General features: G+C 50.1%; 1 protein-coding gene across 1 annotated transcript; it reads right to left on the minus strand.

The window, feature by feature from the left end:
• Positions 1-4019: 4019 nt before the first annotated feature.
• AR (androgen receptor) lies at positions 4020-41019 on the minus strand. The gene is made up of 8 exons (XM_032124446.1): positions 39888-41019; positions 22751-22902; positions 14269-14385; positions 8310-8597; positions 6071-6215; positions 5170-5300; positions 4811-4968; positions 4020-4542 (listed from the first exon to the last, which is right to left on the minus strand). The coding sequence occupies exons 1-8, from the start codon at positions 40796-40798 to the stop codon at positions 4387-4389; spliced, it is 2058 nt and encodes a 685-aa protein (XP_031980337.1). The 5' UTR covers positions 40799-41019; the 3' UTR covers positions 4020-4386.
• Between the last annotated feature and the right edge of the window lie 30551 nt (positions 41020-71570).

Raw genomic sequence — 71570 nt, forward strand, 5'->3', positions numbered from 1 at the left:
GGACACCCTGCCCAAGGCCATCCGCAGTGTCCCCAGGCAGCCCTGGGCCTGGAAACAGGTAGAACACAGACACCTCCCTGTAATCCCAGGATTCTGCCCAAATGTGTGAGGACACTTTGTGCAAGTGAAGGAGGGCAGAAACAAGGGACACTCTTGTTCCCCAAATGCATTGTCCCTATTGAACCTCAAGCAGCCACAGGAAAGCTGGAGAAGCTGATACCAACCCCAGCCTATGCCAGTGTATGCCCCGTGCATGCCATGAAACAGGGGACCTTTCCAAACTGGGCAGCACCCAGCCAAAAAAATAATTAAAAGTCTCCATTAAATTGGCATATTCTGACTCAGTACCTCAGTATGCAACCAGAGAGGACTCTTAGAGCATTCACTAAATAGATATCTTTAGCAATAGAATATGGGCCATGCCGTTATTTTATATAGAGACAGATATTTTGAGCATACATTATGTTATTGAAACATCCTGGACAAGAGCTCAGCAAGGGGAGGGACACCACGGGGACTGTGGGGCTGGCTTGTGATGGGAGGTGACTGTGGGGGCAGCAGCTCTCCGGCTGGCTGGGAGGAATATAACCCTTCAGGTACGCCTCCACATTCCCTACAGACCATGGGGACAACCCCACGGCCCAGAGCAAGGAGTGGTACCATGGGGAGGGTCCTGCCCCACGTCCACCTCCCTCACCGAGCACCCAGTTCCCTGAGCCAAGCACAAAGGGCCTCTTGGACATTATGGCAATGGCATGCGGATGCTGCCGGTTCTCCAGACTCATCCACAGCCTCTCCAAGCAGACAGCTGCTGCCCTGGCTCTTGCTCCTGCTGAGCTGAGCTCCCTGCTAAGGCAGGGGGTGATGGCAGGAGCCGGTCAGGCTCAGGTGGGCACAGGTGGACAAGAGTGGGCACAGGTCCGTGATCCCTGCCCTGGGAATGCTGCATTCCATTGCACCATTTGATCTGGCTCACTGCTTCTGGCATGACACAGGGCTGAGGAAAAGTCCCTCCTGCCCTCACTAAAGGCAGCGTCCTTTATCCCACACCCTCTGTTATGGAACAGTGGTCATCCATGCACAAACACTGCTCCCAGGGAGATACCAACATGTGTGTCCCATGTCCTCCATCTGCTGCCTTGGGCAGGAGCTGATGGGCTGAGCCATGAGCCAGACTGAGCCATGAGCCAGACTGAGCCAGCTCAAAACCCCCCACACCTCTGAGATGAGCCAGAGCAGAGCCAGTGAATCCACAGGGGAACATGGACATGATTGGCTCCCACCTGCGACACCCGGGGGTCCCCACTCCAGGGCTCAGCCAGCCCGAGGGGAGCCTCAGGGACAGCTTTTTTGGGACTGTGAACACGGTGAAATTCTCCTTGCTTTATAAAAGCAAAAGTAGGCAAGAAAACACAGAAGAAAACAAAAAGCACAAAGATAAATGGCAGGAGTTGGACTTTGGTATTTTCTTAATTTGGTATTTCTCTTCTTCCCGGTTCCTGCAGCAGCTCATGAAAATCCACGTGGAAACAGCATTAATTCCCCCAGCAAATACACACACAGGTGCTGCGAGTCCTGGCTCCCACATCTCCAGGTAATTACATTGTAGGAACCCAACTTTGATGAACACATTGCAGAAGTTCACTGTGCTACTGAAGAGACAGAGAACATGACCTCAATGGCCCCAGCTGCCTCTCTGTCCTGGTCTGGGGGTGCTCCCCATGAGCTCCTGCCCCGCTCAGCGCTCACTGTCCAGAGCAGCTTCACACCGGGTGACACACATGGGGCAGGCAATACATGGGCAGTATCCTTTCCCCACTCCCCCACTTCTCATTTGCATGGTGCTCCCACCAGCAAAGCAGGGTGGGTAAATCCCTGTTAGGTTTGGCCTCTTCCCGGTCTCCCAGCAGATGAACACCCAGCAGGACACTGCCACACTCATTAACCAACAAAACCTTCACTGACGGGAGCCTGTGTGAAGCACAAAGCTCTCTCAAATTGCTGCTCCAACTGCTTGGAGCCATCCTGAGCTGATAACAGGGATCGGGCATCACTACCCATCTGCTCACTGAGCTCTGCTGTGAAGAGCCAGGGAAAATTCCAGAAGACAGGGATGCACCAGCTGGAGTTTTTTACTGGTTCATTTGCAAATATCTGTAGCTCAGGCCAGCTCTGAAAATGCCAGCAGTTCCCATGCCACACCCTCTGGCATGGGGGAACCTCTGAGAGCAGCATCCCACTGGCTGCCAGCCAGGAAGTTCACCTATGGATTCTGTTGCTGCCTACATGAGAGGATTTAAGGAGGAGGAGTGGGATCAGAGCCATATCTAGCAGAGGAAGGAAAACCATTGCAAAGAAAGATCCTCCCCTTCAATTTGGGCTTTTTCCCTACTCCTTCATATAATGAAAAGCACATAAAAAGGTTGGAAAGTATCCAGAAATTGTTCATTTTACTGCAAGTATGCAAAGAAGCAGCTGCACCACGACGGCATTGCCTGGAGAGCTGGGCACAGCGTGGGCACAGGGCTCCAGGAGGGCACAGGGCTCCGGGTGGGCTCACTGCCCTGACTGGGTGCACAGGTTGCTGTTTGCCTGTGCTGGCACAAGGATCCCTTGTAGATGTCTGGGTTGGTAATGCCAGACCATGTCACAGCCCATGATGGGATGTGTGACCCTGGCATGAGCCTGTGCATGTGGGGTCACTGACAGCCCTGACTGGGTCTGAGCAGGTGGTTTTGATGTACTCAGGATGTGCAGGAAGAGGGGAGCTAAAATACCACAGGGCACATAGGCTTGGCCGCTGTGTGTGTGCTGGGGGCAGACCGAGTGTGTGGGGCAATGCACATGGGATGGTGTGTGTGGGGTGGTGGGTGGGTGGGGTGTGTGGGGTGGTGTGTAAGGGATGGTGTGTGGGTGGGGTGTGAGTGTGTGGGGTGTGTGGATGGTGTGTAAGGGATGGTGTGTGGGTGGGGTGTGTGGGGATGGGGTGTGTGGAGATGGGGTGTGTGGGTAGGGTGTGTGTGGGTAGGGTGTGTGTGGGTAGGGTGTGTGTGGATGGGGTGTGTGGAATGGTGTGTGTGGGGTGGTGTGTAAGGGATGGTGTGTGGGTGGGGTGTGTGGTGTGGTGTGTACAGGACCATGTATGTGGGACAGTGAGTGAATGATGGTGTGCCCCCAGGCTGCAATCAGCCACTGCCATCAGCAGGAGCTGTGTGTGCTGCTCCTGAGAGCAGGAGGTCTCTTGGAGCTTCCCTTCCAGCCCCCCAAAGTGCCGTGGTGGCACCAGCCAGTTCCCACAGCCACCTCCCCATGGACAGGATTCAGAGAGGAGTCCCATAGTCCCACAGGTCCCGTTGATCCTGGCCTTGGTCTTGACTCCACAACACTCATCTGCTGGCATTGCAAAAATAGTTGGGGACAAAATATTTGGGACAAATGAAGGGAAGGAGCATAGCTGGAATCCCGGGTCTGCAGAGCCACGGCGGGAGCAGAGCAGGTGCAGGACTGGGCAGGGGATGCAGGTGCCCCAGGGGAGCCAGGCAGGTGTGAGGTCCGAGGGCATCAGGCACTTTCAGAGGTGGGTTTGGCTTTGTCAGGGAGCATCAGCTGGTGAGGACAAGACTGTGACTGCTGAGAGCCTGGGGTCTGCAGGGCAGACCAAGACCCAGCTGGACAGGGCATAGGAAAAACATCCCAGGTGGAAAACAGGAGCCAGCTGCCGTTGGGGGATTTCCACGGTCATCTTCCTTAGCAGGCCTTCCACTGCAGCCCGTCTGCTCCATCACTCGTGCCTCGGCAGCACAGGCAGGTCCCAGGGCCAAGGTGACCAGAGCAGATCCCACAGTGGCTGCAGGGCCTGTGAACTCCTCAGCCACAAATTCTCCTCGTCCTCCAGCTCTGCTCTGCTTCTCTTCTGCAGTGTTAGAACTCATCTGCTTCCCAGCGCCATAATGCAAACAAAACGTCCGGAAGGAGGCTGGCAACATAACTCACACCCAAATGTGGAGCTGCAACCTGCTTTGTGTTCTTTTAATAAAAATCACCCCAAACCCACCAACCGCTGGCACTTCTCCTGTTGGCCTGTGGCCCTGGGCCACCAGAGTCACAGTGACAGAGGAGAACACTCAGACATGGTGCCGCTGCCCCCGCCAGCCCCTGTCCAGCACCGTGAGCAGCCAGAGCCAAGCAGAGGCCAGCACCGGGGGTTTGGTTCAGAGGTACCTCAGAAAAATAGAAATCTCAGGAATCCCAGCAGGTCTGTCACTGCCTGTCCCCTTGGCCACGGCGGCAGAGGGATTCCCCAAGGCACTGCAGGACAGTAGTGCAGAAGTAACAGGCAGGAGATGGCTGGAATAGAGGTGGCAGCACGGGGATCCCTCCGAAAGATCACTGTGCGTGGAAGTAGATAGGCTTGACTTTTCCAGACAGGATCTTGGGAACCTGCACAGAGATGATCTCGGCCATCATTTCCGGGTAGTCCACGCTCACCATGTGTGCCTTGATTAGAAGATCAAATGTAAACTGATGCAGGTCCTTGGCAATCTGGGGAAGGAAGGGAGCTGGTTAAAAAGTCCCTGGGCAGCGCTTTCTCTGGGAAGACACACAACAGAGATCCCACCTTCCCTGGGAAAGGGAACCTGGATGAGACCATCCAGCACTCTCTCCAACTGCATCTGAACTCCTCCCATGATGGGGAGGTTGTTCCAGGGAATGATCATTCTCACTGTGAAAAGTTTCTTTCTTACATTGTTTCTTATGCATTTAGATGGACATGATGTGTATAGATGGACATTTCCCTGTCCTCTCTTACCGGATGCACGGAGTCCAGGACCTTGGTGAGCTGATAAAACCTCCGGGAGCAGGAGGTGGGGTTCTTCCTTTTGCAGGCAATGATACGGTCAAGTTCCTTAATGTAATTCATGCGGAGCTCATCGAAGAGCTTCTGATTCTTCAGGCCATCCACTGGAACTGGGTGGGATGGGAAGGAAACGGTGAGAGGAACCCAGAGAGTGACAACAACAGGAGAGGAGGAGGAAGGCTGAAGCAAGGGACATCCCCAGGCTCCTCCTGCTGATTCAAAGTCCAGGCACAAGAAAAGCACCAGATGCCTCAAGGGCAATGCAGCAGCAGGTGCTGGAGCTCTGTGGAGGAAAGGGTGTGGGTACTTACTGATACTGAAGAAGAGGAGAGCCTTCATACAGAGGAACTCCTGGGGTGTGATCTGAAGCCACCCAAATTCCTGGGAGAGGTGCCGCATCCTGATGCACTGGCTGTACATCCTGGATTTGTGCATGCGGTACCTGGCAGGGTGAGATGGGTATGGATGGCACGGAGACCAAAGTGCACATGTGTGATGGGGAGGGCACTCCCTGACCCAGTAAACTCCCCCTGCCTGGCACACCCTGCTGCCAAGGGCCCGAGCTCTGTCCTGGGGATGCCACATGCCAGAGTGGAGCATGATCCAAAATGCCTGTGTGTGATCCTCTCTGGACACAGATGGCTACCAGGGACTTGCAGCGTTTGTCTGAAGAGCAACTGCAATGATTTCCCAAACATTTCTATCCGTGAGGGATATGAGGCCGAGCTGGAGCTCCCAGGAAGGTGGGGGTTTGCCTGCTGCTGTGCTTGGTTATTGGGTTCAGGCTCTTCCATCTGAGTGCCAGCAAACCCTCCCCAGCTCTAAGCTGATGGTACATCGAGGAGAGCCCACCAGGAACTTACAGTAGATTTTGTCTCTGTCTTTGCTCACTCCAGCAGCCCAACAGAGCTGGAAGCTGGAATTCAAATTCCATAGCAGAAAGGCAGGTCTGTATGGAGCAGCCCCTCAGCCCACACCAGCTTCTGCTGCTGCCCCAGTGGGCATCAGCCCATGGCAAGGCTGAGGGAGCAGGCAGGACCCAGAGAGGCATCCCAGTGTCCTCACTGCTCCTGGAGGTCCCCATGGTCAGTGGCAGTGGGGAGCAGGCTGGGCTGGGCAGGGCTGGGTGGCTCAGAGTGACTGCTCTAAGTGTAGTTTGTCACCTGGGCTGACCCAAAGCCCAGTGTTAGACTCTGGTTGTTTTGCACTTACTCATTGAAGACCAGGTCTGGAGCAAAATAAAGCATCCTGGAATTGACATTGGTGAAGGATCTCCACCCCATAGCAAACACCATCAGGCCCATCCAAGAGTACTGGATTATTGACATCTGGTCATCCACATGCAGGTTGCGAAATCCTAATAAACAATCAGGGAGGGATGTTACGAATTACTGTTGGGTTCCTGCAGTTCCCAGGGCTGCTTCCATGCAGACTCCAGCTCTCCTGCAGCGCTCCTCTTAGGACAAGGTGGTCAGTCCACAGTCCAAGCTCAGCATGTCCCAGGACATGAGCACACCGGCCATGACATGGAGCTCCTACCCTGACCGGGAATCAAGGATAGACAAGCACAAACCTGCTTGTGGGAAGAAAGGGGAAGAAAGGGGAAGAAAGGGGAAGAAAGGGGAAGAAAAGGGACTTTGGACACAAGGAGGGGAGAAAGTCCCATTGGGACTTCACCAAATTTAATGAAGTTAATTTAACTGCACCAAATTCCAGTTTCTGTCCCATACACACTGCATGGATCTAATGACTGTGGAAATGAGCATGGAAACCTCAGCTACATTGCAAGAGAAACAAAAATAGCACCTAAATTCAAATTAGCATCCCAGATGGTGGCTCAGAGTTAAACCCCAGGCATGCTTAGACCACCTCCAACACTGCTTTTTTCTATATACTTGTGCATAGGCAAATATAAGTGAGTTTCAAGACAATCATGCATTATTTCAATCAAATATTAAAGCAATTTAACAGCTCCAGTGTATAATTACAACCCACTGAGGCAAGGATCTCTGTGGCTTGGAGAGCTCTTCAAGGCAAACAAGCTGGAGAATGAATCTTGCCCAGATGCTATCCTGGCACAGTCTGCGCCAGCCCCAGGGGGCAGCAGGGCAGCAACTGGCACCACTGCACACTGAGAGGTCAGGCATCAGGTGCAGTTCAGGAGAGTAAAACCCTCTGATAAGGGGGTGATTATGACAGAAAACATTTTCCAAAGCACTTTTCATCGGCACTGCTGCAGTGCTACAGCCTCAGCCCCAGATGCCAAGTGGTTTTGGTGGTGTCTCTGTGTCTGAACTTGATGTCTGGTGTAGATAAGCCAAAGAGGAAGCAGGATTTGTCCCTGGTTTTACAAGCCAAGAGACTCAAGAACAGCAGAAACAGAATGTGCTACTCAGTACTTAAGGGTATTCAGACCAATGTCCTGCTGGGAGCACCAGTCCAGGGGGCTGCTAAACTCCTGGGAACATCAGACACCCGACCACAGTTCATCACCAGGGTTTGACAGAGAATGGCAAAACTACTGTGCCTCAGTCTCCTTCTCTGCTGTATCACCCCACACATACAAGGAGTGGGATCCCTCTTTTCTTTGCGTTCCCTGAGGAGTGGGCCCAGAATGGAGAAGGCAGCAGGAACTGGCCCCATGTCCCACTCTCCAGGATGCTGGGAGGTGAGCTGGGTCCAGCTGTGCCCAGACAGAGCTCAGCCCTCTGCCATCGCACTCGCTCAGTTGCAGGATTACAATGTGGAACAGGCAGCATGTCACCAACCAGTGACCCCTTGCAGACCCAGCTCAATAAACACATCAGTCACTGGGATGCTCCATTTACTGCACCTGCTGACCAGCATCTGGAAAATTCCTGGCCTGTATTACCTCTCTGAAGGCATCATAAATATATCCCACCAGGTTGTCACATGGGCAACCTGAGTGACTGCCAGGAAAGAGCCTTTTGGGATTCTGTATTGCTCTTCTGCCATGTTGCGATTTACCCTTTTCATCACTTCAGGTGGGTCCTGGGACAGGGCTAATCTTTGTCTAGAGGGCCGTTCTGCAGGGCTGGCAGACATGGCCTGGAAGTGGAGCAAAACCTCCATGGAGAGAGGGGGAGAAGAGCAGGACCCCGAGGCCTGACCAGCAGCAGCCTTGTCATGGGGAGAAGTGCCCCGTGCCCACACTGTATCACCAGCCAGGGGCTATCTGAACCCAAGGTGTAAGTTCCAAAACACTCCATCACCCCTCAGTTCCCTCTCCCATCACCAGCCCCTCTAGACACAAGGCCCACACTGCTACAGGCTGCTTCCCAGGCAGGGGACACACATAGTGCCCATGGAGATGGTCCCCCAGGAGCTGTGTGATGGGACATGGGCTACAGACCACCCCCTTCACACCTGCCCCCAGCAGTGCAGATGGGGCTTTGGAACCGGGAGGGGATTTGTTTGTTTTCCTTCTCACCTGGCAGCGCCTTTGCCCATTTGACCACGTAGACCAGCTGCCGCTCTCCAAGCTCATTCAGGCTGGTCAGCAGGTTGGAGAAGGAGTCAGGCTGGCTGTTGTCATGGCCAGCACACACCACACCAGGCTCGATGGCCTCCAGAACGTTGAGGAAGATGGGCTGGCACTCGTAGCCATCGATGCGTGTCATCACCAGCTTGGGAGCTTGCTCCTCTGTGGGGCTGGATGAGCTGGCTCCCTCCATATCCTCCTGTGCCTTCAGGTTACCCAGCTTCTTCAGCTTGCGGGCTGAGGGAAGGACACAGTTTAAGGTGATGCTTTAAAATATACTAAAACAGAAAGTCAGGGCTTCTTGGCTCCACCATTTATAGTTATGAGGCAAGGAAAAGTGATGACCAAGCAGCAGCTCCTCCCTCAGTGGACACTGCCCAAGGAGCGCCCTGGCATTGCAGTTCTCACCTAAGGATGAGAGGAGAACACACTGCGTGACAAAATCCATTTGCTTGTTAATCTCACATGGAAAAGAACCAACGTCATTTACATCCTCAGCCACAACCGGTCTCTAACTCCCACTTAGAAACAGAGAGGAAGATCCAGGGAAGAGAGAGAAGAAGTTTTGACTCGACTCAAACAACTGCTTTTCATGCAATCAAAAAGAGGAACAACACAAGATGATAAACTCAGTACACGGTCATGTTCCAGGGAAAAAAACCCTTGCACTTGGATGCCCAAGTGGGATTGTTCCATCCTAGACCAGGATAGAAGCGGGATGCATCCGAGACAAAAGCCTTTTCCCTGCAATGCCTGCTGCCCCACAGCCAGGCTCTCGCAAACACTCTGCACATACTGCATTACAGAAAACACATTTGGGAAGCCAGCAGGTGGTTCCAGGGCTATTTTCCTGGAGCCTCCCAGCCACCCCACCGAGGGGGAGCAGACCTGAGCAGGGTGGCCTCACTCTGCTGTGCAGCCTCACGAGCCCTGTCAGCAGTGCGGGCAGGCTGTGGGGGGACTGCAGCAGCCGGCGACTGCATCTGTGCCAACACAAAAAGGTGTTTTCCCCACACACCTGGCTCCTAACCACAGCTGCTGGTCTGCCTGCAAGGCCCACCAGCACTCCAGAGGCACGATGCCAGAGGTCTCGGGGAGTCCATGTTCCTCTCATTGATACCAGCCTGACAGTGCTCAGCACAGGTGGGCTGCTACTGCCACCCCTCACCGACTCCAAACTGCCACTGATTAGAGAACAAAAGCCCATGGCTTCCTTCAAGCAGGGAATACAACATCAAACCAGTTGTCCTTGGGGTTTTGGCTCCTTCATTATATGATACTTATCTCGAATTTCCTTTCAGCTGTAATTAAAAAAATAAGCAGCAAAACATAAAAATGTCAAGCCAAAGTGCAGCTCTGTAAATTAACTCCAAACGTTGATCTTTAAGCATTGTACTCTGGATGATCTGCTGTACAGGCAACAAAGACAGGCTTCTCCATAAAAAGGGAGGAGAAAGGATTAATAAAAATAAAGGAGAGCTAGAGGAAAACAGTGCTGCAGCACAATGTGATGGCCTTTGGCCATCAGCTACTTGTTTGATACAGCCTCCTCTCCCTCGCCTCCAAAGTCACAGCCCTGCCAAGGCCATCACTAACCCATATCCCCAAGTGCCAAATCCACACATTTGTTAAATCCCCCCAAGGATGGTGACTCCACCACCGCCTTGGGCAGCCTCTGACAGAGTTTTGATTTAGAAATAACCAGTGATCCAGGTCATGTGTGCGAATGAAGCCAAATCCACATGTACGAAACACACACACGGTTTGGTTTAAATGTTTGGGGTTTTTTCCTTAATATTTAATTATCTAGTATTAAAAGGTCCTGAGTGAAGTGAGAAGACAGCAAGTACCTACCGAGCTTGCTCTGAGACTGCAACCACAAACAAGACTCCTCTGTGACAGTGGGTGATAACTGCGCTATGAGAGGGGGCTTTGGTTTGTGCATTTCAGGAGCAGCTGTCCCACAGGCCACTGCAATACTGACACATGTCCATACCAGGACATTTCTCAGGCTCAAGGTTGGCAGGATCCTTGCAGCACCTTCCCTGGCAGCAGGCACAGGTGCAGTGGGATGGTGGGCACAGGTGGAGAAAGAGGTAAAGACTTCAAGAGGTAAAGACTCGCTTCTACTCAGTCACCTGTGCCAAACCCCTTTGTGATGGTGGCTCCTACTCAGCAGGTAATATAAACAAAAATTTAAAAATTGGAATTAAAGACATCTGTAATGTTTTTACTCTAGGATGAGCTAAGCTGGGCAGAAGTCTACATTGCACTTCTTCAAACCAAGGTGGGAGGAACCTTAGGACGTGTGACCAATACTGGGATTTTCCTGCTTGGCTGTCAGCAGGGACGAGGGGCCCAGGGAACCTCAAGGAGCAGCTGCAGCACAGCACTGCCCCAAGCCCTGCAAGCTGACCTGGGGGTCTCTGGGGAATTCCCAGATGGATTTGGAAAAAAGCTTAAAGGACACAATTATATGGTGTAACAATAAAATACTCACCAGTGCAAGAGCCCCCAGGAGCACACTCAAGAGCGATGGCCAAAGTGATGCACATTTGAAGCACCTCCCTTACAGGCACTTCTAAAGCCCTGAGGAAGGAGCACTCTGGGCTCCAGCACCAATTTTCATGAGTGCCAGGACTCAGGGAAGTTACAGGGACCTGGAGGAAGCTGCTCTCACACTGGCTGCAATGGAGAGATCCTGCAGCCCCTGGCAGCACACATCGAGCTCAGCTGCCAGCGGGACACTGAGGAGCTGAACAGGACTTGATTTATATCCTGTTGCCCTTTGAAGTTTTTATGAACTTCAGCATGTGGCTTGTCAAAACCTGAACCTGTCAAGCTATCAATCTTGTCTGGTGCAATACTTTCAGTTGATAATATTACTGGTTGTAGCAGACAGATTTAAGAGATCTGAGTCAGTCAGGTCCACATGAAAGAAAAGAACTTGAAGGATACAAGAGCAGACAGTATTGCTGAATGATTGCAACCCCCTTAGTGATACATCTCGAAGGCAATTATAAGTGTTGAAACAACATCAGACAGGTTTGTTTCTTATGAGGGTGGCTCATGGCCCTTTGCTAGTGAATGTTTACATTCACCCCAAAACCAGATTTAACCATTTTTACTCAACCAGCCTGTATGGCAATGTATGGATGGGAAAATAGGGATGAACAGTAAGAATGATCACTGAACAGATAGACTGAGGTCTGCAGGCAAGGCCTGACAGGTGTTGGCAAACTGCACAAGCAATGAGGACACTAAAGACGACAACATGCCTTGGAGCAAGGAGGCAAGGAATGTCACCTGGGTGGCTGTGTAGGAGGCAAAAGGGCTATTGAGTCACAGGTGACAAACACCCAGTGTGGGAAAGAAAATCAATAAAAGTAGGGGTTTTAATCATGCAAACAAAGTTGTAATAAAGATCCAATTGCTGTAAGTCAGGGACAGACAAGATGAAAAATAAGGTACACCCAACACAACACTGGTCATAACTACTGCAATGGCTCTGCAAAAAATGTGTCAGATTGCCCCTGGCTGGAATTGCTCACATCAACACCCACTGTGTCTGTGAGACATGAGCTCTGCTCTGCCCCCAGCAGCTAAACCTGATTGAGGACTAAACACAGCTATGCCTCAAGCCTGGGCTTTCACAAGCTTTTGGCTATTATTGCAGGAGATTTCTAGCCCTACCATCAACAAAATGAAAGGAATTACAAGTGTTTGGAGCTTTTGCTCCAGCCAGGACCCACAAGGTTGCAGCAGCCAGGCTGGAGGTGCCCTGATATCCTGCAGCTCAGGTGGCTGCCAGCTCTGGCTGTGGGCACAGGAGCTTGGAGTTCCCCACAGAAACAGCCCCTGGCACCTCGCATGCTCCCTGGGCTCAAGGCTGGCAGGATCCCTGCAGCCGTGTCCATACCAGGACATTTCCCAGGCTCAGGGCTGGCAGGATCCCTGCAGCCGTGTCCATACCAGGACATTTCCCAGGATCAGGGCTGGCAGGACCCCTGCAGCCGTGTCCATACCAGGACATTTCCCGGGCTCAGGGCTGGCAGGATCCCTGCAGCCGTGTCCATACCAGGACATTTCCCGGGCTCAGGGCTGGCAGGATCCTTGCAGCACCTTCCCTGGCAGCAGGCACAGGTGCAGTGGGATGGCGGGCACAGGCCAGCACAGCAGCAGGACCAACCAGACTAAAACAGCATTACCACCAGTTTTTTGGTCTTTTTCGGTTTTGTTTTCTTTGCCCTCTCTACAGTGTCTTTTCCCTCTCTACGAAGAGAAGATCCTGGTTAGTGGATACCAGCTTGCAGGTCACCGTGATCTCAGTCAATAATGAAGTGCTTCAACACATTGCCATCCTGTTCCAGAGCAGAGCCTGCAGAAGGCATTCAGTGTGTCACCACCACCACCACCACCACCACCATCACCACCACCTCCACCTCCTCCTTCTCCTCCCCCACAAGAGCCACAGGGCTGCCGGGATGTACCCCAGCAGTGACTGTAATTAACCACCAGTTAAAAACAACTGGCTGGAGTGATTTCAAATGCCCTGCCTCCACTGCGGGAGAAGTTACTGTGGGCAACCATGAGCTTGCCTGTTTGTAGCAATTGCCTTTATACCGACATCCAAACCAAATGTAAAACAGACCTGGCAGAACAGGTCAGGGTGACCCAAAGAGCTGAAGAAAAAAAAAGGGAGCGGGGTATCCGTATTAGCATTAATTTTGTCAGTGTGTGCTGCAGAAGAGGGTTACACTGATGTATGTCTTCTCCTACTTAAGGAAACTTCAGCAGAAAAAAGCACTTTAATATAAGCTAAAAAAGGAGGGTTAGGACTGCACTGCCTTTCAGGACCTTTAGGGAGAAATAAAACTAAACCCTCTACTCCTCGGTGAGCCACAATTCAGAACCACTTCAGTAACAAGTCCTTCAAGACACTGTTGTTGCAGCCCAGCAGCTCTGGAGGCTCAGCCCATCCCAGCAATGGGGTCAGGATTTAACCCAAAATGCTGGCACCCCCAACCAGTCTGGGCTGCCCCTGTCCCCATATGCTGCGCCTGCCACTGCCAGGGCTCCTCTCTGCAACCCCAGAAGCCTCCTGAATCCAGGGCTTCCCAGCAGGGGTAGGTTTGTCAGTCCCCTTTTCCAGGGTATTTTCCTCCTCACTGTAACATCACAGAATCCCAGGATAGTTTGGGTTGGAAGGGGCCTTAAAGATCATCCTGTTCCACCCCCTGCCATAGGCAGAGACACCTTCCACTAGCCCAGGCTGCTCCAAGCCCCGTCCAACCTGGCCTTGGAAACTTCCAGGGATGGGGCAGCCACAGCTTCTCTGGGCAACCTGTGGCAGGGCCTCCCCACCCTCACAGGGAAGGATTTCATCAAATGAACTCAACAAGCAGACACCCAGTGATCAGCACTGCAGCTCATAGACTTTGAGCAGAAAACCTCATATTTTGGATACGGGCACTCTGTCAGTTTTGGAAGGGCTACAAATTTGGGGACAGAGACAAACTGTGACAAGGACTCTCACCAGGGACACAGGAGCAGCTTCCAGCAAGCAAAGGAAAGCACTGAGGTTGTAATTTCACCAAGAAATTGTCCCTTTCTGCCTGGGAATAATTCCATCAAAAGAGGGGAGTGCTCTGCTCTGAGGCTCCAGGAGCCAGAACCAACTCACCCTGCTGATTATAGTTTTTTTAGATTAACAAGGTTTGAAATCAGGGAAAAGTATCTTTCCTGAAACACAAACAAAAGCTACTGAAATTCACAGTTCTGGTTTAAGAACCCTGCAAATGTTTCCTGAGCATTTTATCACCCTCCATCAGCCTCGTTTTCCAGCCACTTACTGACTGTTCATACACAAAGTGACATGCAGGGACCCGGGAGGGGACCCTGGCCGTACCTCCGAGAGTCATCCCAGCCTCGTAGCACTTCCGCAGGCGGCAGGACGGACAGTTTTTCCTTCGGAACTTGTCAATGGTGCAGTCATTCCGGCTGGCACAGAGGTACTTCTGTTTACCTAAAACACCAGAGAAATGGACCATGGGTGCTGGGTAACAATGAAGACACAGGCTGGGCTCTTTCGGTATCGCCAGGGACAGTGGCAAGAGAAGAAGAGAGGGGAGAGGAGGAGAGGGGAGGGGAGGATAATGGAGAAGGAGAAGGAGAAGGAGAAGGAGAAGGAGAAGGAGAAGGAGAAGGAGAAGGAGAAGGAGAAGGAGAGAAGGAGAAGGAGAGGAGAGAAGGAGAAGGAGAAGGAGGAGGAGAAAAGGAGAAGGAGAGAAGGAGAAGGAGAAGGAGAAAAGGAGAAGGAGAGAAGGAGAGAAGGAGAGGAGAAAGGGAATGGGAAGGGGAAGGGGAAGGAGACGGAGGAGAAGAGGATGACTGGAGGAGAAGACTGTACCAGTGCTGGTTTTCCAGTGCACTCCTCAGGAGAAAACTTATGTTGAAAATGGGCATTTCTCAGGAAAACAGCACAGTCCTGCCTCTGGTGCTGCAGGAGTGGTTCATGGCCAGATACACATGTGTTGCGTGAGCGCCGGCTCCCCCAAAACACAGCTGGGTCACTGCTGTTCCACCACACTCCAGCACTCCTGCTCTGTGCCCACACATGGCAGAGGCTTTTAGACCAAAATACCCAGGAAGAGAAGCCCTTGGAGACTGGAAACCCAGGCACTCTGCACTGTGCAGCACAGCAGAGGGAGACAATAAACAGCAATTAAAAAGTACTGAAATGTGGAGAGTTTGGTTCTCATTTTTTAAATGTCATCCATCTGTTGCATGGCTTTTGGTGGATTTCTCCCAGACCACCAAACCCCACAGTTTGATCTTTCTGCCACAATACTCACCTACCCTTTATAACCACGGCTCTGTACAGACCTTTTTGGGACTGAATTATTTTTTGTGCAACCCATTAATATCGGGCAGGTCTGTTGTCTCCAGGTTACAGATACTGGGGTTGGGGAGTGCTGCTCCACAGGTGGGTCTGATGCCACCCTGTCCCCTGGGCTGTACCTGCAGTCAGCCAGGAGGGAACTGGAACCAGCAACTCCCTGTACAGGGAATCTTGTGCAGTCATGGGTTTTGGAGATGTGCAGAAAATTCAGAAGTTATTTATGGTCAGAGTAACCCATACGCCCTCCACTTGCTCAGAGAGCAGCCCATGCAGCCCCAGGCCACAGCTCTTTTTTTCACTTCCCCATTTGCTAGACAAGCCAAGAACGAAATTTTCTTCCTGAAGGATCACTTTTCCTGTCAAGACTGAACACATTTACTGGATCAGGGTTTATCTGATGTTCTTCAGGCTGTTCCAAACCAAACTGGGCTCAGCACACAATAGAGAGGTGCTGCTTGTAGACCCATGGGCAGCCCACATGGGAAACCAGCCCATGGCCTTTATTTATCATCCTAGAAGGAGTTGCTTTCTGCATTCCTGTAGGAATAGGCCTTTGGAGTCATCAGAAATCTATTAACAGCATGAGGCTGAATCCAACCCTTTAATGTACCAGTTCTGACATGAGATGCACCAATTTTGGTGCACGGATTTAGCAACGCCCACACCTCCACCACTGCTGCCCTCGCTGCCACTGCCTGGTGCTTTCCTGGTGCCCTCCCGGGTGCCCCCCCCTTGTGCCCGACTGCAGCTTTGGCAGGACCAGCCACCACTGTCACCCCCACAGACCTCCCTGGCAGGGCTCACACCCAGCCCGCTCCTCTCACAGCGCCCAGGCACTGCACAAATACCCCGTATCTGACCTTCTCAGAACTGTCCCCTTCAAAGTGGATCATCACCCACCCCTGTGCCTCAGGCATCACCTGCATTACCCACCACACCTCACACCTGTTGAATCATTTTAACACTGTCCTCAGAACAGCTGTCACCCCCTCCCTGGCTCATTTTCCATGAGAAGGATACTCAGGCAAGCCTTGATGACACCTAAATCTCTAAAGACCCTAAAGAGAGCACAAGCACCATCCTCCCTTTCAGCAGTTCATTGAGAAGGAGGATGAGTAATAAACAACTTCCGATGAAACTGGGTTACTCGGAATTATTTTTGTGCCAGGGGCACTGAGCACTGAGGCCACACTCCCTCCACCTTTGAGAAGGGACTCAAAAATGGGCGCCCTACTTTCTGGTGAAAGGGGAGCTGGAAGGAGATTTGGCTGCCTGAGCCCCCCAAGGATGTTCCACGATCAGGCACAGCTCTTCCAAATTCCCCTGTGTCGAGAGCAGCACCCAGCAGCCCCAGTCCCCTCCTCATCCCTGGGATCTGGACAGATCCCAACATGTGGGCTCATTTCCCCCTCTGCTCTGTCTCTGCTAGGCACCCATGGGAGGGGAGCACTGGGACAGATGAGGTTTGGTAGGGGGTCCAAGCCTTGCTCCATGAGGCCACTGTGCTATTTCCCATCTGCTCCTCAGCAGCATCTCCCAGCTCCAGAACCGCTGAGAAGGGGCATGGAGAGGGAGCCTCTCCCACGAGCCGGGAGCAGGCGGAGTGCCCCAGAGGACAAACAGGGCATGTTGGAGGAGGCTGCAGCATGACCGTGCCACCCCAGAGCAGCATGGGCTGGGAGCTGCAGCCAGCAGCTGTCCCCACGGTCACGGTACAGTGACATTGATGAGGTGGCCAGGGCAGCTTCATGGTTCATGGACAGGCTCTTTGGAGCAGGAAGCTGTTCTCTGTTGCCTGGGCCTGCACAAGCGAGCCTTGTTCAGTAACAAAAAGAGAACCAAACAGCCACAGCTGGTCATGGTGCTGCTGCTGCTGCTCAGCGTGAGAATGAGCCGAGCTCACCTCGCCCTAATTCCTGGGGATGCAGAGATTTCCCTTTAACCACCAGAGAAGGAACCATCTGCTCTAAAAGGCGGGAGAACAGGGAAGGGTGGCTGGAACATGGATGAGTTCCTTCCATCTGAAGTAACTTCTCACACACAGAGACCTGTTTCTAATTTCAGGGTAATTCACTCTCTTCATTTCAGAGCCAGGTGAGATATTTGCAATCAGCTGCTCTTTACTGAAAGATAAATGCGCTGGTTTTCCTTCTCTGGAGTTTAACACTGAAATTACTATTTTGTTCTCCTTTCCTCCGCTGCAGAGACTCTTGCTTTGCACATCTGTACATACAGATCCAAACCTTACACCCACTCTCTGGTGTTCCCCAGCAGTCCCACTCTTTGCAAGGCCCATCACCCAGCCTGTCCTTCTCCCAGGGTGTTGGCAAGGTGCCAACCCATAGACCACTGCCCAGCTGAGGACACTGCAGATGTCACCCAGAGAAGCCCCTGCTCCTCCCCTGCTGCCCAGGTCCTGTTTGACATGTGCACAGGTGAGGAGGGAAGTCACACCCAGCACCCTCTGCTTTCCCAGACCAGCAGAGGCACCCCAAGAGAGCATCTGTGCACAGGCCTCACCATGAACACACTGCAGTGCCAGTGTCCCCTCTGCCAGGAATGCCTCTGTCACTTTGGGCCCCTCCTGGGCCACCTCACACCAGGCAGAAAGATGCTTCCACCACCTCCGAGCTCTCCCACTCATCTCCCGGGACCACAGCACACACTGGGAGCCAAGGGGAAGAACTGCTCACTAGTTCTTCTTGATTAAAAACAACGATTTATGGAGGTGAGTTGCTCAATCCAGAGGAATCATCTAACAGCCTGTTGCCACATGAGCTGTTGTGCCCAGCCTAACTTTCTCCTCCAGACAGCGAAGTAATCTGTGCAAACATCTGGAGCAAGATATATGACTGTAAATGTGAAAAACCAGTAAATGCCTTTTGGAAGAGAAGATCCTTGTACTTCAGGGCATAAACTGAATTTTAACAGCTGGGGGATAAGGCCAAGCTTTCGGTGAAAGCGACTCCCCCGGGTCTTGTGTAACCATGGAGACTCCAGCACTCTCCTGGGAAGCCTCTGGGCCTTGGGGCTGTCACCAGCAGGGCCATGCCCCGAGCTGACCCTGTGGGTTTGGTGCTGGCACCCTTCCCATGTGATGCTCCTATTAATAACTCAAGAGGGCTCAGCCACAAGGCTCCCGGGAGCCAGCACTGAGACACTGCTCATGAACTACCTTTGCAAAGTTGTTTTCTGAATAGTCCTCTGTACTGACCAGATGGCTACAGCGAGCATAGGGAAAGCACCCAGAGTTTTATCTATGATCTGGTCCTTCCACCTTTTGCTCTCCCCATGGCTTTTTAAGGCAGATAGCACCCAGTCGTGAGGAACCCACTACTGGAGCATCGTGGTGCTGCAGCACCACTGAATCCTCTGCAGACTCAATTTCTGTGCATGTCAGATCAACCTGGGAAGGAGGAGAAAGCATTTGATAACAGCAAGGATCTTTGCAAACGTTCACTTTAACTTGGTGTCACCTTGAAATCTGGCAAGAAACTGTTGAGTTGGCCCAGAGATACCGCTCTGGTATAAGGCTAATCCTCAGCAGGTCAGAACATAGAACACTGATCCATGTGGAGAATGATTGAGGCAATCAGAGCAGCCTGCACAGCAGCCTGGCTGAGTGCCTGCTAGGAAAATTGCCAAATACTGTGTTATTTTTTTCATTTAGCTCTCTGCTACTTAAAGGCAGCCCCATCAGGAACACAGCCCAAAGCATCCCAATCCTACGCTGCCAGGAATGCTGTGCAGAGGGAGCTCTGGGCTGGCCAAGGTGGCCACCAGATCTGAGCAACCTCAGAGGGACAAGGAAGGTCTGCTTCTCTCCAGGGATATATGCAGAGACACAATGATTCCCCTCCTGGATGGAATGGGACAGCAGGAACCCCTGGGCCACTAATCGAGACAGGAACTGCCTTGTTTGAAGGATTTTTCTGTTTCAGGGACAAGGGTGGCATCACAAGGACTGAACTCTCATGTCTTCATCCCACCCCAGCCATCCTAACCATGCCAAGAGGTGTCCTGCCTACTCATGTAGGGAAAGACAACACCTGTGCTGAGCAGGATGAGCTTTTTGCTCACCAAATGAGGAGGAGGAGCCCTCCTTTGTGGGCAGCGAAGGAGCAGCAGCCCTGCTCACAGGGCAGCCACCCAGCCCTCTGGACTCTCCCTGCTGGGACCCTGGGGCAGGTGACTGCAAGGGAGAGCCCAGTGCTGGGCTTGGTCATAAAACAGGGGTGGTGAGCCTGCAGGCGAGGCGTGGGGAATCTGCAGGGTGTGCTTCAGTACTGGCCTGGACACAGCCTGCACATCTTGAGAGAGTCTGAGAGCTGGCAAAACGAGATCAGGACAACATTCCTGTCTTTTCTATTAACTCTTCCAGCATCTTTCTGGAAAAAGCAGTTGAACCTGAGCTTGTGAAACCCCTCAAATCTGTCAAATATTTCATCAAAGCAGGGGTGACTTGTTCCTGCCCATAAACCCCTCAGTGTGTCCAAAGGAAAGAATCAGTGTCACTTTTTTTCCAATCTTTCCCTTTCTCACCCCTTAGAAGCCAGCTCATGTCTATAAAACCTCGTTAAATATCCCTGAATACCTGCCAGGTAAGTTCACTATTATCTCAGAAGAATATAATAAAAAGGAAATTATGTGCCCAGCTATTTCCTTCCCCTCCAAGGTGCTGTTTGTGCTGCTCCAGTCCCAGCTCTCTGCTGCTCCCTCCACCGAAGGCTGTGGCTTGACACCAGCACCAGGAAGGTAATACGTTTCTTTTCTCATGGGGAAGCATTTTGATCTACTGTTGTATAGTCTCCAAGGGTGACCTAAGGTTTTCTGAGAGGCATTTTATGGACTTTAAAACATGAGAACATGCTGAAATATCAGCTTTCAGTAATGCTCCTCAGCTTTAAGAAGGAAGAGATCTGTCTGGAAACTCACAAAAATTAGAACAGAAATCATGACCTGCCATCCCTGCATTCAGTACCTATAAAGGAGCACGATTTATTTTCACTTCCCCAAAATAAAGACTTATCCATGTACCTCGGGGTAACTTAACATGAAACCTCACACTTTGGCAGCGCTCCCTGCCCCTCCCTGGATACACATACGGCTCCTCAGGAAAGGCAAAGGGCTGCCACCCAATCCCAACATGATCAAACACTGCTGACCCTCTGCCACACTGCGAGGCTGAAGAGCCAGGAAGAGACATAAATACCATTTAAATTAATGATATAACATGATCAGGAGAGGGAACAACTCCACGCACGTGCCTCAGAGCAGCGTGAGCAGCCCGGGCTGCCCCTCTGCCCATGGGCACCTCCAGTGGCTGTCACCCCCAGGACAGAGCCCACACCGGTGCCAGGGGAGCACGGCTCCCACACCCACCCGCAGACACAGGCGTTCCAGCAGCAGTTTATCTGACTGAGAGCCAGGACACCACTTACTATAAATCAACAATAACTTGCTGACTTAAACAAGCATCTGTTATTTACTCTGGCGGCACAAGCCAACCCACTTGGCTTGACACAGAGCTGGTGTGCAGCAGAGACAGATCTGCAAATTATTTAATTGGGAGAAATAGGCAACATTTATTAACTGTTATTTGACTGCCCTTTTTGGCAACAGGACACTGATGTCCCCTGTGGCATAGCCCCTATCCTTCCCTGAACCAGCTTGCCAGCTGGCTCCTGGCACAGAGGAATGAGGGAAACATGACTCCAAAAAGAGGCTGGATAATGATAACTGATCTAGAAGCAGCATTCTGACAATAGCAGGTGAGCACCCCTAGCCTGGGACCTCTGCTCATAGAAGGGAGAGGTTGGGCACAGGGGAAGGTCATGGTGAGACAGAAACTCCATCCCCATCTCTGCTGCCAGCCCTCTCCCAGGGACACCATGGCCACTGCCACCAGCTGCCAACAACGTGCCTGTGCACCACATAAACTCTGTTAGCACTGAGGAAAAGCAATGGCTTGTGCTGGTTCATCTCTCCTGACAACAAGCCTGATGAGTGACTACAGGCACGTTACATTGCCAGACAGTTCATCTTCCACAACAGAGACTCTCACTGCTGCCCAAGACTCTGAAGTGCAGGTAGAAACCACACATTCCTGAGGCACAGCCTAAGGAAACAGCTGGGCTAGGTGCTTCTGCATGTTCATTCCCAAGGAAAGATGGTACAAAGACCTTGCGGCTGAGAGGGAACATTTAGGCTCACACTTATCCCTGGAGAGCCTGACACTACAGAGCTGGACATGAAGGAGAAGTTGCTTTCTCAAGGGCTGGGGAGGAGGATCATGGACTCCAAGCTCAGAACATGGCTCCTGATGGACAGATGGTTGTGCTGTTTTGTGGGTAGTCACAGAAGTGACCCTCTGGAAGGGGTGCAGGAGAGGAAAAGCCTCCCCTGAACAGGGAGTTGTGCGTCTGAGATCGCAGTCGGGCTGATGGGAGCTTAAAGCACTCTGGAGAGTCAAGAAGAGAAGCAGGAACGGACTGCTCCACGGTCACACCAGGTCACTAAGTGTCAGGCTTTTGTGTGCTAGCTCAAAGAGAGCCCAGAGGTCTAGCCACAACCCGACTGCACTCCGGCAGGCACAGACACACACAGAACTGCAGGCAGACGGGGTGCGCTCCTCACCTGAGGGAGCCGTCCCTGAACAGCGTGTGAAGGCACGCAGGCAGAGGCAAAGAAGGGAGAGAGAGGGGACTCTCCGTGTAATTTCTACGCAGAAGGTTTATTCACAGGAGACACTAGGGGGAAGAGATGGAGAGCCAAGGATCTGATAAGGGTCCAGGGATTTTATAGTGGGGATAGGAAAGGCGGGGATAAGGGATACAGCAAATGGGATACTTGACAGGAGGTGGGGTTGAGTGCAAGAGAACCAATGGAAATAACACAAAGGAGGGATTTAGGGAAGGAACCAATGGGACATCGAGGAACAAAGAACTTTCTACAACTGATACATATTAAACTTGGGAAATGAATATACACAGCCTCATACATAAAGCAAGAAGGGAAATACATTAACCAATCAGGGGAAAACGTGCAAACAGCAGAACAAAGGAATCATGGGTTCTCACCATGACTGCAAATTACATGCTAAACTTGGGTGGCTGACCACGACAGCTGGTTGTCAGAGTTCTCCTCAGGAGACAGAGCAGCTGGAGCCACCTGCACCACCACAACTAAGATAATCATGGAATCAGAGAAAGGTTTGGGTTGGAAGGGTTGGGTTGAGAGACCATCTTGTTCCACATCCCTGCCATGGCAGGGACACCTTCCAAGAGACAAGGTTGCTCAATGCTACTGAAAAGAATTGTATTTTGGCAAACTGGTTTGGCTCCTTTTTGAGGGCAATCTGTAAAGTGAAATGACAAATGCAGGACAGAGAAATCAATTTATCCGTGATTTTTCTCCTTTCCAGGTTTAAGACATCTTAGATTACCACCACAGAGGGGCATTGACCTTCCCTCCTCTCTGTCCCCATTACCTTCAGCTGCCCGTTTGAAGAAAACTTTGCAGCTCCCACATGTGAGGGCTCCGTAATGGCACCCGGACGCTTCATCTCCACAGATCAGGCAGGTCTTCTGAGGCGGGAAGTAATAGTCAATGGGCAGGACATGCTCACGGCCAGTCTCCAACCTGCAGCATAAAACAGAGAGAACAAGGGAAGGGTCAGCAAACGTGGTCAGGACAAGCTGTGGGGAGCATGGTCATGGCAAACCCAGAACTGCAGTGATGGATCAGCCAAGCACCAAGCAGCAAGCAGGTGAGCATCAACTGAGCCAAACCTGGCCCTGACCATGCAGAGACCGTGCTGGGTGCCCCTCCTGACACTGCCCACTGCGTGCAGTGTGTGACAAAGTGTGACAAAGTACAGTGACAGCACGGCCTAGGGAGAGAAGGTGACTGAGACTGGCTGTTGCAGTGCTCATGGAATTTTGGCTTCAATAATGAAGCTTGTGCAGCCAACAAGGCAGAGTGCAGTGCTGCCAACCAGCTGATGCCACATTAGCCACCATGCCAAGACATTCTGAGAGCCTGACTCCCCTTCTCCTCCCTTCCACACACCCAGATGCTCCCCTCCCAGATGGTACCGTCCCCTCCCCAACCTGATCTGATCTGTTTGATCAGATCCATGGAGAAATTGTTTTTCCAGAGGGCATGGCAGAAGGAGAGGGGCTTATCCAAATCAGGAGCCAACATGTCCAGGCAGTTTGGAGAACAACAGCACATTGAGTTAATTACTAGAACTCACTTTTCTGCAACCACTGGATGAGGCAATTAGCTTTTAACAGTCTGCAGGTCACCGCAACTTTTGGGTAAAAATTAGATCCCCTTTAATTTCTGGCATTGTTTGGTGCTTGCAGGTGAGCTCTGAGAAATCGGGTTACATCAACAGTGAGTGTGACAAAGATGGGACTTCTTAGAAAAAACCTTTATACACAGAAAAGCCCCACTGTCCTTGCCTGTCCCTCACCTGGGAGCTGTGCAGATCCCCACCTCAGTTTAAGGTCAGTAACTGGAGCAGCAATTTCATTTTGAGTGATTTCTCATCTCTTTAGCAGGAGCAATCAGTGACTCATCTGTAGATGCAGCTCAACCACCCTTTCCCAACCATCTCCATGTCCAAGGTTTTTCTCAAATTACTGATTAAATGGAGGAGACCCAGTTGGCTGCACCATGCCTCCCATAGTCAAGTCCTGATGCAACCAACATGTTCCTTTCTTGGCTTTTGTGGCATCCTGCTTGTCCTCCTGGTGTGATCCCACTGCCCCATCTCAGGGCAGTCCTATATCCCCCCATGCCATGTGGCACAGAGCCCTAGCACTGGGTGTGAGGGGCTGCTGGAGAGCAGACCCTGCTGAGGAATACCAGCAGCACATAGAAAAGCTTGGCTAAAAATGTCTTATTTATCCAGCATGTTTTAGATTCACACAGAACAGGCCTTTCTGCTGATGACCCAACACCTCTTTCCTCCTCTCTGTGCTATCAGAAAAGCGACAGTGCTCATTTCCCTGTTTCCATAAGGCTTCCACTCTGTCTCCCCCATGCTCAGCACTGTGTGTGCCATGAGCAGCAGGGCCTCTCACAGCAGGTGTCGTGACAACAGACACAGGACGCCCAGAGGACCCTGGGGTGGTTTTGAGGATTAATTATCTAAAACTGCAAAGCAGGTTCGCAACTGAGTGGCTTCTGAAATAGCTTTTAAAGAGCTGTTCCTGTACGGGAAGAGTTGTGCAAGTACAGAAACACCTTCCAGCAGGTGAGTACTGAGAGTACCCCATACACGTGCCCCTGGGCAGGCTTCCCCGCATGCCCCTCTGTGCTCAGCCACCCTTGGCCCCACTGCCACTGACAGATGGAGACTGGAGGACACTGGCTGACATGGAAGATGATTCCTGGCCGTGGGACAGGCTTCTCCTGGGGTAAGGCTTGGTGGGGTATGCACCGCCCCAGCACCCAGAGGGGCAGGAGATGGTGTTAAGGCAGGTGGGGAGCAGCTCGACCACAGGCCCCGCAACACCAATGTGGTTCTCTGCCAGCAGCCACTGCCCAGAGCTGAAGCATCTGCCCAGGAATGCCCTTGACTTTCAAACAATGCCAATTTGCCTTTTCTTTTTTATTTTTAGAGAGAGAATTGCAAGAAAAACATAATGTAAAATTTTCTAGCAACTCAGAGCAAGCTATGCTAATGGTTCCCCTAACGATCCATATTCCTGATTCCAAGGGACATTTACAGGGTGTTCTCAAAACATGCAGGTAATATATAACACTGGCCAATGAGCCAAAGAGGTGCCTGGAGAAGCTGCAGGGCTGTGGGACAGGCAGCGCTCTGGGCAGAGCCCCAGGTGCCACCTGCCCCAGGGTACCAGTGCGCAGCAGTGCCACAGCCCCTCGCCCCTGTTCAGGGCACAGGAGGGACACACACAGGAGGGACACGAGGGGTGGCTCAACGGCCAGCTCACCACTGGCAGCTCTGAACTTCCCTCTGGGTGTAAGTTTGTACTCTGTGGGGCTGTGCTGGTGCTCAGGTCAGACCAAAACAAGCCCCGTGCGCGCTGTGGGGGGCTCGCAGTTGGTACAATCTATGGCAAGTGTCAGCCCCGCTGCAGAGCGCAAAGCAGGGCGATAGTGCACTGGGGCAGACACAACTGGGACGTGGTGACAGTGGCAGCGATGCCAGACCCAGCACAGGCCCTGAAGGCCAAGGTCGCAGCTGTCACAAAGGAGCTTGGTGGCTTTGAGGGGCAGGGACAAACAACCGCAGTATCTCTCCTACAGCTCTAGGATGAGTTTTACTCTCATTTCAGAAAGGTTCTGTAATGAAATGGAGGGTTTACTGAGCTCCTGTCACATGCAACTATTTCTGGAGAGTAGAAACTATCATTTTGCAATGCAAGCAGTTGTTTGTCATTAGTTAAATTTCACTAAACAGCCACGTTCTACAATACCCCCAGAAAGCCAAGAGCAAGCACTGGTAAGAGAGGAACCAACCACTTCTCCTGATCCACAAAGGAAGTTTCCATCTCAGCAACAGCCAGCACAGGCTGCCCAAAAGGAGCCAGGGAACAATTGCCCCGTCACCCGTGACTTCCCACCCCTAAGCCAGACCAGGACAAAGTGATGGTGGCTGCCACACACCCCCAGCTCATCCCACATGGGAATGCCAGAGCAGAGCACCCTGGTCCCATATTCCCTGAGGAAAGGGGGTTTGCACCTTCACCATGCTGTGCCCAAAACCTGCACATCTGTGATGCTCAGGAGGATGCTGAGCCAGAACTGAGCCAGCACTCACACGTGAACTCAGGTGACACAGAACCCTATCCAGTCATTTCAAGTACTGTCATTTCTGAGACATTCTGGTGTTTTCAGGAGGAATCTCTGCTTTTAAAACAGCATCACTTGTGCATGACATTCTCTAATGCAATATTAAATTTAATTGGCTTCCCCTCAGTGCAGCTGTGGGGCTCTTGCCTGGATGAAGTTCTGTGACTCTCACCAAGGGGCCAGACCCATGCTCAGCGAAGAGCATGACTGCTCACTTCAGGCACATCCTTGTGTCCCCTTGCACTGTTATTTGGCTGCCAGAGGCTCCAGCCGGAGCTGAGCCAAGCCTGCGCTCACAGCCACCACATCACACTCATCCAGATAACAAGGCCTGCACATAAACTTTAAGGCATTTATCTGTTAAAATGCTTTGAGCCATTTAGTCTATAAACGTGCAGCCTTGTACACTGAATTCATGTCCTTTCTTCTAAATAGTCTTGAGGATGTTTCCAATGTGTCCATGCCTTGTTTTCGTGTGCGATGGCAGCAGAGGCATGATAGCGTCTGAGAGCAGAGCAGGGTGCAGCATGAGCCCCAGGCCTGGTAAACAGACATAGGAACTGGATTGTCACCAGATTTAAATAAATATTAGAAGATGACAATGTGTTTTCCAAGCATTCCAGCAGTGCAGGCTGGAAGGAAGAGCACACCTCAGAGAAAGCAAAGGTCCTCCCACCAGCAACTCCCATGAGCAGGCTCAGCTCTCCGGCCCTGGCACTGCCTCCCAGCCCCAGGGGCACAAACAGCTTCCACAAGCACAGCTGCACAAATCCCTTCTCAAATCTCCAAATTAAACTCTGGTTTTTGTTTTCAGACACTCTGTTTACTTATTTTGACAGCTTATTTTTAACACAGCAGGTCTCCACTGCAGCTGAAGCCCCCTCAACCCCAGCACCTGGCTCTTTTCTTTCCTGTGCTCCTCTGTGGTGTATGAAGGCTGCTCCAGGCCTGGAGCTGCATGGACCCAGCCTCTGTTTGTCCCTGCACTCAGGAGACAGCCCCAACCTGCCACCTGACCAGCCAAGGCACTGCACACCTGTAAATGGGACAGGCGGCACAGCCACGGCATAACCAAGACTCCTGGGGAGTCCCCCCATTTAATGGCCATCCTGGGCTCTCACCTTCCAGTCATCCATAAGGAAGAAGCAGAAAAAAAGGTGAAAGGTGGCAGGTTTGCTACACCTGGAATACAAAGCCTGGGCAAAGCCACCCTGCAGCCTCTGCACCTCACCAGTGGCCACAGCGGAGGCTGCTGCCTGCATTTGGTACAGCTGACACCAAAACTTCTGCCTCAAAGCCTGATGTCCAGCCAGGGGCTCAGGGAGCAGCTTAAATGAATCAGCTCAGAAAAGATGGAACACTTGATTCCCCCAGCCAGAGCAGGTGCCTACAAAAAGAGACAGCACGAGCGCATCGCAAGGTCGCTTCAGATGGGAACTCACCTGACTACGAAGCACAAAGGGGACAAAAAGCAAAGGAGGAGCAGCAAGGCTGCAGGCAGGCCGCAGCCTTGAGGAGCACCCCCGAGGTCATCAGAGCCCTACACTGTATCCTCCTGATGACTGCAAAGTCACCTGCAGTTACCAAGGACAGGACCTTGGTATCCTTGTTGCATGGAGAACCCTACTTATTTCCCAAGGAAACACTCCGTCCTGACTGATATTTATGCAGTAGTTTAAACCACACCATAATCTTCCATCTTCAAATCCATCTCCTCTGCTGAGAAAAAGAAAATGTGCCTGTAAAGAAAATCACAAATAATGAGACACACTTGATACATATATTTCATGCTCCAAGAGACACTACCATGATGCCAGATGTGGGTACAGGCTTACAGCTCCCAGGAAAGCATCCAGGGTACAGACTTGTAGTGCCACATACCAACATCTTCACCTGCAGGAGAACTTTTACCTTCCCCCTCTTCCAAAACCAAGTGATGCTTATGAAATGCTCTGGAAGAGGGGATGTGAGTTCTTGGTGGCTTTTCTCACAGCCGGTTTGCCAGGAGGATCTCCAGAGGAACAGAACACCGTGCCAGCATCCAGCCATGGGGCACAGCACCTTGGGTGAACCGGCCATGTGGCCCCCAAGACCACCATGGTCCCCCAGCTAACCACAGCATCTGGTACGGTGCTATCAAGAGAAACCCAAGGAAGAACAATTCCAATCAGTTTCATGTGGACTCCAAATGTATTTGGAATTTTACTGGGCAACAAGGATCAAGTTGTGCTGGTGGCCAGAGGCCAGTGGCTGGCTCCCAGCTGGGCTGCTGAGGGACGCCAGGATTCATTCCCAGACTCAGATATTTAAAACATGAAATATTTTCCCCACTTCCTTCAGAATTATTGCTAAGGAAACCAGTGCTGCAAATTCTGCGTTTTTATTTCTCCATTGGAGGAAGCACTAGGCAAAAACAGTCGGCAACAAGGGTGGGACCTGGTGTAGAAACATGAGGAGACCACAAATACCATGGATTTGGCACCTGACTGGGGAGGCACACGGCATGAGCCAGCACCCTCCCCCTGGCACAGCACGGAGCCCTGGGGATGGATGGGGACCGGAGCAAGAAGCAGAACCCCCCATCTCAGGTAGCAGCCCCCCTCCCGCCCCCTTGCAGTGGGGAACGCCAAGGATCACTGCAGTGGTGCTGCAGTGCTGGTCCCACAACTTACCAGCAGAACTGGGTTATTTTTAGGCACGTTTCTATCAAGACCAAACCTTTGCAGAGACAGGGCTGCAGGGGCATAAAAATCCTTTGCCTTATTATGCCTGGGAGTGGATACAAGCTCTATCTGCAGAATTTCCCTTCAGCTCTGCTGGCAAAGCACTGAGTTTCTAGAGGAGACTTCGTAAGTTGTGCAATAGTATCGTATTCCCGCGTCCTTCAAGCGGATCATGCTGTGAGTCATCTCAGCCAGAAACACACTAATTGTAAGGAAGGTTTCACATATTTAGTGTCTGGTCTCCCTGCCACTCTTAGCCCCAGTCTCAGCAGAATAGGCAACACAGGAGCAAATCCCCCAGCAACCCACAGCCATTGGCTGACAACCACCAATCCCTCCTGCTCCCTGGCCCAGCCGTCCTGGCGTGCCTGCGGCTCACAGCTGCCTACACCTGCCAGCTGCACAGGGATTGGGGCAGGAGCAGGGCAGGACCAGCCCCTCAACAAGGCTTGGATGGTGGGGATGGATGGATGGATGGATGGATGGATGGGCAGGCAGCTGCACCAGTACCAACCTCAATGACAACTGAGGGCAGCCCAGCCAGGCATGGACTAGGAAACAGTGCTTTGATGCCAGCTTGCTCTTTTAATGACATATGGCAGGGACAGCCAGACCTGTCGTTTTGGGGGCTAAGAGCATTCCCGGGAAAACAGAGAGCAGAGCCCCACAGCCCTGCAGCAGTGCAACCAGCTGACTCCAGGGACCTGTGGGCATGGGGGGTCCTCCTGGTATCACAGACCCACGCTGGAGTTTGGGCTGGCCCTGCTGGGCAGTGATGTCCAGAGAGAGCTGTGGCACGCTGGGGATCAAAGCCCTGCCCCCTACCCCTTGGCCATGCTTTTCCAAGCAGGAGAGGAATGAAAGCAGCCAGTAATCATTTTCTTTCAAGCCCACCTGCAAACTAAAACACAGATGCCATGTGTAATTTTAGGCCTCACAGCCTTGAGAGTGTTCTCCCGAGCCTCTTTGAGTGAGCAGTGAGAGAGTCACCTTAGGACACGCTGCAGCCACAGCGGCTGCGCACCCGCCTTGACCCCAACTCTGAAACAATAGGAGGGCAGGGGCATAGCAGGAGGGCACAGCATGGCCAGGAGTTAACAGATCCCCACTGGTCCCAGGGGATCCTGCAGGACACACTGAGCCCCCTCCATTAATTGCAATCACATGCAGAGGGACTGGCCAGCCACCCTGCTAACTCCAGGCTGCCACCTTCTCCCTGCTGGACATGACAACTGCTTCAACTCGGGCCATAATCCAAGGGTTTAAGCACCCACGTGGCAAAAGGGAGAGTGAACCTAACAAGAAGAGAAGAGCTGTGCCCCGGAACGTCAGCTCCCATCTCAGCTCAGCTCTGTCCAACCCTCAGCACAGCTCCAGTGGGATGTTCCGTCCTGCAGGCTCCCCAGCACTGTGCTCTGCCCCCTCTTCAAACCACCCCCAACAAGGCCCAGAATCAAGGACCCGGCACTTGGCACAGGCTGTACTCTAAACAAGAAAGGGAAAAAGTCCCTGTGCTGCTACTGTTTTTCTAACCATTTAAAGAGGCTCCAGGGGACTGAGGAGCAGACTGGGAAGTAGTAGATTTCTTCATAAGGGGAAGATCCTATTATCAGACAAAAGACTTTTTGACCACAGGGGACATGTGAAAACAAAGCAAATTACGGAGAGCTAGAAAAACTAAATCCATGTGAACAGGCTGAGTTCACTGGGACGATGTCACATGTTCTGGAGCACAGGAGCATGCACAGGGACAAAGCCCAGAGCCAGCCAAGGGGGTCACGGTCCACACTGCACCCATGGCCCCAGACACGTGTCCCCCAGCCCTGCCCTGCTAACAGAGCTGGCACTGCCAGCCAGCAGGAAAGGGAGTGGGGGTGACGTGGGGGGCTGGTTCTCAGTGTCTGAGCGGGGAGAAGCAGCAGTGCCAATTCCACACCGAGCCCTGTGCCACCCACAGAGGCTCACAGAGCTCCAGCCACCTCTCCTCCTGCAGGTGGCACAGGGCACGGTGCCTGCCCTCCAGGGACATGTCTGCAGAGGAAATGCTGCAGGCCGCGGGGTGAGGGGTGGGGATATTCCTCATACAGAAGAGAACACACATACCATCTGGGTGTGGTGTTCACAGGAGGATGATGAACATCCACAGATGTGCACAGGCACACACTATTCAAGAGAAACAGTAAATCCGAGCTCTTTTCCAGTTAACACACCTCATTTATTCCCAGATGAAAGCTATTAACCCCATCAGCACACAAACTCCTTCCCTGTGTTTCCCTTTCAAGAGGACTGGAAATAGGAATCCAGGCGTCCCAACAGCAGGTTGGGAGATGTGCAGACGCTGCTCTGATGGTTGGCACGAGGGGGAGGAGGCAGGAGCCTTCATGAGGAAATTTGTGATACAGAAACTTGTGCCTGGGCTCTGTTCTCAGCACACAAGCCAAGGTCAAAGCGGTTTTTTCTGCCATTTCTAACCAGCAAGGAAGCAAACACAGCTAAAATATGTAACAGGAGCCAAAATGCTGAGGGCTGGTAAAAACACCAGAGAAAGAAGTGTCATGTCATTTTGGGAGAGACAAGAAGCCTCCTCCATTCATCCCCAGGCAGAGAGAGCACAAGGGGAAGGAAGCAATCTCCAGGGTTTTCCCACCTCATCCCAGGGACTGAACACATCCTCTGTAAAATGTATTCTGGAGATCTGCAGCGTCCCCTCTGGCATTTGTATGGATTGCTCCTGCTGGCAGCAATTCCAGAAGCACTCAGCAGGATGGGGGTCCGGAAGATGAAGATGCTGCCGTAACACAGAAGGATTTGCCCCAAGGTTCTTCCCAAAGCCACTGTCTGCAGCCAACCCATGTCTAGTCCCTTCTGGAGCATATTGGTGTGGAGGGAGAGGGCACCCACCAGAATGCACCCATCCTAAGGCCACAAAGCCAGGCAGGACACGGCTTGGGGCAACATGGTCTAGTGGGAGTTGTCCCTGCCCATAGAGGGGAGTGGAATGAAAGGGCCCTTCCAACCCAAACCATTTCCTGAGTCTATGACCAGACTCCCCAGGCTCCAGCAAGAGCTGGATCAGGCAGCCAGCACCCAGGACATCCCCCCAGCAGTGCCTGTCACAGACACCTGGCTGCAGACATGAAAGGCAAATCGTTACAACTGCTCCATGCCCAGCGCATGAGGGGTGGCTGGGACTCTGCATGGAGCTCTCGGGCAGCTCTCCTGCTCTGCACAGCCTGAGCAGGGCTCTGCCAGCCCAGGCACACCCCAAATGTGTCCCAGGAGCACCCAGATTTCAGGGCAGACACATCAAACGGTAAATGTGCCTGTGCCTGACTGCTTGCCCCAGCTAAGGCTGCCCACAGTGCTCCATCCCCACACCAAGGGCATCCTGGGCCAGCACTGTCAGTGTCCCAGCATTGGTGGTTCTGCACTGACTCTCCTATCCTGACTTAAGTCGTATCTTTTGCCCCCAGAGGTTTTTGGGAAGTGACAGCTGCCTTGCCTGTCACACGGTGCTCAGCATGGTCCACCAAGCCCCCAGCAGCCCCACGCACCAGGCAACATGATGGACCCCTCAGCAGAAACACGGGCTCATCCCATGAACCATTATTCATTCATATTCCTCATCCCGGGAATCATTATTAACTTATTAGGGTGGACTCCCTTTCCCTTTGGATGGCACAGGGAAGCCACCAGGACACCTGTGGAAAGCATGGGTGTAATCCACTGCTGTGGACACCTGAGCTGCTTGGAGTGGCCTGGGAAAAGGGCAGCAGCTATAAATACCTGGGGAACTGGCTTACACTTTTAAGAGTACTTCTACTACTGCAAATCACTTAATCTGAGGTCTGTGAAACCAATCCCACCACTTCTGAGGACGTGTCAGCACCTGTGTTCTCACTATTTGCAGAGGCGTCCCCGGGCGGGGGCTGGGGAGCTCCGAGCCAGAGCGCAGCAGGTGACCTTGCTCTTTCTGGCCTCTGTTCAGACTGCACTAACCAGGGAGCAAGCAGCACCATGACAGCAGCTGAGCCAAGCTGACCCAAGACGATCCAAGCCAAACCGAGCCTGCCCTCCTGTCCCGTGGCATCCTGCAGATGTCCCTGGGGAGAGCGGCGGCTCCGGCGCAATCCCGAGGCACGATGCTGCACTCCCGCAACCCCTCTCTGCAAACACTGCCGCGGGGGCTGGACAGGGGCACTGGGGCAGCGGAGGTGAACGGGCCAATGGATGGGGCGCAAAGTCCAGCACGCTGCTGCAGGACGGTCCCCAGCACCCGGCACAAAGCCAGCACAGCCCCCTGGGACCCCAGCGCTGAGCTGCCAGGGCTGCGGCCACTCACACGCACCAAGGGGCTGCTGACAAACCTCAGCCCCTGCCTGCAGAAGAGGGACAATTTCTTTCTCCTCAGTTGCCAGGAGGCTGAATGAATCTCTGCTCATGAGTGCTTCAGCAGTAAAGTACTACTACTGGGAGTATTTTTATTACTGTTAGAGGATACTTTGAATGTCACTTAAAAACACTGGCAGGAAGAATCAGGGTTGCAATGACTAGATTTAAAGCAGAAAAAAGCACATGCACACACCTCAGTACGAGGCAGACAGCAAGAGAGAATATGGATGGAGAACCCCCGTCACACATCTTTGCCATGACAACTGGGCCAGTTCCTTTTCATTACAATGAGCTCCCTCATTCCACTATTGCTGTTAACAAACAGGGCTGGTTCTGGTCCCCACAGTGCGCAGCCACGGTTGATACCAGGGCCACCAGCCACTGCCAAGGCCACCACTGGGCAAGCCTGCACTGGCCAGTGATGTGACCATATCTGCCTCTTAATTGTTTACCAGGCATAAATGCTCTGCTACAACAGGAGATGGGACATCTGCCTCCTGTATGCTGGATCTCTGGAGGAAAAGAAAGAGCTAGAAAGGATCCAGTATCCCCACAGGAAGCGCTGCCGTTGCTGTTCTCCTATGAATATGGTGTAGAGCTGGGCTCATCCAAGGTGAGAGCAGATCATTCTGGTCAATGCTCACCTCTTACACAATGATGACCTCAAAGGGAGGTACCTGTGCCCCCTGAGCCACATCACTACATGCACGTGGTGTCACCAAGCTGCCCTCCCCAGCTGGCCCAGGCTGTCCATGATGGCATTGTGGCACTTGCTTTGCATCCGTCTGAGGTGCAGATGTGTCTTTTGCAGAAAATCTTCCAAAAAGAAAATTAACTTGCACAAAGTAATGAGGCTGACCAGCTGTGCAAGGGGGAATCTTCACTTTTCCTATATATTTCCAATGTTCCAGAGCCATCCACAGCTGCATGGATCTCTGGGATCTACCAGGGCGGCTCTCAGAAACAAACAGTTTTTACTAGAAGTCATAGAAAGCCTCCCACTGAATAGTTTTCTTTCAGTAAACACTCATTTGATAAATTTTATATGTTCCACAGGACAATAAAATAAATACAATTTCTTTCTTTTGTAATTTTAGTCCACAATCACTAGCAGAAAGTATCCACTGCAAACAGCAACCCAGCAGCCTCCAATGAGTGCTCCAAGTCTAGACAGCAACTGGCAATTGAGAACTGGCAAACTGAGACAGGCACCTTCAAACAAGCAATTTATAAAATATGAATGAACGTCCGTGCCAAGAGTGGAATTCATGGGAATGACAGAAAATCACAAAGAACTGAGCTACTGCTCTCTAGTACAACTTGTTCTTAACCCTGTGTAATTAAACTGTTTTCATCACACCAAAACGACTGCAAAATATGACTACAAAATTTTCAATATTTTAGGAATTTTTGTGGTTTCTTCCTGCAATACATCGCACTGTTTCCAGCTTTCCTCCCGGCTGAGGAGCACGCCCCTCTCGCCATGCACAGACTCTGACTTCTGATCTGCTCCAGTTCCACTGTGCCTGTTCCTCCCACTGCCCATCTGCAATCCTCCTTTAGCTCCCATTGGGACTCAGAGGTGACCCCTGGCACGGACACAGAGCAGGCTCTTGTCTCTGCTGGAGCCCAGCGCGGCCTTGGAGGGTCCTGGTGCAGGGAGCTGGCTTTGCCCCTTGGATGCCGCTCACATTCGCTGCCTCGCTACAGTGTTTCTGCTTTGATTCTTCCCAGGACCGTCCCACACCTTCCTCGCTCTGAGAAAGGGGCCAGAGGCAGCGACTTCCAGGAATCGTGGGCTCTGTGCCATGGGGACAAATCCCAACTCCAGCACCCACTGATGCCTGTCCCCACGGTGGGGATCCTGCCCCAGGGGCTGGAACCTGCACCCATGGTAGGGATCTTGTCACAGGGAGAAAACCTCATCTCTGCAGTGAGAATCCTGATCTGGGAGTGACTCTTGTCCCCTGGGCTACGAAACATACAAATCAGTATTTTGACACACTCTTCTGTCCTCAGAAGCAGCACCAAAGCACTTCCCATTGTTAACTGGCTCTCAGTCTGGAATTAAGTTCTCCTAGGAGGAAAACCAATGGTTATGCCAGAGACTGGCTGCAAGGAGTGGTGCAAAGCACAGCTCATCTGTGCAATGGAAAATGAGGGAATCTGTAAGCAGCAGGAAGAATGTAAAAGCTGCAGAAGCTGGAGAAGAGCTGCCATGAGTAGATCCTGTGCAGCTTCCAGCCCTGAAGCCTCGGGAGAACATATAAAATACTTGTGTGACTCTGACCCATTGACAGCTTTTTGTGGATTGTTTCTTTGGCAAAATTTTCTGATTTCTCAGCCATTGCTTCCAACCCCAAGTGCCACATAAAGCCTGTCCTTCCACTGCAACCAACACTTGAGAGGAACCAGGGTGGAATAATCACTGCCAATACCAAGCACAAGACTGTGGAATCAGCTTCCAGAGGGTGTAAGAGCTCAAAAATTCAAGACGTGTGGAGAAGAGGATGGGAAAGCCCAGAGGAGGATGGGGCAAAGTCTGCCTTTGAGCAGTGAAGAGGCAAAGAGACGCTGTGTACCCTTAGAGCAGCTGGATAGGTCCCACACAGACACCCTACATATCTGCCCTCCACAGCCCAACACCTGACAGGTGATCCATCTCCCTTTCCCAGTGGTAAGGGAGAGCTGGAGCACAGGAGAGCAGGGAAGAGAGGGAGAGACAGACAGAGGAGGGAGGGGAAAAGGAGGAGACCATTTTATGATATTTGATATATGCTCAGGAGCGAGGAAAAGGAGCCGCCAGTGCCGTGCTCCAGCACAGCGCTGAGCAGTGCCCACCTGGCTGCTCTCCCAGTCCTGAGGGGTTCTCCTTGCTGAACGCAGCTCCAACATCTCTGCAGCTCCAGTTACCCAGCCTCAGTGTATCACTCGTTTCACAACCTCAGCTCCAGCCGTGACAGACATGCACCCTGCCATGGTATCATGCCAGCTCACATTCAACCAACCCCTGAGTTCTCTAATCCAGCTCCAGATGGATTATCACAGCCATCCTGTGTCTCTGAGCAGGGAAAGGGTGAGAGGTGATGAGGAAGAAATTTGTTTATCTTTTCTCCATTTTTCAGGAACAACCAACAAGCTTTAGCACATCCCCAATTCTCCTGGCCACCAGAGGTTCCCTGTCCATGTGTCCGTAGGGGCCAAAGAGACCGGCTGCCCACACAAGGTTCTGCCATGGTCCTCTCATCTTCAAAGAAATATTTACATCCTATGGCCAATTGCCAGAGCAGAAAGGTCACGCTGACAACAGCAGATGGGAGGGTCAGCCCTTTCCCAAGGGCTTTGGAGTTCTGCTGGTGCAGCGCTGGGGGTCCCCAGAGCCCTTCTGGGACTGGGATGCCAGAGCAGCTGCTGCTGGGCACAGACTGGAGTTCGGGCAGCCCTGAAAACGACCTCCTGCCTCTTGGCATAACAGCTGCCCTTCATCTCTTTGTCAATCTTATCTCCTTCCACAGGCAGGAATTACTGCAGGTGTTATCTGTAAGCCTATCACAATTACAGAGCTGAAACGATTACAGAGCCATCGAGCCAGGTGATGAATGAACACATGGCACTGGCCCAAAATGACCACAGCCAGACTGGGGAAAGGAACCAAAGGTAGATGTAACCAACAAACAACAGGATTGTAACCAGTATGGCACCAGGTAACAGCAGTGATCGCAAATGCCACTTAAAACCATCTGAAGCTACATGGACAGCAGGTTTTCCTGAGCCAAAAGCCCCTTATATCCTTTCCTCTCCCTTGATCCCATTGCTTTAGTAACAGCTCCTTCTCTAATTCCATTTCATTCTAAACCAGAGGCCAACCCCCTCCCACCTGCTGCTGGAATTTGTCTTCTGATGGCAGAACCTTGGATTTATTCTGACAGTGCTGCATCTTGCTCCTGAAACAGGTTATTTAGTCACCTCAAAGACTGCTGGTAGTAATGATGCAATAAGCGGAGCACAAAGAGAAACATCTCTAAATCCACAGGGTAACAAAGCCTGAGGTTAATTTGCTAATTACCTGTAAGCCTGACTGGTGCAGTCAGGGACACTGTAGCAACAGCTTTAAATTAAACCAAATCGTGTTAATACCCATAGTGTTTCTGAGATGTGCCAGCGCCCCTAAACCCTGGCACCCCCCCCAAATATTAAGAACTGCTCACGCTTTAGTGTTGTATGAAGGGTGTTTAACTCAAAAAATACTTACCCATACCTGGTCCCAACTGCAGCAGGATAGAGATGGGGCTTGGGAGAACTTCATCTGTGAGGGAAGAGCCATGATCCTGCTGGCAGACAGCAGGACCATTCAGAGAGGAAAGAAAGTAGGAGCAACACACCTCAAAACACTCCTTATTCTCCAAAGCAGAGGGGGCTGTCTGTGCCTCTTCCCCCAGCAGCACCCCCAAGCACAGGGCACTGAGGTGCCCATTGCCCCGGGCTTGTAAAGCCCCAGAAGTGTCCTTCACCATCCTCACAGAACACTGAGGCTGCATCCTCTGAGGCTACGAGGGGAAAGCTCTACGTGCAAGGTCAAGTAGGGCAGGAAATCAGACCTAGCACCAGACAGCAGAGGGGTGCAGGTCCAAAAGCCAATCATCCTTCCATCAGGGAATTTTACTACAGAGCCTCTCAGCTCCCACGAACCTTTCTTCCCACAGTCACTGCTGCCTGGGATGCTGGTACATGACCCGCTGTTCCAGCTCCAGCAGCAGCAGAGGCTGTTCCTGCGCTGGCACCCACAGATCCAGGAGAAAATGCAAAGCTGCAGGAAGGGGCCAGCAGCACGCTGTAAAGCTAATGGAGACTTTGCTAGGACGAAATGTAAACCTGGCAGCGATTAACACATATGGTTGAGCCAGACCATGACAAGTGTTCCGCTTTCCTTACGGTGTTTGAAAATTACATCTGAACACAGAGACACGATGCCAGCCCATTACACCTCTGCAGCAGCAGGGTAGCGCTGTACAAGCCTTGGAGCACAAAGGACAAGATACTGGTGGTGTAAAGGTTGCTGTGCCAGCTCCGACCCTGCTGATCCCACAGAAGTCTGCCAGGGGAAACAGGCACAGCACATCAAACAGAGCTGCAAGGAAGAGGACTATACAGCACTTCCCACCAGGAATGACGGAAATGTCGTTTATCTCTAAGGCAAGACCCGGGCAAAATGCACCTGCTGCTGCCTAGTCCAGCCCCCAAGACTGCCTGCCGACCTCCATGGGAGTCCACACCTGCTCTCCTCAGTGCAACATTCCCTGTCTGTGCAGGATCCCACTGCACAAGCTCTGCAGGCAGAACAGCCACACGGAATAAACCCGCACCACCATCACCAGCATCTGAACGCTGAACTTTTCCAACTCGATTCCTCCCTGCCCCCTCTGCACTGATTCCAGCAGAGATTTACCCAGACTCCAGAGGCACATTCGGAGCTTTGCCACGTACAAAGCTCACAGCTGGATGATGCTCACAGCTGCACTCTTTCTGACCTGTCACTACTTTTATTCTTTTTTCTTTTGCCAAGCCCTTGACATCTCTGTACAATCCCCCAGTAAATCACTGTGTGGGTGGAATTTGCCCCAATACCCAAATGAAGCTGTAAGCATTTAAAACACAAACAAGCCCAGAGGCAGTACACTCACCCAGTGCTAATTTAGAGGTAAAATCTAATTGTTCATTTCAGCCTTTGCTCCCAGCATCCCAAGCATCACGGAGTGAGTGTGTGGATGCAGGACTCCCACGATGCAAACCCCAGCTAAGGTCTCACATACTCTTGGATGGGGCTGCTTCTGAGCCAGCAGAAAATCCCTTGGACAGCCCATTCTCCCTCCCATTTCTATCAGCTTGGCCACGTTTTTCTGTGACAGGTGAGCATGCAGGTGCCCATTGGTTTAGATGCTGTACAGCTATTTTACAGAGATGGCTCATCTTCTTTGAGGTTAATCAAAATTATTTTTGATTGAATCCTACTTCTCAAACGAATCTCCCCTCCCCTGGTGCATTCCCAAAACCTGTTCTAGCTCTACTTTAAAACGCATTTTCTAGCTGTACTTAAAATAGCCCTGAAGCACAGGTGATGTTTCTCTTCCACTACATTCGGGGTTCCCTGCTCTGCACAGTGCATTCCTGGCAGGCAGTTCTCGGCGGGACAAGTTGCCAGGAGGATTTTAACTCGATGTCAAGATCCGTCCGTGCTTCGCGGCACAGCGTCCCGATCTCGCCCGCTCCCAGCGGCCGGGAAAGCGGGATAACAGATGCGTGAGGAAACGACATAAACACAACGACCTCACGGGACGGCGGGGACACCGGGCGTGCACCGCGGTATTCCTGGCACGATCTCGCCTAGTCAGTCCCAAATGTCAGCATCCCGGCAAAAGGGAAGGTTCTGCAGCGGAGAGGTACACCAAGGCGGCAACAGCCAGGACATAGCGGGGTTGGACCCGTGGTGAGCGCGGGGCAGCTGCGGCAGGCGGCGGGGCGGCTGGGGGAGCGCGGAGTGCCGGTGGGCTGCGAGGTGCAGAAGGTGGCATGAGGGGTGCGGGCACAGGATGCCGGTGCTGGAGGGAGGTGGGATGCAGGATGCCGGCGGGAAGCACAGTGCAACGTGCGCATGCCGGTGGGCTGCGGGACGCGGGTACTCACCGGAGATCGCCGTAAGCGCCGGCGTAGCCCTCGACCCAGGGCTCCAGCTCGCTCTTGATGCCGGCGGCGGAGGCGGCGAAAGGCGCCCGGCCCGGTGGGTACCAAGCATCGGCAGGGCAGTCGGCCGGCCCGGCGGGCGGCTCGGGGCACGGCCCGTAGAGCTGCCCCTCCTCGGCGAAGAAGGTGGGCCAAGGGGGCGCGGGGCCCGGTGGGACCAGCTCGGCCCCGAAGCGGCACGGGCCACCCCAGCCGCCGCCCGCCGCCGGCCCCGCCGCGCTCTCCAGCTTGACGCGGCCGAAGCCGCGGGGCAGCCCCGGCCCGGCGGGCGGCTCGGCGGCCAGAGCGGCCTCGAAGGCGGGCGAGGGGTCGCGGACGGGCGGGCGCGAGGCGCGGGGCGGCCCGGCGGGCACGGCGAACATGCAGTCCTCGCGGGGCAGCGGCTCGGCCGGCATCTCCAGCGCCTCCAGCGCCAGCCCCATGGAGGCGGACACGGCGCGGCACAGCTGCCGGGCACTGTCGCCCAGCGGGTCTTCCTTGTCCGCGGGCTCGGTCTCGGGCGGCGGCAGCAGCGGCGGCATCGCGCCCGCCTCGCCCAGCAGTTCCCTCAGCTCTCCGGTGCAGGGAAAAGACGAGCCCATGGCGGGGCCGGCGGCCGGCAGCGCCTTACCGGGGGCACGGGGCTCAGGGGGCGGCAGGCAGCCGGGCGGGGATGGCAGGCAGGCGGGGGAGTCCGGCGGCGGCCGGGGGGGAGTCGGCGGGCAGGGCGCGCTTGGCGGCGGCTGCCCGGCGCCCGGTTCCTCCCGCGGCTGGAAAGCGTCGCAGACGCTCTGGAAGAAGCTCTGAAAAGCCCCGCGGAAGGTCCTGCCCGGCGGTCGCGGGTAGACGCGACCGACCCCCAGCTGCACCTCCATGCTCGCCGAGCGCGGGGCAGCGATCGCTGCAGCGGCGGCGGAGCGAGGCGAGGGCGGAGAGCCCTGGCAGCGCTCCCGGGCCGACCCCCGCGGGCCGCCTACGCGTGGCGCTGCCCCGCGGTGCCCATGGCAGTGGCCGCCGGGCACGAAGCTCGGTGCGCGCAACAGGCAGGGAAAGTTGTCGGCGGGGCTGCGGGCAGGTGCGGCGGCAGAGCGAGGGGCGGGCGGGGGAGGCCGCGGGGAGGGAGGCGCGGCGGGGAGACCGCCCCGCGCCGCGGCTCCGCCGAGATTAACCCTGTGACGGCCGCGGCGGCAGCGGCGCCCGCCTGGCCCCGGGCTCGGCGCGGCCCCACCGGCGGCCCTGGAGCAGCGCGGACGCGAAGCCGCAGCCCCGCCGCAGTGTCCGGGCTTGGCGCCTCAGAGGGCGGATCGGAGAGGGATGAGGCTGCCCGGCCCGGCCCGCTGGGGACATCGCGTGTCACCGCGGCCCCCGGGCGAGCGCCCGACCCGGACCCCGCGCCCCGGCTGGGCAGGACGGGGCGGGGATGGGGGCGCGGCGGCGGCTGTCCCGGTTCCCAACTGCTGCTGATGGAGCGGGTCCGTGCGGACCACCCGCCCCGGGCCGGCTCGGCTGCTCCCCCGCTCTCACCCCCGCTGACAGCTGGCGCAGCCGGGCGGACTTGGTCAGAAAAATGCTCCTTTTCGCGTTGGCGTGTCGGCGCTCAGCAGCTCCCCACCCCCGGCCGGGCTCGAGCCGACCCCCGCACCTCTTCGTTCGCTTCTTTCCTGAAGACCGGCCGCCCTCTTCCACCTCCCACTGCCCCGCGTCGTGCCACAGCCCCCGCCCGCCAAAGCACGAACCATCCCGCGGGCATCCCCGCGCGGGTCACGCACCGGGATGAAAAATACCTCGCTAGCAGAGAAATTAGTGCAGGACCTACCGTACACAAAGCTTGAGCTCCCCTTGCTGGTCCTGCGATAACAATCCTAAAGCAACTTCTGGGAGGCACCATCCCCAAGCAACCTAGGAATGGAATAATTTTCATTCGAGGGAGCTTAAACAAGCCCGTTACTTGGAGCCCCTTTGAAGATAAAGGGAAAAAAGCCATAAATAAGCGGAGCCCATGGGGAAAACAGAGAGACATATCCCATCTTTTAAAAGCCTTTTTACAAGCTGTAGAAGATAAAAATAAAAACCGAAGTCCAGCCAAGCAAAATTTGGCAATGTCCTCCATCCTGCCTGCATGATCAGAGCAGCTGGAGGAGGGGGAGGAGGGTTGGTGCACGGGCAGGGACGGGGTCACTGCTGCTGGCTGCTGCAGCAAAGGACAGATGCTGGCAGGGGCTGCCACCCCCCAGGCCGTGGCGGGCTGAGGACTCTGCCCAGCTCTCCCTGGCCACCAGTGAGCATTTGTGGAGAAACTTCCTCAACCCTTGCATGTGGGTGAAACACCAAGATGGGCTCTAATGCCAAGTCCCACAGCCCCTAAAGCACTGAAGGCAGCTCAGCTAACACCTGAGATGGTAAAAACCAAGGGAGACGCAATAAGATATGTTCTGCCAAGTGGATGTGGGTTCCAGCATCTTTGCTGTTCCAGCCTCTCAGAGTTGACAGGCCTCTGGAGTGAAATATACAGACGCTGGAAAACATCTAGAGGATGATTCTCACAATCAGCCTCAAGAACTGTATTGAGAAGGGCTGAGGGCTAGAGCTGCAGGATGGTATTGCTGCGGGAACAAGGGCCTCTGCACCTCAAACAAGACATGGGTTCTGACCAGAGCTTTGTTTGATCCCACCATTCCCACAGGGAGGAAACATCCTAAGCCAGTACACCCTGAAACACCACAGCCTGCAAAGACCTTGGCACAATTCAGACTTTTGACTTTCAAACCACCTTTTCTGTCTGGGATGGGACCTGTTTGAGCCTCAGCTCCTATCTCTGGAGCTTTGGCTTTGGTCCTGTTTGTGTTCCCTTGCCCTTTCTCTCTCTGCAGTGTTGCAGTGGGGATTCTTGCAACACGTATATCAGACAATGAAGCCCGTGGAAATGGACTGATTCTGGTAGATATTTTCAGAGATGTTTGTTTTTCCAGCCGCCTGGCCGGCGACCTGCCCAAGAACTGAACAATCACGGGACCAGAGGGTCCTTCCCAGGCAGGGGAACACAAACAACCAGTGGGGAACGAGGTTGACCAGGGAACAGGGAAACCCCATAGGCCCTGCCTCTACCCCAGGGCCCCTCTCCCAGGACCACATGGCAGGCGGGAGGAACCCCAATGCTGCAGCATCTACAGGGCCCCAGATTTTCCCCTAGTCTGAATGTTGCTGTGGGGTTTTTGGAATGTCGATCACTGCAGAGGTGCAGAAAGTGAGACTGCAAAATGGTTTGTGTACTTCAGCCTGCAGAGCCAACACTTCAGTTCTGACTTATGATCTGTGGTAGATATTTTTAATTTATTTCTTGAACAGGCGTCTTGCAAGAGTTTTTTTACTTGGTCCTCATGTCTCATTTAAAATTGATGGAATGTTAGTGGATTTTCTGGCTGTATATGTGCACGACAGCACATGCTCTGCTTAAAGGCTCTATGTATTTTAATCTTTATACTTGGTTGCCGAAGTCATCACGGAGTGTTCTAGAGATGTCCTTTTCTCAACTTGAATTTGATATGAATTTCAGTTATACTTTCCCATTCTCCCAGCAACACGTATTCAGGTAGTTTGTATCTGTTAATGGTTATTAAAGTGTGAATTTAACATCCCATACACATATTGATAAGACCTTCTCCATAGGCTGAGGTCTGAGCTGTGTGTGTCACCAACAGTTTGGTCTTTCAGTTCAAAGCCAATTTAAATGCACGAGGAAGTAAAAAAATGAGGATGATGGACTCAACTGTGAGTCATAGAACAGACACTTTGCCTGGCCTCATCGGAAGCAGAGTGAGCTCCAGTTTGGGCAGGGGGAGATGCTGAGGAAACCTAATCCAGCAAAACACATCAACACATCTTCGTCTTGAAGTGTATAAATAGTCCCACTGAAATCTAGGAAATACTCCTGTGCTTAAGGTTAAGGATTCCCTTAAGTGCTTTGCTGGATCAGTACCAAGACGATTATTTACAAAGTGCTGTCAAAAACATGGACACCAAGAAAAAACTTTTTCTAATAAAATCCTTTGGCTCAGAATGTCCTGTGTGACTGCTCAGCAAACACCATTTGTCAGAGAGATAGGGGCCATTCCATTAAAAAATTTCCCTCTAGACCCAAGAGCAACAGGTGGTCCTTTGTTTTGTCACCTGAAAAAATATTCAATGCCAGGTGATCTCGAAGAGCTCAAATCTACAGCCACAGAGAGCTCAAATGTTATCATCACAATCCTACAAAACTTGCCAGGAACAGAACCAATAATTTTTCACCATTAATCTTTAGTAAAATGAGGCCAGTAACACAGAGTCTGACAGTTCTGCTTCCATTCCTTGAAGATAGTTTCAGGCATTACCTATCAGCCAGTCGCTTACCAAATTACCCTGATTTCACTCGTCCTTTTGTACCATCCCAGCTGTGAGGAGATGTCAACAGCTGTGAACCTCTCCATGGTACACCTGCCCTGTCAGTGTCCCCTAAATGCTGAACTAATGGAGGTCTTTCCAGCTGCATCAGCCTGCATGAGAAAAAGAGGAGTAGTTTGTTTCTGTGGAGCATTTCAAATAATGGCAGATATTCAGAAAGAATCACAAGCACAAGCGCAATATTCCACTCCCCGCTGAGGCAGAGGCAGCTGGATGAGCTAGAGGTGCTTTGAGCCTCAGTGTGCCTGTGCAGGGTGGACCATGTCTCTGCTCTCACCCAGTTGCCACTCCGCAAGGAAGACACGGTAATTTAGGGGAAAGCAACATGCACGCAGGCAAGAGAGGCTGGTTTGTACTCTCCTGGATGCTGGATCCAGGGTGTGAGCCCATTGGGGCTGGAGAAGCAGCCAGCCCAGCCCTCCCACCAGCCCCCACCTGTGGGAAGCAACCAGGCAGGAGCCTGTAGAACACCAGGCTCATTAATGCTGCCTCTGATAGCTTTTCCTCATTATTCTGTCCACTCTGTTATTCTTAGACTGCCTAGCACTACACAACAATACAGTTCTCTTGAGATTTTAAATATTTTAGCCATTTGTGTCAATTTGGGACTGCTAACTGCCTTGTCTCATCAGACAGATATGTGAGTTCACATGAGTGAGTTAAGAGGCTTTAAAATTTACCCTTGCAGGAAGGTGCAGACAATGTTTTCACTTTCATCTGTTTTAATTCTGAACATTAAGAATGTCTCCCATCTCCCATAGCTTGCACCTTTCTGATTTAGGGCCACAGGTTGCTTAACTCTTCCTTGCACCTCTCATTAGTGGCCAACACTGATGCTGCTTTTACTTAAGAAAGCCCAAAGCTCAGGTGCCCCTGGGGCAGGAATCATCTGCCTCCTCACTGCTCCCCTCAGGGACAGATCAGTGGGAGGATCTTGCTCTGGTCATGTCACCCTGCAAGCCTTCTGTCAGCAAGGAGGGATTGATTGAGCATTGTCACCTCTCAAAAAGCAGGAGAAGAAGAGTTTGACCAAGGCCTGGCTCGCAGCAGGATTCCTTGGCTGGACCCTGCCCAGGGGTGGCGTCAGCCTGGCATCAGCCCAGAGGCATCAGAGAGAGGCAGACCTGCACAGTGCCTCTCAAATGGCTCTGTTCATGTCTTGGAACAAATCTTGCTTCAAATACAGGGCTAAGCGATGTCTTAGGTAACACTTCTGGAACAGTTACAATCACCTGAAGTGTTATTCTTCTCCTTGCCCAAATTCATCCCTGTCACCTGTCACCACAGAATCACCAGCATGTTTTTCTCTGACAGCTTGGAGGCCAATTTTCAGAACAGCCTGTTCATGCAACTTAGTGAGATGACTAAGGTGCTTGGTCCATTTGATCAATCCTTGCAGTGCTGAGAACATCACAAATCTTCACTCCTAATGAAACACACATTTGTACCACTTCCCATGTCTTACACAATTGCCTTTTGGGCAGAGTTTGAAGTTTCTCAGGAGCCAGGGAAGTGATACACAAGTTTGTGACTTCTGAGTTCCAATATGAAATCTTGTCCAAGGCAACAACACTGGAGATCCATTTTCCCAGCCTGCAGCTGGAAGAAGACTGGGATAAGCCCACTTCCATTGCTTGGCAGGTATGGCCACCTAAAGTGAGATGCCAGAGGCTGATGGAGGTTCAATGACTTCATTGAAGCCCGTGGGCACTTTGGGCTGCCTTCAGCAGGCCAGGACTCATTCAAGCTTCAATGTGGAGTTGATGTTTGGTTACTGCTGTGAATTTGAATACTGTGAGGATCTCAAGAAGCATCAGAATGTTTTCCTTTATCTGCAATTTCTAATGCTGCTGATCTTTGTTCCAGCTCAGCAGGCACAGCTCTTCCCCAGCACAGCTCAGAGGTCACTGTATGTTCCAATTTCCAACACTGCTGTTTAAAGGCCCTGTAACACATCTAAAGAATATCAGAGAGGGAAAGTGTCTCAGGGCTCAGCTGAGAGTGACTGAGAGGATGAGGTTGTGTTGATCAAATGTAAGAGCTGCTGTGGGAGGGAAATTGCCCATTGGAAACTTCAATAAAACAACACACCTCTTTCATGTTTTTACAGCACAGCTCACAAAAACTCTGATGCAATGTCCTAGAGGTGAAAGACTGCATCATTTACTTCATAGGTGTATTTTTACCGGTACTTGGATACTGAGGTGTCCATTCTTTCATCAGGAAAACCTCCCATGCCCTTTAAAGTCGTTATTCTTGTACCTTGAGTTCTGTCTACATTCTCCCCACCTACTGACTCTGAGCTTGTTGCCTCCCTTCATGAGGAAGGAAGAGCATGAGGGAGGAAGAGCGTGGAGCTCTTCCTGCAGAGTGTGGCATGGGCTGGTGTGACAAGCACTTCTTGTTGCCTGTAGAGCCAAGCAAGCTTCTGAAAGGGAGAGTGTCCATCTCTCCTGTTCTCCTCTATATGCGGTCCTTTGCTGCATAACACACACCCTGGGGCACTCAGAGGCAAGTCCTGAGATGCTGCCATTGCATCCCACACTGCAGACTGCACAGCATCCTGGGATAACATGTAAGGTGGATCAGGGGTGTCCTTGGGCTCACCCCTGGAGAGGTAAATCCAGGCCTGGCTGGTGTTCACTGCTTCTTTCACTTTCTGAAGCACTTCCCTGCCCCTCTGGTATAAGGAGGAAGCGTGGTTGGTTAATAAATTAAAGGAAAACCTAGAATAGTGCATCCCCAAAAGAGACAGTAGAGATGCATGCCTCACTTAGATGACCCGGAAGAAAAGTCATAAATATGGGTAGTGTAGTGTCTCCAAAGTGCCTCCAGTGAATCAAAATAAAGAAACCCTCAAGCACAGGAGTCTGAAGTCACCAGGACAGCTGCAACACAGAGGTGAGAATAATTTACAGAGAACCCAGAGAGGCCATATGGGTTTGTGTTCCCCACGTGTTCTCCTGCAGCACACAAGTAACCTGCCGGTGGAACAGGTTTTCAGTGATTTATCTCCTGCTGCCTTTCAATTAGTGTTGAAAATTTTTGACTTATAGTATAAAGACCTGCTAGCGACATCATTCCAGGGCAGTAAATCTTGGCATAAAGAGGCCACAGAGACTCCCAGCTCTCTGCACCTTGGGCAGAGGTGTAATTTCTGTAATGCTGCTGCCAAGGGCAATGATATGGGGTGTTTATTCCTTAATAAGGCTTTGTCTTTGCTGCTCCAACTCCAGCCTCAGCAGCACACACTGGTGCACACACGAGGGTGTGCACACAGACACAGACACCTCAGTCTGCTCCCATACTGGGAACAGAGGCTACACCAATGGTTACAGCCCTTCTCTGACACTTCGGGGCACTGACCAGAGACCAGACCAAGCTACCAATCTGAGTGTTGGTCTGGGCCTTTCTCAGACAACAACCAACATTTATTGACTTTACAAATTTAAATTTGTAGCTGGAACCATATTGCCCAAAGCCTCCTTTGTAGAACTCATCATTGTTTCTCATGTGATGTTCTCTGGGTACTTTCATAAACTGTTGCACATTTCCTTGGGAAGTCTCTGCAGTTGTAAATCATCAGCAGATGTCTCATTTTTCTGAAACATCAAGAAACTGGCAGCTTTACTAACAGAAAAATAAGGGAGAACATTTTTCTTGTTGTTATGTAGCTCCCTATTAAGGTCTGCACTTCCTGTGCGTATTTGTATTTTGTTGTCCAGTCTTGCCCCCAAGGGTCCCATCCCTCTGATATCTAGCCCTATTTTGAAGCAGAGACTAGAAATGCCATTTCTGTGCCATCAGGTTTCGCAATTCTGACAGATCCCCAGGGCTAGCCTGGCATCCACCCTGCCCAGTGCCTCAATGCCTTTGTGGTTCTTATAAGACCAGTGAGTCCTGAAGAGCTCTCCCGGTGCCAGCAGCCCAGCTGCTGTCCCTGTGCTCACGTGGCAGATACCTTTGTCCCCAGCCACAGACATCCATCATCTCATGCCGTGTCCAACGGGACTTGGAAGATCCTCCAGCACTGGAACTCAGTTGTCATAGAACAACAATGCAATGAGAAACTGATTTGAACAAACAAGAATGGGTCTGGTTTTTATGTAAATAATTCTGTTAGACATGGAACACAAACACATTGAGCATTGGGTCAATAAGCCACGAGACAAACAGCAAGGAAATGTGAATTGGCTGTTTCACACTCCAGTGTAACCAATATGCAGAAAGGCCACAGAGGCCAGGAAGGGGATCTGAGAGTGGGATTTCTGCATGTCCTTGAGCATCCACAATCTTTTAGGCCCTGATGTAAATGTAGAATCCAAACTATCTGTAGTTTTTGGTGGAATTTAACAAGGCGTGAGGAATCCCAGAAGAATCAGAGAGCTGATTCAAAGAAGGAGAGATCAGACTGTGTTGCACTGCTGCAGAGAAGGTTGGAGTCTTATTTGTAATCCTCTAGGAAAAAGATTTAAGAATTCAGAAAAACAGAATCTGTTGTTTTTACCAGTAAAAGAGCAAATATTTAAAATTCCATTGAAAAGCTGCAGTGTGTCTCAGAGGTATGGAGTGGGCCAATTGATTGTATTTCCAATTTGTCTTTTTCTCTGCAGAGGAAGGGTCTTTTCAACGGATTAGCTGCTCTTGTCCCGGACCTCAATAATAAGTGCAAACCCATGTGAGCTGCCCGTTGGGTAACTGGGACATGCTGTCTCTGTGCTGCCTCATCTGCCTGTCTGTCTGCAAGAAGGTGCCAGGTCCTGCCTTGTGTTTACTGATTGCTGCCTTTGTTGTGTTGACTAATTTGGCAAAGTGAAATACAACTTCTTATCCAGCTCTGTCTTCTCCTCAGCCACGAAAGAAGGTTTTGCATGCAATCAGTTACATGGAATGCTTCCAGTCACTTTTAAGGGTGGGACCTGACTGCTTTTGGAAGAAATTGTAAATTTTGAGAGGAAAATGGAGTCCCAAGAGCTGCACAGGCTACTACATAATGGTAAATAAAGTAAAAGATGTTGAGGAAAGAATCACCTTTTATGTCATCTCTCCCTTTCCTTACGATGGTTAGTGGGCTGCTATATTGGAAAAGCTGTTTTTCAAGGAGAAAGAAAACTCCTTTTCCTCTGTGTAAGGCCCCTGGCATGAAAGACAGAATTCCTTCTGTGAATCTGTCCCTCTGAGTGGGCCAGCCCTTCTGCCTCTGTCCACAGCCCTTTCCCATGCCTCAGCTTTGTTCAGTGCTGCTTTATATGTTTGTTTATTCTTTCACTCGTCGGATCACCTCTGCTTCTGCCACTGCTGGAACTGGAGGGCATTCCATGGCATTCCTTGCTCATCCATCTCCCAGTCCCCAGGGGTGGGAGCAGCTCACAGCCGCATGGTGAGGAAATAAGGTGAGATACATTTTTGCAGACTGTGTTCAATAGAAACACCCCTAAACTTGTCTGTTGGGTCTGTTGGGTTCCTTGAAAGAGAGGGTTCAAAAAGTCACATTTGAACTGATCTCATAGGAAGGAAGTATTTGGAATGGCAAAGGGGCATATTAAGGTTAATCATAATTAGGAGTTGGGTATAAAGCAAGAATGATGCCTCTTAAGGCACACAGGTAGAGAGAAGGTCCAAGGTAAACCAGAACGGTCTCTGATTCCCTCTAGTGTTTTGCCATAATTACAACTCACCTGTGAGAGGTACAGAGTCTGCTGGACCCTCCTCTGCTGCTGCAGAGACCCAGTTCTTGGTGAGAAGGACTCTCAGCATGGTCCCAGGCAGGTGCACACTCTTTAAACCACTGCAGTCACCTTGCATTGATGGAGAATAGGAATCTGAGTATGAGGTACGTGGGAAAGGGAAAAGGACAGGACTCATATGTTTCCTCCACCCTCTGATCTCCATCAAGGATCACAACTTAGGAACCTGATAGGATCTGAGCAACCTCTTGTTTCAGAAGAATTCCAGGAAGCATTTGCATAAACCAGCCCAGGAGTTTCTCATTCTCTATGAGACTCTGTGACTCCAATATCCATCCTGTGCCACTATGTATAAAGTTACTTTCATTATCCAGTTTTTCTTCTCATCCAAACATCTATTCAGTGACTATTTCCGAGGACCACTAGATTGATGTCAATCTTATTTTCATTTTTCACTCCTCCCTGAGGCATAATTAAGGTCACTCCCTACTGCTCAGTTTCAATCCAGATCCCAGTATTGGGCAGTGGCTGCCCAGTGCCCCTGGGAGTCCATTTGGTAACTGCCAGTCACCTTTAGGAATTCTCGCTGTCTGTGGTGGAAGTGAGTCAAGGCTGTCACTCCTCGACAGCCTCATGGCCTGAGAGATGGTATTTAGTTGGTTTTCTACACCATTCCCATTCCTTTCTTGTATGTGAAACATTTCTGTTGCTCCCACTGAATTTGCAGCAAATATTTTAAAACTTTCTCAGTTTATCTGTGGCTGTTTGTAAATGTTATCAGGTGTATGTCCTGGCACCTTTCACATGCAGAGCACTAGGAAATACACCCTAATTAACCTGCCAAGCATCCTCGTAAGGTAGGTGAGCTTTCTGATCCTCCATCTATCCATGCTGAAGTTGTCTGGTTTCTCCAAACTCATAATTCAGCCAATGTCAGAATCGAGGTTAAACTCAGAAATCCTTAGCTCCTGTTGCTGGGATCTGACCTTGCTGCTCCCACAGAAACCTCCCCATTCGGTTTGCAACTGACACATTGCATATTGCACATTGCAGTCCATCCCATCAGCGACCACGGGCAGGCTTTAACCCCTTCCTGTCCCCCCAATGTCGGGAAAGGCTGCAGGTATGTGCAGGGATAGGTACAGACAGGTCCTCCTGCCTAAGAACAGTTCAGGGAGTTTTCCCCAAATGTCAGAGGGAGCCTTTCAGCTTAGTGTGAGATGTCCATGTCCAATTTTACATGCCCTGGACTGGGCATCTCCTATTTGCACTAAAAGTCACAGTAATTACTTTCCCTGTAAACAATGAGTTTAATACGCTGAGGGGAAATCACTTAACTCAAGCCATGGCAGATTTATAGTTATTAAATGGAATGCCAGGAGGTTGTTAGCACTTTGGGAATCCTGGTCTGTTATTTCATAATCACATATTTATGGTTCCCACGGCACATTGTTTTTGTCTTGCTGTTCATTTATGGCAGGTCTATTAAACTGCCACTGCTAAGCTTCCAGGCCCTGGGCTGTAACTCTCTCCAGCACTAGTGTGATTGCATTTTCATTCTTCTGGGACTGCTGTGATGGAGATCGATGCCAGTACCTTGAAGAATATAGAGGGAGCATGTTCTACCCTGTGAAGCAGGCACAAAATGAAGCCTGTGAATGATCTATCATCTGGGGAACTCTCTCCTCGCTAGAAGGATTCATGATCTGTCAGCCCAGGTGTTGGCTCTTGGAGTGAGTGTGGATAGACTGAGACCACAATCTCCAGACTGAACGCTGGGTGTGCTGCTGGGCTGTGAGGGGAGGGAGCAGCCCCCTCACGCAGAAGCTTCACAGGCTGTCCTGCCCCAGCACTGCCAGCACACGTCCACACCCACACCTCTACCTTCTCCAGACCTTTTTAGGTTTTTCAGTAAACTTGCAAACCTCCATGGTTCTCATTTTTGCCTGCTGGTAATTTACCTCTCTCTGCCCTTCTCTTCTCCTCCCTCTTCATTTCCATGGAGGCCTGGGGTGTTTGTGAAGCTTTGCCAGAACACCCAACCCCATGACACCTGTTGCATTTATGGAGGAGAAGGAGTAGAGCCCAATAGTGCTACACAAAAGTTAGAAAATCAGGTGAATTTCAGCAAGAATTTCTTCACAGAAAGGGCTGTCAAGTATTGGAAAGGGCTTTCCAGGGAGATGGTGGAGTCTTCATCCCTGGAGGTATCCAAGGAATGCCTGGACATGGCACTCAGTGCTCTGGTCTGGTGCCAAGGTGGGGATCGGTCACAGGTTGGACTTGATGATCTTGGAAGTCTTTTCCAGCCTCAGCGATTCTGAGATTCTATGAAATGAGATGCATTTGTAAAGAGCTGGTATTTCCAGGCACCTTAGAGAGGGGGTCTTATGGCAAAGGCAATTCTAGTTCTAGAACTGTCTCAAATTCAGGCCACCAATGTGCAACTGCTCATCAGGGAGGGCAGTGTTTAGGGCAGAGCTACAGTACACTGCAACACAGAGAATTCATCCCTCCAACAAAGGTTTTTTTCTTCACTTTTTTTTCTTTTGTAGTAAGAAATTCAGATGATGCACTGAAAATCCTTGTCCAAATAGCAGTTTATTTCAGAAACTTTTTAAAGACAGGATCTTGTGCTATGCAATAGTTGGAGTTGATTCATTCTCACACAGGGAATAACTTGAGAGTGCTTTTTGTTTTCCTCCTTCATACCTCTGCCTCTTCTTTAGAAAAACACAGATTTTAATTTAATAGATAATCAGAATGCTACAGCTTTTCAGTCAAGTTTAAAAAGCACATTCCAAAATAAACCCAAAGTTTCCACTTTGTACCCAAAACAGTAAAAAAAAAGCAAATCAGTGCATGAGGGTTTTAATTCAGCAGCCAAATCACTGACTGCATGTTCCCAAGGACAAGCAGGCATCACTGAGCCTGTGGGAGCTGTCAGAGCAGCTCCCAGAGACCCCTGAGCTCAGGGAATCTGTGGCAATAAGAGATTGTAATTGCAGCAAAGTAAAATAACAAAAGACATATAATGCAACTTAGGAGTCATTTGGACCATTTAAAAAATGGAGAATGGGCCAAAGCAGCAGGAAATAGATCAGGAGGAGTCTGAGGTTTATTCAGTTGTCACTGAAGAGAGTTCCTGAACAGCAGTGGAACCAGGGCCAGAATCCTGGGCCGCGTGAACTCAGCTGTGCTCCTGTCCTTGAGACTATCAACCCAGTTTGTTTTCTCTGCGAATTTTGCCTTCATTTCTAGGAAAAGAAATCAGCAGGAACAGTGGGAGCTGTTCTCTTTTACGTATAACCAGCAAGGTTAGTACCTAAGCAGTGATGTGGTCCTCTCTTCCAGGCTTGATGCCCCCAGGCCAGGAAATAATTGCAAGTATATCAGTCATAAAGCCAGTAATAGCGGAATAAGGCAAGTGCCATCACTGTCCTGCCTGGAGCACACACTTGCACTGAGGTGAGATGTCACTCAGCAGAACCAGCACCACTGGCAGCACTTCAGATATCGACACAGATGCTGTTTGATTTTCAATTCTGCAGTGCCTCAGCTCCTTGGGCTGCATCAGTTAGTCCTGCCCACAGCCAAACTCACACGTCCAAAGGAAGTTTCCAGTCAAATGAGGATTCGTCCTAGCCAGAAGGTAGCTGAGAGAGGTGGAACTTTCCCCTCGTTAGACTGCAGGATCTGCATTAAGCATCTATTGCCTGCCAGTATTTTGGCTGGGATTGGAGTGAGTGACCCTGGCAGACAGACAGAGGCAGAGCAGCGGGGGGAGCTCGGGCGCGCTCGGCCTCCCCAGCGCTGCTGCAGCAGCAACAATTCTCATACAGTCTGCGGTGGGTGGCTTCAGCTTTTTGGCCGGCATCCAGCAGACAGCAAGGATATCAGCTCTTGTTATTCCAGCTCATTTCCCTGTCCGCCTTCTGATTCCTTTGTGGTGTAAATGCAGAAACTGCTGCGTATGTGTGTAAACCACAACACTCCATTCAGACACTTAAAAAAGGTTTAAAACTATTTTTTATGCTTAAAAAACTAACAGATGCAACTGAAATTCTGCTCAAGGATCCAACTGAATAGAGGAAGCAATGAGTATTTGCATGGAGGGAGGGTAATGAATAACAGAGTGGTTAGCAATTACTGCTTTCCATTTTCAGTATTTTTAGTTTTTATCCACTCTGGATGTTTCTCAGTGAGACCTGGATTTTCTAAAGAGACTTTTTGGTGCAGCAAATCCGCATTACCAGAGCTGCCCACTGTACCTGTCCCTTACCATGCTGTGATTGGGATCTTTTCTGTCTGACACTAATGGATGGGAAGTTTTTCATTGGTATTTCTAGCATCAAGCAAAGCATTTCTTACTGATGCTGGTCAGTTCTGAGCTCTCATTAGACAGGCATGGCCTTGCCCCAGTCCTCCCGTAGTGCCTAGGCCAGCCCCAGGCTCTGTCAGCGTGTGCTGGGATGGCTGCAGTGTTCCTGGCAGGTGACTCACTCTAGCCAGCCCCATCTCAGGCTGAATGTGCTTCAGCTCCTTCCTATCTCCAAACATCACCCTCACCTTGGCCTTTCACAAAGCTGCCCCTCATCAAACCCAAAGGGTGCCCCTGGGAGCTCCCACAACCCCTGTTCACCTCTGCATTCTTTTCAGTCAGCTAAAGCAGCCTGATTTCCCTGTGCCGAGGTCAATGCTGGGTTGATGGATTTGGTACTTCAGCCAACTTGCACATTACTGGCACCCAAACAGCTCGTCCCTGTCCCCAGCAGTCTCACCTACCACAGGGATGTGCCCAGTATGGTCCAGTCAGCACTGAAGATCAGAAGTAAGGAAAGCACCTGGAATGCAGAGATATGAGAGCACCTGGGATAGAGTGCTTCTCATTAGCAAGGAACATTCTCCAACCATCCTGCCAGGGCACAGGGGCTCCTTCTCTCCCTCCCTCCACACTTACAGGCTCACAGCTGTGCAGGCTGTTTGTACTGAATCCATCTGCATGGAATTTGCTGGACTTAACTGCCAACAAATTTATCAGGAATCATTTTTTGCATAGCTATCACCAAATGTAGTTCTAGATTTAGAAGAGCAATTTTCAGGTCCAGTAATCACAGTGTGTTTGGAAACAGGGCACACACACTGAAGTCAGTGTTGTTAGAACAGAGAATGGACAATCTCATGCTGAATCACAAAATCATGGAATTGTTCAGACTGGAAAAGATCTTTAAGACCGTGAAGCCCAACCATCAATCCAGCATCACCACCATGTTCACCAGTAAACCCTGTCCTCAAGGGCCACACCCACAGGGATGAATCAGGATTCTGAAAGCAAGCTTCCTCTTTCAGCAGAGCTTCCAGCCGTGTCTATGCAGTAGGATTGAACTGTTTCAATCGTTTAGACATTCAAATATTTCAAGTTTTCAAACAAGTCCAAGGTTCACTCTAAGTGGGGCTGGTTCTAGAGTAGAATAAAAGATAAGGAGACACTGAGTCATATCCCAAAGTCTAGTCAGCCCTCAGTAAATAATCACCCAGCATGTCACAAGCCTCAATTTAGGAGCATTTAAAAGCAAAGTCATGCACATAATCAGTCCAACCACTAAGTCACAGCAAAGCTAATGGTAAAAACAGCTCTTGTACCTCAACTTGTGCATGCAGTTGAGAAAACTATCTATTTCAGGGGAGTCCCAGCTCTGGGAGGTATTGTGACTGTACAGCTGTAACTTTGTCCCTCAGTGATGTGCGCACTCACGTTTATGGATTGCCTGGGATGAATTTGTGTCTCATAAATCACATCAGCATGGGAGGAAAGCTGATTCTGCCAGGGATATTCACAAATTCCACCTCAGCAAGGTGCAAGAGTACAGACATTTCACCAGGGAGTGGTGACGCAGCAGTTCTCATTCCCATTGTTCAGATCCTGCTCCAGAGTTAGGAATTGTCTATCGCAAAATATCTCTCTTGAGCACATAAAAATCTGAAATTGGCAGCATCATTGGCAACGCTTTTTAGGCTGATTTAAATCCTTTTCTGACCAAATCCATCTGCTATGTCTGAGTCTGCCATTTCCCACCTCCCTGAAAGGAAGACTTGGTGAACCAGAGGGGACTGTCACAGCACCCAAACAAGGCGCAATGCCTGATTTTCCCTGGTTGAGAGCCCATGAAATCTACTGTACTCTAAGTAGATGTTGACCTCTTTCACAGTAACTGGTATTTTTAAACATCCTGATTCGTCAGGACCTTTCTGAACTGATGAAATATTCATCCAAATCCCTCTGTGTGGGGAAAGGAACTCGATACCTGTGCTCAGACCCTTCTCCTGCCCAGGCTCATCAGTTTGCACAGCTCACACTGAGGGGCAGGATCACAATTCTGAGTTCTGTTTCCAGTTAAAATAAACAAGTGTTCTGTTATGTACACTTTGGTTCATATCTCAGATTCTTGTGCTAGGCTTGACACCCAGCATGAAAATGTTATCAATATGTACAGAGTTTTCTTATTTTGAACCCAGGTCAATATATTATGCCCAATTAATATAAATTTAGGAAAGGTTGTTAGTTTAACAGGAACCATAACTCTGTTCTGGGCTCTGTCACTGGCCTGGGAAAATCTGCTTTCTGTTGCTCCCTAATCTCCAGTTCGTGACCTTTCCCGTGCCTGAGTGCCAGCTCTTCTGGATAAACGCTGTCTGCAGGTACAGTGCCTGGGGAGGGCTGATCTGGGTGAGGCTCTCCTCGAACACTAACACGACACCCCACTCAATGCCACACTATCTGTGTTGCAGTCTGCTGTGTTCTGGTGCACCGTGAAGGGAGGAAAAACCCAACCCACAGTTTCTTTGCAAGTGCTCTGGGAAGGAGCGACTTGGGATTTCTGAGATAGCCACTGCCCTGACTATCTTGGTAGCAGGGATAGACATGTGGTAGACATGCTTATATTCAAAGCAGAAAAATCCTTATTGTCTACTACATTGCTCAATTATTCAGAAGTTCCTGCTTTCCCTGTAAAAAGCTGAGAGGAGATGCTAAACAAGGTAGGAATATCAAAGGTCGTTTCCCCCGAACACCACTTGTGGGGGGCAGCAGTTGCTTTATGATCCCTCCATTCCCACAAGAGAATTCAGAAAGCAGAAACCTTGTCTAAATAAAGACAACCTTGGCAAAGCACATCATTCCAGCCAGAGATTTCTGTCAAGGCAGCCTGCAGTCACTGCAAGGCCATGAGGCAGTAACAGGGAGCGAAGGAGCGAGAAAGACTATTTTATGGAAATAAACAAGAGAAGGAGCAGCTGATGGTGAGAGATGCATGTGAGTGCTGGGGATGCCTCCATGGATACTGTACAAGGGAACACTCCAAGAATGGTAATCTCCTGACAGGCTCTTTCCTGAGCAGGATTTCCAGCCTTTACACCCTTCCTTAATCCCTGGTCTAATTCCCAACAGCCAATGTAAGCAGGAGAAAGCAGCACATACTACACACACTACACACATCACAGACCTTAATACGTCACATGTATGTGTTAACCCTAACCCTTCTTAGATGTTCATTTTCTTATAGGATCTGAATTTCCCTTGAAAATTTGGTATTCCTTCAGGATCTCAAAAGAAGTTGGATTTCAGCTTCATGGACCTCAGGGAGAACAGAGAGTGAGCACAGACAGAGATTACCCCCAGGGATGGCTTGGTACAGCAGCAGCTTCGGTCAGCCCCAATGTAAGCTCTACCAAGGATGATGGACTCGGGCACACGAGCCTTCTCTCTGACCCAGCCAGGTGGTTGCACACAGACCTGAGACTAATTTACTTCTCTAAGTCAGGACCCTATGCAGAAATGTCACTGCTGTTTAAATATAGTCTTAGATCAACTCTAACTGCAGTTCAATCAACTGTGGAGCTCATAATAATTGGGATGAAAACAGGATTGGCAGGGAAATGTTCTGAGATGCCCTCAGCAGAAATTGGAAATAAGAGTGAAGAGCTGAGCAGCTCCTGTCATGCTTTGGCAGGAGCTGACGGTGCCAGGAGTAGGCAGAAAAGTTTATCAGATATTTGAATGCTCATTCTTCTCCAGACACATGGTTTCTTCTACCTACATCAAGGGAAGAGAACTGTAAGTGAGCTGGTCCCAACTGACCCCGGCAGCCTCTGCAGGAGACAGAACCCTGTGAGAACTCCTGTCCTCTCTCACAGCTCCCCAAACACCCAAAGGGCCTCCAGCCTGCTCCAGGAACTTGTTTCCCTCTCCAGTTATGCCCAAGCTTCTGCAAATGTAGTTGTCCACCTGCAAGAAACAAGAAAGTACTAATATTGAATTAAGTAATGTGAAATATTGGGACTCTGAATATTCTGCTCTCATAATGATAAACCATAAAATCCTAATCTTTAAGGGATATTCTATATATCCTATTGAGCTCAACAAATCATATTTGAGGAAAGACCTTACATTGTCAAGTTCAACCCATGGTCCAGAAAGAAACCGAGTGAGAACGTGGCACCAAGAATGAAAGACTGGTTCTTTGTTGGGATGTCTGTTCCAGGGTTTAATCACTTTGCTGTTAAAAATGAGTCCATGTTTCCTATTTCATGTTGTCTGACTCCGGAGTGAATTCTAGCCAATGCCTTTTTTCCCCTGTCAAACCAGGCAGGAGTGGGCCACATATGCTACACAAATATGTGATTATGGATTTTTTTTTCTCCTTCCTCTGTTGTCTTTTTGCTTAAGAAATTAAGTGAATGCAAGTTTAAGGCCATGTTCCTTTGCAAAGGCAGTATGTTCCAAAATCCTCTTGACTTTGGAGCATTTCTAAAACTCTCTGCTGTCCAGCAGTTTTGCTAAGCTCAGAGCTGGTGACACACTCATGAATTCTTATAGAAGGCACATGTGACAAACCAACAGTAGGAAAGAGATGTTTGACAATACAGTGCAGGTCAAGCAGGCCTTCTACTCCCTCCACCAGTGCAGCATCATTACTTCTGTATCACATAGATGCTCTGAAGACAAAAGCCTCAGGTTTTTGATCCTCAGATGCCTGACCCAGCACTGGAATTCAAATGCTGACCAAAAAAGCAAGGTACCAAGGTCATGTACTCCATGCTCTCCTGTCAGGAGTCAGAACACGGCTCTCCAGGGTCCTGTGAGGTACATGCAATTACAGAGGCAAACAGAAGACCTTTCTGGTCAGACTCTTAATTGAAAAATACTAGTGCGGTCGGGGAAATGATGTATATGGAATCCAGATTCTAATTTTGTACTGGATTCCCACTTAAACTTCTGAAAGAAACAGCAGAAAATATCCATCCCAGGGTCAGGAATGAAGTCAAATAAATAAATATGTAAATACTGCAATTTGTCTGGGTTGCAGTCACTGCAAAATGGCCACTAAATTCAACAGGGTGAGTAAAACTTTAGAGTTTGGTTGTTATTTTGGAACACTGACAACAGATATAATCTTGCAAAGAAGAGTGATTCATCCAAGTGCTTAGAGGATGGGAGCCCTGGACAGGTTCTGAGGCTGATGACCAACATAAACAGGCTGTAAATTCAGTAGGTAATAGTGCAAGTCAAAGGAAAAGAGGGAGAGAAAGGAAAACAGATGGCCAGAGTTGGAGAAGTAGATCAAAGTTTGAACAGTGAAAACAAATCCAGAAATTCCGATAGGGAAATATTTGCTGCTGCCTAAGCACATACAGCAAATCCTGCTGAGGAGATTATGCGGGACATCGTTCACAGAGCCTCAAATGGAAACTGAACTCACACACCTCTGAACTAATCCATATTGAGAACCAAGGAAGCCCTTGACTTGAACTCCGGAGGAGTCCAATTGCAAATTCTGTGGCTCTGACCCTTTCTAAGAAACACCACCTCCGTGTGTTCTGCAGCAGCTGCGCTGTCTGGTGACAGCTGACACAGCTCAGAAATTACACATTGATTTTAAAATGTGAACTGAAGGATTTTTTTCAAGAGCTTCACCAACACTGAGACATAAAAGAGGTTGTGAAGCAATGTAGAAACATGAGTGATGTTCCCCTAGAGCTGACAGTGGCTGGTACCGTGTACAGGTGGCTTCATGGCTTCATCTCTCCCAGGTAGGCAGCAGGTTATAGAAACCATTTTATTGTTTGCATGTTACATGGTGAGCTGTGACTTCTCTGCAGAGGAGTTTGCACATCAACATAATTTATTTCTGGCCTTGACAACTTCTAACTTCTGTGGTGAGTGAGAGCATTTGTCAAAACCCACTCAGATGTAGGTAAAGACATCGCTCTTAATGGCTGAACATAGCCAGCACTGGTAACTAATCTCAGTTATCTTTGAGATCTCATGACAAAAATAATTATGTGTGAGTGTGTGTTATTGCCACAGACCTCAACAACACCGGGCAGGTTGTGCATGATGACACAGGTCCCTCTGTGCAAAACGACACAGCATTATGAACTGTTTCCTCTCAGGGAAGGATTTAGTGAGGAAATTGAAGTGGACTGAGGTGGAGTATTGATCCTGCACAGTAAGGACATATCTTGTGCATCATCACACCTCTAGTTTGTGTCCCTTGCCTTTCAGCAGAGCTATACTGGACACTCTCTTCCTGTGCTCTCCAACCAAGCCATGCCCAGTTCTGAGCACTCTTTGCAAACAAGGAGGCAGTGGGGCTGCTGGGGCAGCTGTCACCAGAAACAAGAGTCATACTGTGTTCCTTCACATACTGTCCCAGCTCCGGCTCCTCGGGCAGCACAGTGAAAGCCCCCGGGGATGCTGAAAAGAAGGAACCAGTCTGGATCTGCAAACCCCATCTGGACTTGGAGGGAAAGAAGCATTTAATGCACCACAGGGATGTACAAACAGCTAAACCCCAGGTAGGCAGAGCGGCAGTTGAGGTTGGAATTTGGGAGAGAACTGATGCTGGCAGAAGATAAGAAGGTATCAGAGTAGTGAATTTAGCTTGGAGTAAGTTTTTCTTGGGAAGAACTATCTGTGTTTGCCAGCACTGTGTGTATTGACAGTCTGCAGCTGTGAACAACAGCTGAGTGTAGATCTACCTCCTGCCTTGAGCAGAAATCACAGGATTGGAAAGTACTTGTTCTGGCAAGCAAGTATAGAGAGCTGGGTGACACAGGCACAAACACAACCCAGAACCCACAGTTAATTGTTGGTGAAGATTTACCCTTTGTCCTTATTAGCTTGCCTTTAAACAGACATGATAAATGCTGTTCATTACTCAAATGTATTCTAAGGAGTCTAAACTTCCCCAGCTCACTCTTTAATCATCCTCTGGCTTACATGTTTGTCTTTCCTTCCAAGATGCTGGTAATAAATAAAGCTGTTTAAATGATCACAGTGCTGTGGCAAGCCTGCAAGCCCATACATCTTGTCTTTGGGTTGTTGGTGTTTTTTAACTGCTTCTATATTTCCTAATTTCAAAGACTTGAGAAGTTCAGTACTCCTCTGCTTGTTTTCTGCCTCATGTCTGGTGAAATGTCTGCTGACATCTTGTCTCTAGGGTTAGTGGCAGTGGCAGTGGCAGGCTAATAAGCAGAATAAGAGAGCAGCTGCCTGGTGTCTGGGCCACAGCACAGGGATAAGGGATAAGTGCTGCTCATTTGTCTCCATCTTGTCCTCCATGACTGGACATGGAGAGAAGGTGTAAGCTTGTATCTGATGTACATTTATACCTAAGTAAAAGCTCTTTTACTTTAAGGATAATCAAACACTGGAACAACTTGCCATAAGAGGCTGTGGAAGCTCCATCCTTGGAGATACTATGGCCTTTATAATATAAAGAAAATCAGCAAGACTGAATATTCACTCCGCTGCAAAGCAAGAAACAGTGCTGGCATCAAAACCATGTTGGAGTGAAACAGGAGATAACAACACCCATCTATCTCCAAGATTTTTGTCAGTTTGGAAAACTGGAGGCTGGAAAGATGGCCAAAATCACCTAGGATAATCTCAGGCAAAGTACAGAAAAAATTAATTAATAACCTCCTCCTTGAACCTCTGAATGACAGATCCGTGGCTGATTAATTGTGGCAGTGAGATGGATCATGTCAGCTGTACTGCTTTCCATGGAGGGAGTTCAATCATTGGCTTGGGAAAGTGTTGGTAGAGAAGTTCTATGATGAAAGGGAATTTGAGTTTTAAGATATTTGGACCATTAGGAAAAAGTTATTGTGTGTAGCTTTGATTCATCAACTTGTGCTTTTAAGTTAATGAACTCTGTTTGGCAATTGCAATCTCTCCTTTTTCTGGGCTGCAAGCAGTAATCAATCACAACCCAGCACTGAAGTGACTGGAGAAGTACCAACAGCAAACTGTGCCCTTGGCGAGGATCTGGATATTCACTGGAACCTGCAAAGAGCTCCGGCTGTCTAAGGAAACTTCCCATCTTACACACTGCTGAATCACCACCTTGGGGTTGTTCCGAGATAGACAAGAAGAATGGGCAGAACATTACCTGTCAGAGAGCTGACAAGCACTGCAGAGAAAGGAATTCCTTTACTGGGATTTTTCTGGCAAAAATATCAAAGCTCAAGGTGCTCACCAAGTATTGGACAAGTCTTCACACACATAGCAAATCCAAAAGCCTGAGAACTGCAAGGTCCCAGCATATGCTCTAATTATTTTCCAAGCATTCACCAGAGTTAAAACTTCTCATGAAGTTTCTCCACAGTCTTCCTTGGTCAAGCTGTAAATCAGGGATAAAATTTACTGAATGACTCCTAAACACATTAATGGAAGTATCCCAGCTATGCCACATGACTGCAGTTCTCCAGGTCCTGGGCCTGGAGCTGAGTTCCAGTGGTCTGTTCCTGCCTGGCAGTACGTTTCCATGAGCACTCAAAGCTGCACTCAGACAATCCTTTATATAGTCAAGTTGGAAAAGATTTTAATTCTTGAAAGAAAAATACCAGAACCAGCACCACCCCGAGGTATCATAGGAGAGCTTCCTGGAATTCCTTATGGATGGAAAGAAGCCTTGACAACTAACTTTTATTGATTTCTTCTTAAGGCTGGGAAAAGAGAACATTAAGTGGAGGAAAATGTTAGTTTGACTGAAAACAAAAGCAAAACTTGTTCTAAAGCCAGGACTGAGCTGGCATTTCTTTCTGCTGTCTGCAAAGGATAATAAAACGAAGCACCAGGAAAATATCACATCTCACAATCATGAGTGTGATTACATCAGACTTTCTAAATACAGCTTGATGTGCAATAAATACGTGCAATAAATACAGAAATAAACACAGGAAAAAAAATCAAAAGTCATGTGAGTTTAGGTAGTACAACTCTAAAAACCATTTGTTTTGTGCATCAACTCTTCTGCAGAGATTTTCCAACCAGAATGACAAAGTACTTCACAAACTTGAACCAGCTCCTCATCCTCTGAATGATTTGATATTTCCCTCGGAATGTGGCAGATAATTGAGTCATGGAAATGAGTAGAGGTGAAGGAGTGATCCGGTGGCACAGGTAGGGAAGGCCTCCTCTCCTTCCTACTCAGGATGAAGGTGCACTGGCATCGAACTGCAGCAAAGCAGGCATGAGCCAGTGCTTGGATCTGCTGCAGGCACTGACCAACCTGATAAACCAATTTTGGTTTTGCCTTAGTAAAATCCCTTATTCAGGTCAGCACCACTGTTTAGGAAAGATACATCAGTGCAGGTGTGGGAACCTGTGAACATGAATTCGAGATGGTTCACTGGAATGTTTTAGGATGCTGTGAACACTCTGCCTCTGGTGGAAGTGGTGCTGGGTCTTTCCCCCAAAGCAGTAAGGGCTGAAATCCTGAGTTCAGAAAGAAATTCCTGGAAGCATCTCCAGTTTGACTCACCTGGACTCCTGCAAATGCAAACATTCCTCAGTCTCAGGGAAGGACATAGAAATCACGTACACATTTAGATCTCGTGCTGAATTCACTCTGTCTTAACCCCTGTCATGGCTGAGGAAGTGCTTTCTAACACATTTTCCAGACAATGCTGTTACCAACTACATGGCACTCTTCAGTTTGATTTTACTCTGGTAATAAGCCACACAACAACATCAGAGACCCTCCCGATGCTGCTCACGGCTGACCTCCTCTCTGTGAGATCTGCAAATAACCATCCACATCACCCAAAACCAACATGGCCTGTTGATCCTGACTGCTGTACCTGTCCCAGGCTACCTGGTTTCTACTGCTTTTGGCTCTGTCTTCCTCTTCCCGTTGATCCCTGCAGCTGTTCCTGGAGCATTTTATCAAGAGACAGCTCAACTTCCAAGAACACAAAGTAAATAAACCATTAATGGCGCCTGTACCAAATTAAAACCTCTCTAATCTTTGTACTTCTATCTTTATTTATTCTACTAATTTCATGGCTGGAACAAGTCTAAATATAAACAAAACGTTCTCCACTGTCCATCCACACACCCCAGAGATGTGGCTCCAAGGAAATGTGCTGACACCATTAAAGGAAACCCACAGGAGCAAAATCCAGCAGTTTTCAACCTTTCCTAAATGACCACTCAAATGTTGTGAACTGGGATGGAATCATGAATCTTCAGCCCATTAAATAACATAGAAAATGGAGCATGTTCATCATCGTCTGACACCTCTTCCCACCTCTGAGGGCTTTCAGAGGGCTTTCTCCTGAGCCTCTCTCAGGGCAAGAACACAGGCAATTGGTGTTTCCTGGCCACTGTGCACTGAAATTAACACAGTGGATGGAAGACTAATTTCTTCTCTTCTAGACAAGACTGTCAAGATGGAATATCTAGAAACTCTTCATAGCAATGTGTTTTTAAGACGGTGGAGTTATCTCTTATTGAAAGTGGTTGAAAAATCCATCCAGCAACCTTTCAGAAGTGAACATCACAATGTTATGTATGGATAGGCAGATGGAAGAATGGATGATTTCAAAGGTTCTTTGTATTTCCAAATACCGTAACTCTGCTGCCTTCCCTGTCCCTGCTCAACATCAGCCAGCCCACACTCCAAGCGCAGCCACAGAGGAAATGCATCAAGGCAGGAGTTCTTAACAGTCACTGAAAAATGAGTTCTAAAAATGGACAAATGCTTGCAGTGATCTAGACAGTAAAATACTGGGAAATACTTTTTTTCTTCTTGTACAAACAGCTTTTGAGAATGACTAATACACTATTTCCACTGGCTCCAAAACATGCAGGTACAAATTGTTGCATGAGATAAGGGCAACATCTGTTCTTCCCCAGCCTATTGCCTTAAGACTGTGAGGTTTGAAATCCCCAATTTCTATATGTTAAGGACCCATGCATGTGGTTGGTTGACCAACCATGCCTGGCCACAGAGAGGAAAGTTTCTGTTGAGAAGTTTCTTTCTTCTAACACTGCATGAAGAAGTTTAAGTCACCTGGGTCATCATGGTCCTCTTGAGGCTCCTCAGACAATCATCAAATTCAGTCTCCTTAGCAAATAGTAAAACACAAAGTAAATGTCATCGAAGTGGCAGAGCTTGTACAAAAAGCATTGTGGGTAGGAATGTTTCAGTATCCTGCCATTGTAATTTTCTGTGTCTATGACACTGTAAGCTGCTTCCACACTGCTTAATTAACACAGTCATTAACATCCTGTTACAGGAACCAGAATATGTAGCAAGTGTTCCATGGGGTTTTGCTAACTGGCTTTATTTATTCACACAGTGATGGTGAATCCATGATCACATTCCCTGAACATGTCCCATAAGGGTGGTGAAAATCTGTCTGCAGTAAGAGGATGGACCTTGCCTAAACAAGCAGCCTTTTGCATCTTGCCTCTCCCACACCCCTCCTGTATCCTTCAAGGCTAAGGGAGGCCACTGCCAGGATCTAGTTTGATCCCTGAAATGCAAGCCATGGCAATTTGGCCCACTAACACCTGCACTGAATGATATTAGGATACAGGCTGCCTTGCGGTGCTAATAAACTCTCTTCAAGTTTGACAACTGCTCATGGAACTAGAAATCTTTCATAAAAGCTTCCCGTTCTAATTTACTTATCTGAAGTGCTGAAAAATTTACAGCCTTTCTCTTGAGAGCCCGTTGCATCGGCTGCTCACCCCACCTTTAAAAACCCGTGTTATGTTCCTTAATTGCAGTTTTGTAACTCGAGGTTTCAGCCCTGGCATTTCATTATGCCTCTGCTGGGCATCGGGGATGGAACAGGCTGTTCTCTCCAGGATTCTCTCTAGCGATGTAGCTCTGAGATAGGAGTTTTGGTTGCTTCAGGCCAAAGCTCTGGTGAACCACGGGCCTGCACTGGATATGCAGATGTGAGCTGCAGCTTGGTATCAGTCCCCCTTTAGCAGGTGCCTGCTGCACACACACAGACACTCGTGGCTCCCACAGGCCCGCTGCTGCTGTACACGAGTCTCCCTCTCCTAGCACTGCCTTGCTCAGAGTTATCCTGTAACAGATGTGCCTCTGTCCCAGGGCCAATCCACCCAAGCCCATCCACTCCCAGCTCTGGCTACTCAGGTAATGTATCCTCCAGCTTATGCTCATTCTTGTGGGGGAAGCAATAATTGCCTGAAAAGTGAACTGAAAACACAAACCTGTTTATCTGGGGGATGGAGTGAGGTGTTGTGGCAGGACAGCAGGAGCTCCCTTCCCTTTGCAGTCCCCTTGCAGTGCATCTGTGTGACTCTGCCCCTCTGCCTGTGCTTTCATACCACTCTGTGGGGCAGAGCTGACAGGCTTGGTGACTGGGTACTTCCACTTCTTTTCCATTAGATGAGTTGGGCTTTGACCCTCTGACCTCATCAGGGATCAGGTGCTGCTCCCTAAACTCCTTGTACTGGAGAAAGCATTCCCTGTTGTCAGCCAGCAAGAGTATCTCTCAGGATAGTGTATGTCTCTTACACACACACACAGGTTCATTCCTCCACCTGCACAGTATTCCATACTTATTTTTTCCCTCTGTTTCCTCTCCCCATGCTAAAAGATAAAAAACCATCACCTCCCTTCTGGTTGTGAATACACTCAGAGATTAAAGCCAGCATGTCAGAGAGCTCAGTTTCCTGACATGCTCAGAGAGTCACAAGGCTGAGAGCAAGAAGTATTATTTTCCCTGCCACGCTCACCCAGATATTCCCTTCCCACACACAATTCTCGCTAGCTTTTGCAGCTGTACGGGGTAAAATTTTTTCCAGTGGTACAAGGGTGAAAGGTGGTGACAATGAGGGACTACTGAATCTTTCAGACAAGTTGGCCTGATCTTACAGAGAATCCTATTAGCATGTTTTTTCTTGATAAAAAGCAAAACTACAAGTGAAAACTCCCAGGACACCAGTGTCAGAGTGAGATATTCATGTTTCTCTTCCTGCAGAGCCCCCATTCCTGCCCACCAGGTATATACTAGAACAGAAACTCCAGCATCATCACTGTCTTGTGGAACTGCCTCAATTACTTTATGCCTTTTAAAAGTGCACAGTCCTTGCTCCAAGGCTTTCCAGTCTAGAATAAAAGCACAGACTGCTTATTCAAATTCCCAGGAAGAGAAAATGCAAGAGATATCACAAGTCATTAGGAACAGTTCTTTGCAATTTCCACCACCATTTCATACAACCCCGATAAAAAATTCATCCAACACCACCACAGAAAAGGATTGGGTTGTTTTCTCCCCTCCTTTCTATTCCTACTGCAAGAGGCACAGGGCACATTTCTGCACAAAGAGGTTTCTTTCTTTTAGCCCTCAAACTACAGAGTTTAAAGATAACTCAGATACCTCTGGCCCCTATGGCAGCCTGCACTTTGGATGTAGCTCTGTTGTTTGACCTCCCTGTAATGCCAAGATTCTTTTCCAACACCTTCTCCAGTTTGAATTTTAATTACTAAATCTACTTCTAAGATAAACATGTTGGAACAATGGCCCAAGACAGAGTTATGACACCATTTAATGCCATTTCTAATCTTGTTTCTTATACAAATCAGTATTACCTAACACCCACTAAAAAGTTCTCATATGGGACATACGAAAGTCAAATCTCACAATTATAAGAAAAAGACACTGTGGGGAAAATACACAAAAGCAGAACCCAGATAGCCATCTACTTTTTTTCTCCTAGGCTTCTAGGGCTGCAAAGTTATCAGTTTCCATCAGATCTCACCAAACAAATCCATCCAGTCTGAGGCTGTAACATTGCTTTCTGCTGAGACCACAGGGGCAAACAAAAGCTTTGATCAACTAACCACTGCAAACTTTTATTTATTTTTAATTTCCTTTTTACATAGCAGACATGGTTTGCAACAAAAAGTCATTTCAAAAAGCAATTTGGCCAGTGCACAGAGCAGCAATGATTTCCACAGCACACTCGGCTCGGCTGTATCGGTGCTAGAAGGGCCTGTCCTAGGGCTACCAGGGGGGTTATGGTCATTATTATCATTCAGATTTTTGGCTATGCTGATTTTTTCTTCAGCTTTTCAAATGGCATGGGATAGGATGGGTTGACATGGAATAAACCTCTGCCTGGGAAGTCTGGTAGGTACCTTTCAGATGCTTTCTTGGTGCCTGCTTCACTGGGCACACTACAGAGTTCATTCTGTCCCATTTCTTACATAACTGGTAAATTTTCAATTTCAAATCCATGAGCAAACAAGTGAATTCCTAGGGACAGTGGAAGGCAACAGACCGAGTGGTGCAGCTGAGATTGGAGACAGGTCTGCCAAAGGTTTCTATCCAAGCCAGTACCATAGCACCTGGATTAACCTTGTGGCCTGACAGAAGAACAGAGTGAGTTTCTTTTCCTCTTCTCATTTTTTCTTGTTCTTCCACCTTTCAACAGTGATCTGTTATGCACTTCCATCCTTGTGCTACCGATCTGCCTCACTTGCTTCTTTGAAGGGAAATAAGAACGTGACTTTTCTCTGTCCTGGTCAGCAAATCAAAGGATTAGAGAATAAGGTGAGCTGTCCCTGGGTGTGCACATCACTCAGTATTGCAACCAAGTGACTGAGGCAAAACCATCTAATTATTTCCCCCAAAGCATCTCCCATCTGTTGAGAATGAATATTATTACATCATCATCATCAAGAAGAAACCTGTACAGGGTCCAGCCAGTCTGTACTGACTGTACAGAACACACAACAGCCCCTGACAAAGTTAAGAAGGGTGCCCCTAAGAAATGTGTAACAACCAGGAAGATCACAGGAAGTATTCTGACAGCACTGCCCCACAGAGGGAGTGCGATTTAGGATGCGTCAGGATTTCAAAGGAGACAAAAAACCTGACAAGACCATTCAAGAAAATGAATAATGACATTTGCTAGCAATTGCAGAGAAAGGCAAAAACATGCATGATTTTGAGGTTTCATAGAAACATCTAAGGTAATCTGTTGCAGTGGGGATCCTGCAACATGCATATACCAAACCAGGTGTCCCGTGGAAAGGAAATATATATGGACAGACAGATTCTTGCTAGATGTTTCAGAGATGTTTATTTCTCCAGCCGCATGGCCGGAGCTCTGCTGAGGAACTGTTCCAGTCACGGGACCAAGGGTCCTTCTGCCCGCGCAGGGAACACAAACCAACCAGTGGGAACGAGGCTGAGCAGGGACAGGGAAGCCCCGTGTCTGTGCCCTCAGGGCCCCTCTCCCAGGGCTACACGGCGGGGAGAGGAGACCCCAACACCTCACCCGTTTTATTTTAATAAAAGGAGAATGAAAACAACTGGATAAACATAACAAGAACAGTTTCAAAACAAAACAAGCCACCCTCCTGAGTCTTTAAATGTCCAAACAGATTCTGTGGAACATCTTAGGGCTGACAGAAGGGAGACAGAACTGAGCATGCTTTGTGGGGAAACTGAGGCAGGAGAGGGTTTAACTTCTTCCCTCCTCCTTTTCATCCCCCACTCGGCATTGGAAAGGGATTTTTGGGGAAACAACTGGCAAAAGCATGGTTTTGTGAGGGAAACCATGGATGAAAAAACGGATTGGGAATACACTGGGGGTAATAGGACATAGGGTAAAAGGGAAAGGTGGGATTAGGAAAGGGAGACTGTAGGGGGGGTTTACAAGGGAGATATTGTCTAACATGACTGCGATTTTTTGCATATATACTGCCTTTTACAGGAACACCGTCAGGCCCAGTGACCTCTGCTGCTTGTAACCCTTTTCTCCCTAGTACAATTTTAAATTCCACCACCTCTCCATCTCCCAAGCTTGGGATGCATTTTTCAGGGTTATTCTTTTTAATAGCAGTTCTATGCACGAATATGTCTTGCTGGTTGTCACACCTTGTTATAAAACCATAATTTTGCTTAACATTATACCATTTTACTATCCCTAAGATCTTAGTTACTATGATCTTTTCCTTTTTCCGAGTGGCTGCTGTTTTCTGTCTCGCTGCGTCTTTGCTCTCTCTTTCGGTCGCTCCCGTGTTGGAATTGTCGGGGCTGCTGGTGCCTGCGCGCTCTTCCCGGGGTCGCGTTCGGGGCTGCGCGGGCCGGGCCGGGCCGCACCGCTCAGTTCTCCGTGCGTCGCCTCCTCTGGTCGCAGCTTCGCTGCCGATGCCAGGCGCTGCACCCACATCTCGGCCGGGCCCCCGAGCGACGACCCCCCCGCACTCTGCTCCAGCGCGTCTCGGCTGGGCGCGGCTCCGCTCCACTGGCACTGCCGCCAGCCGCCGCCCGCGTGCCGCCCCTCTCGGTCGGGCATTCACGGGGCTCGCTCCACCATGCGCTGCATGGGGCCGGGCGGGCACCGCCGGGTCACGCCTCGCTCCGCCACCGACACTGCGGCTCGCGTGGCTCCGCCCGCGCGCGGGAACTGCCTCGCTGCTGCTCGCAGAGCGCTCGGTGCACGTGGCCTGGGCCGCACGGTCCCTGAGGCAGGCTTCCCTTCGCCAGGACACAGCTGACATTGCTCAACAGTCTCGGTAACTAAATAATATTCACGAAAATATTCTTCCATCGGCATATATTTTGACTCCAGTATTAACTGTGTCCAAACGGTTTTCCAAAAGCCCTTGGTAAGAATTAAATCCCAAGAAACATAGAAAAAGTTCTTAAACAACCATGCCAGGAAGTGTTTCAGTTCTTTTTGAGCTTGAATCAAGCTAAAATTTACAAATCGTTGTTCAAGAATCATTTTAAGATAAATGTCCATATGCGGCTCTGAGAGCCAAGAGTCTTCCCACCGTTCCTCCATAGTTTAGATACGGAATAGCAGAGCAAAACCAAGAAGAGGAATCCAAAGTTTCCAGGGTTTACTCACACAAATCAGACGCTTAGGGATCGGGGATCGTTCTGCTCACAATTCTCCACCATTATGTTGCAGTGGGGATCCTGCAACATGCATATACCAAACCAGGTGTCCCGTGGAAAGGAAATATATATGGACAGACAGATTCTTGCTAGATGTTTCAGAGATGTTTATTTCTCCAGCCGCATGGCCGGAGCTCTGCTGAGGAACTGTTCCAGTCACGGGACCAAGGGTCCTTCTGCCCGCGCAGGGAACACAAACCAACCAATGGGAGCGAGGCTGAGCAGGGGCAGGGAAACCCCGTGTCTGTGCCCTCAGGGCCCCTCTCCCAGG

The sequence above is a fragment of the Corvus moneduloides genome, chromosome 14 (assembly GCF_009650955.1).
Source record: "Corvus moneduloides isolate bCorMon1 chromosome 14, bCorMon1.pri, whole genome shotgun sequence".
Lineage (NCBI taxonomy): Eukaryota > Metazoa > Chordata > Aves > Passeriformes > Corvidae > Corvus > Corvus moneduloides.

Excerpts from the sequence above, each read along its gene's own strand:
- AR (XM_032124446.1), bottom strand. The coding sequence starts at position 40,798 with ATGGAGGTGCAGCTGGGGGTCGGTCGCGTCTACCCGCGACCGCCGGGC. Across the intron at positions 22,903-39,887 it reads GGCGCTTACGGCGATCTCCG|GTTGGAGACTGGCCGTGAGC; the intron begins GTGAGTACCCGC and ends TTTATGCTGCAG. Across the intron at positions 6,216-8,309 it reads ATGGGCAAAGGCGCTGCCAG|GATTTCGCAACCTGCATGTG; the intron begins GTGAGAAGGAAA and ends ATTGTTTATTAG.